The 72,089-nt window shown below is 46.8% G+C and overlaps 1 long non-coding RNA gene across 2 annotated transcripts; it reads right to left on the bottom strand.

Moving 5' to 3' along the window:
• Positions 1-30,155: 30,155 nt before the first annotated feature.
• Positions 30,156-61,242, bottom strand: LOC113627633 (uncharacterized). 2 transcript variants are annotated; one of them, XR_003435632.1, is made up of 5 exons: positions 57,362-61,242; positions 57,041-57,144; positions 54,998-55,265; positions 31,238-31,401; positions 30,156-30,996 (listed from the first exon to the last, which is right to left on the bottom strand). It is a non-coding gene; the product is annotated as an uncharacterized LOC113627633 (long non-coding RNA). The 2 variants fall into 2 exon arrangements; XR_003435633.1 differs by lacking the exon at positions 57,041-57,144.
• Between the last annotated feature and the right edge of the window lie 10,847 nt (positions 61,243-72,089).

Genomic DNA, 72,089 nt, shown 5'->3' with positions numbered 1-72,089 from the left:
AGTGGAGGCCAGCCAGTACCCTGGTTTCAGCCCGGTGAAACTGACTTCAGACCTGTGGCCTCCAGGACAGTAAGAATCAATTTGTATTGTTTCAAGCCATCAAGGTTGTGGTGATTTGATTTAATGGCCATCGTAAACTAGTATACCACCCAAGGGAACTCTTCAGCTGAATGGTTGCAACAAACAATTGGTGTTTGGGGCCACTCAGTATCCATTGCCTTCTGTTGGTACCTGCGCCCAGTTTTCGCTTAATGACCCCTTCCTCAGCACAGCCCGTGCTGCAGTGAGGCAGGCTCAGGTCCAGCCCTGGGGCCGCCCAGGGCTTAAGTCCAAACTTATTAGCATAATTCATCCCCCAGGCCATATCATTGCCTCCGGACTGAGCATAGGTGTGTTGATTCCATTAGATGTTAAAAGAGTTGCCTTCCTGCCACACTCCAGCTCTGGGTGAACAAGGAAGCATGTAGCCCCAGAAAGAGCCCCTTGGAGCCATGTAGAAAGAAGCATCCTGAGAAGGGTGCAAACTCCAAGCAAGTGGAATCTGAAGATGCTGAGAGACGTAGAGTCCTGGCTGTCTCCCCTGAGCTGCTAGACTTTTAAGATGCACAAGCCAATTACATTTCTGCAATGGTTAATTTATGTGTCAAGCTGACTGGGCATCAGGGTGCCCAGATATTTGGTTAAACGTGATTTCTGGGTATGTCTGTAAAGGTGCTTCCTGAAGAGATTAGTGTTTGAATTGGTGAACTGAGCAAAGCAGATGGCCCTCCCCTCTGTGTGTCAGCATCCTCCAATCCACTGGAGGCCTGAGTAAGGGATAATTTGGTCCCTCTGTCTTCGAGCTGGGACGTGGATATTCAAGCTGGGTCATCCGTCTCCTCCTGCCTTTGAACTTGGACTCAGACTGGAACTTACACCACTGGCTTTCCTGGGACTCCAGCTTGCCAATCGGAGATCTTAGACTTCTCAGCCTCCTAAGCATGTGAGCCTATTCCTTACAGTAAATTTCTTGATATTTATCTCCTATTGGTTCGATTTCTCTAGAGAACCCAGACTAATACAATTTTATTATTAAAAATGGTTTGCATGGGAGTTTTTGTTACCTGCCCCTGAAGTATCAGATAAAGAATGGAGAGGTTCTGCTGTGAGCAGAGAAAAGGGAGAAGACTGAACATGAAGTCAGAAACAGGTATTATGACTGCAATGTGTGTATGGTGGAGAGGAAAAAGGAGACCCAGAGACTTGAAGGCCAAGATCACGATGCCCAGTGAGAGCCAGCTAAGGATTAGATCACAGCGCTGAGTGTCAGAGCTGAAGGGAGCTTGGCCAGTGTTGATTCCAAACCCTTTGTTTTACAGATAAGAGATAAGGATACTGATACAGATAAGGATACAGATAAAAAGACTGAGGCACAAAGAGAGGAGGGGCTTGCTCCAGGTCACCTTGTAAGTTATGGCTGACACAGAACGAGAAGTCTCTTCTCTCTAGTTTCCTTGCCTGTTCCCCCAGGCTCTGCTCTGTCCCAACTCTGCTGTTGTGTGAGTGAGTGGTCAGCGTAGGGCCAGGTCAGCCACATATATACAGGTGCCCAGAACCCCCAGATGGGCAGTCTACACCCAGGGGTTCCAGGTGGTCCAGGCTCCAAGGAGAAATCCGTGTTATGCTTTCTCTCGGTATGTGGCTCAATGAGGAAACAGAGAGGGCTACCCGGGACCATACATGATTTTCTATAACTACAGGCAGAGGACAGAGCAGGAGAGTAGGAGTCCCACAGTTGGGTCCAGCCAAACTCTGCCTCTTGAAACTCTATGCCCAAAGAACGTTGTTTAACCAACGGCCCTGCTGTTATCCATGTGATCTTTCTACCTTTCAAGGGTAACAAATAAGTAGAGATATTGGAGGTAAGGTGCTTTCGGAATCGTAAAATACTGGGCATCCGCTTAGACAGTCATCACTCAGATTATTCCTTCTCTGAGGGATGCTCTGTAGAGGTTGATGGCCTTGACAACAGGTCCATGTGGCACTCCAGGAATTGGGGCTAGGTCCCAGGGCCAGGCTGTAGTTCAATGCTTTGATCTAGAAATAAGCCGTCTAGGAATCTGTCTCGACCTGAGCACGGAGTAGTGTGCCAGGGACTGTGGAAATACTCATTCGAGTCTCACTGTGCTTCTCAGTGCAAAAAGAAAGTGAGCTGGGAGGGAGAGTGGGGCAGATGTCTTTAAAAAGAAGAGAAATTTCCCTCCCAGTAGCTCAATATAAGAATGTGCATCCTGGGCTTCCCCGGTGGCGCAGTGGCTGAGAGTCCGCCTGCCGATGCGGGGGGCGCGGGTTCGTGCCCCGGTCCGGGAGGATCCCACGTGCCGCGGAGCGGCTGGGCCCGTGAGCCATGGCCGCTGAGCCTGCGCGTCCGGAGCCTGTGCTCCGCAATGGGAGGGGCCACAGCGGTGAGAGGCCCGCGTACCGCAAAAAAAAAAAAAAGAATGTGCATCTTTTATGCAACGAAAGTGGAAGGTCAGCAAGTGGCATCAAAATAGAAACCATAAAATGTAAAATGTAGCAAGGGAAGGGACTTTATAAATCACCTAACCACACTCATTTTACAAATTAAGAAACTGAGGCTCCCAAGAGGAAACCATCTTGCCCAAGACAGTGCAGCAAATTCATAGCATTGCCAGGGATGGAGCCCAGCTTCTCTGACGCCTAGGTGTGTGCTTTTCACATAGTACCACGTGGATGCCCACAATCAGGTCTTAGAGCTAGAATGTGCCCGCCTTTCTCAGTTGGGTATTTGTATTGACCAGAGAACACATGTTATTAGTGCGTTAAATAGGATGATATTTATTTATTATGCTTTGGAGACATAGGAGAATCTTTGCATGAGGTTTCAGAGCATTCAAGAGGTTTCTTTCTAGACAACGGTGTGAGTTTGTTGCTAAAGGGCGCATTTCAACAACTGCGGACTTTTAATTTTCAAGCCACCATTATTTCCAGCTTTAGGTCCACGTTTCTTCTGTAACAGCCACAACACTCTACAAGTCAACATCTAGCCCACTAAAATGCAGGCTGCGCTATCCTGGGTTCAGTCAAACATGGCTTTGGAGTCAAATCTGGATTCAAACGATAGATGTCACTTTGCAACCTTGGCCAAGGGACTTCTTCTTTTTACTCTGGGGATCAGCTTCCTCTCTAACCTTCACTGCTTCTCCAGTTTGATGGAGAATTAGATGCAAAGTGTGCAAGATACCTAGTTTATGGCTCTGTCCATGGTGATTGTTATTCTATTGGCATTGCCGTATTAGCCACCATGATGGGCAGAAATGACAGACACTGGGAGATGGAGAGAGGAGAGGCTTTTGACAGCCCTCAGCATAGATAAGGACCTACTTCACAAGAGGAGTCCATTGTATTCAACTGATATTACTGAGGAATCATGCTGTGGAAGGGATGCTGGGATGAGAGAACCAAAATCTTGGCTCTCAAGCAGCCCACAGTCCAGTGGGGATGCAGACATGTGTGAATCACCACACAGGGCAGAGACAAATCCTGACACATCGGCAAAAGAGCCCATATGAGGAAACGATGAATCCCAACAGTGGGATCGTACCAGTGTAAACCTGAAGAGAATGTTAATAATCAAATGTTACAACTTCAATTTTTGATGGAGTAGTCGATTCAATCCTAGGTGTAGCCAAATTGGGAGGGTTGCAGGATAGACTCCTCAAGTGTCACAGCCAGGAAGGATATTTGATAATGCAACCTAGGAAGGGTTTTTCAATCATTGATTTCTGTGCAATAAGGATGACTCTTTTTGTAGCTAATAAGGAGCACTTTTAACGTTGTGCTTTTCCTGCCAAACCCAGGGGTATATGAACTTTGCTTCCGTGACATCAGAGTGTACTGTGCAGAAAAGGCTCCATGTTGGGAAAACAAACTAACTTGTGCTTTTCTCATTGAATGAATTTGCTCAGTCTCAGACTAGGAACGGGGCCAGACAGAGCTGCGGACCACAAATAGGGAAGACGCTATCCTAAATTGTGACCTTCTTTGAGCAATTACAGATAAAAAGAAGAAAACATTCTCTGTTTTGTCATAGGAACGTCCTATGACACTACGGTTGCCTACTGATATCCTCTTTCTCTGACTTCTTTATTTAAAAAATCTATGATTTATGGCATATAACAAGGAACCCAGCTTTAAAATATTCCTGCAATTCCCAGCCTTTTGTACTCTTCCAGCCTATGAGAAGTAAATAAAAGTTTTGCGGTTGTGTTCCCAGGAATGCTCCTCAAAGGGAGAAAATTCTTCTCCCATATGTCTTTTTTCTTCTTCCATGCTCCTGCCTGGAGCACAGATCTGGTGGCTGGAACTGCTGCACCCACCTTGCAACCATGTAAAAAAAAGGCTAAGAATAACATAGTGTCACGGGCCCTGAACGAATACCAGCCACCCCCTACTTTTGAACGTATCTTTTTGTGAGAACAATAAACCTATATTGTTTATGTCACTGTTATTTGAGTTTTCCATGGCGTCATCCAAATGCAAATCCCTACGTGGTAAACACTGATAACAGAAAGTGGCAAGAGCTGTGTGTCAGCATGGGATTCTGATGAGGATAGATGTAAAATGAAGAACCAAAGTCATCAAGAAGAGGGTCTGGATAGGACCAGAAAGTCTCAGCTACCCTAGGGCAAGAACTGCACCAGTTCCCAACTAGGAGAGGTTGGCATTTCAAGTGTAACCAAACAGACTTGTATTCCCTTAATTTGATTTTTATTTGTTTTTTTTATCAGCTTTATTGATGTATAAATGACATTAAATTGTGTACTTTTAACATATAAAACTTGATGAGTTTGGACACATGCACACACTGATACCATCACCACAATCAAGGTAATAAACATCCCTCCTCTCCAAAAGTTCCTCATGTGCCCTTTTTAAAATTTCTTGTGGCAAGACCTTATTAGGTCTACCCTCTTAACAAATCTTTAAGTGCACAATACGTATTGTTAACTGCGGTATGATGTTGCACAGCAGATCCCTAGAACTTACTCATCCTGTATACCCATTGAACAATGTGGTTGTTTCCCCTCCTCCCATCCCCTGGCAACCACCATTCTAGTCTCTGCTTCTATGAGTTTCAAAAATTATTAACTATCCACAAATGCAGTAACAGCTTTTAGAAGAAAAAAAAAAGTAGCTTTATGTTAAATGTGAATGAAAGAAAACCTAGAAGACAATCTGCTCATTTATACCCCTTTCTTCTTCAGTTTCACAGTTTAAGTTTAAGCTGAGAGCTCTTACCATAGTCAGAGTCTGAAGTTTCACTCACCTTAGTCCATTGGCATTGATTGCAGAGAACCATGGAGGCATGCTTTTAGTGCCATAACTTCTAAAGCCATAACTTCTCTGGCTTTTTAGTGTCCTAAGAATGACAGTATAGTTCAAGGCTTATTGAAGAACACTGATGCTCTGTCTGGATTTCCTATTTGGTTTAGCTCAACATTTTGGCTTTTTTCTTTAATTGAATTCCTGTTGGTGGAAGGTAGAGAGCTTCTCGTGGAAGTCAGCTCGTGACTCCTAAGTCACCCGCCTGCATCAGGGTGGGTCAGTCACACTAATCCAGCTTTCATGTTTGCTAATCTGTTCTAAGGGATTGGTCAGTTAACACAGTTAACTCTGTGCCTGACTTGTGCCATCATTTTACGTGTCTCACAACAGGACGAAAACTTACTTATCTACAGACATTTCTGAAAAGGACACATATGAATGGCCAAAAGGTATATGAGAATCTGCTCAACGTCACTAATCATCAGGGAAATGTAAATCAAACCCACAATGAGACACTAAGTGACACCTGTTAGAATGGCCGTTATCAGAAAATACAATAAAATAAATAAAAGATAAGCACTAGTGGTGATGTGGAGAAATTGGAAGCCTTGTACACTGTTGGTAGAAATGTAAAATGGTGGGGAAGTGGTGGACAACAGTATAGAGATTCCTCAAAAAATTAAACATAGGAGCTTCCCTGGTGGCGCAGGGGTTGAGAATCTGCCTGCCAATGCGGGAGACACGGGTTCGAGCCCTGGTCTGGGAGGATCCCACATGCCGTGGAGCAACTAGGCCCGTGCGCCACAACTACTGAGCCTGCGCGTCTGAAGCCTGTGCTCCGCAACAAGAGAGGCCGCGATAGTGAGAGGCCCGCGCACCGCGATGAAAAGTGGCCCCCGCTCGCCACAACTAGAGAGAGCCCTCACACAGAAACGAAGACCCAACACAGCAAAAATAAATTAATTAATTAATTAACTCCTACCCCCAACATCTTCTTTAAAAAAAAAAAAAGTATCTATCAGGGAGCTGTATATGTATGACCATGGGCACAAATGTAGTACAGTATAAAAAGTAAGAAAAATCAGATACTAGCACCATTAAATCTTTAAAAAAATAAATTAAAAATAGAACTACCACGTGATTCAGCAATCCCACTCCTGGGTATATATCCAAAAGAATGGAAATCAGGATCTTGAAAAGCTATCTGTGCTCTCATGTTCATTTCGGAATTATTCACAATAGCCATGATATGGAAACAACCCAAATGTCCATCAACAGATAAACGGATAAAGAAAATGTGGCACGTCTGCACCATGGAGTATTATTCAGCCTTTAAGAAGAAGGAAATTCTTTTGCCGCAACATGCGTGAAATTGGAAGATGTTATGTTAAGTGAAATTAGCCAGTAACAGAAGGACAGATAGTGCGTGACTCCACTTACATGTGGTACCAAAATAGTCAGACTCCTAGGAGCAGAGACTAGAATGGTACCTGCCTGGGGATGGGAAGAGGGGAAAGTGGGGAGTTGCTCAGTGGGTATAAAGTTGCAGATATATGTAACATGAGGACCTTCTAGAGACCTGCTGTGCAACAGAGTGCCCACAGCTAACAATATGTATTGTGCACCTAAAGATGTGTTAAGAGGGTAGATCTCAGTTCACCGCACACATACAAAAGCAAAGGGACACAAAGAAACTTTTGGAGGTGATAGATATGTTTATAACCTTGACCGTGGTGATGGTATCAGGGTGTATGCATATGTCCAAACTCATCAAATTGTAGACATTAAATATGAGCTGTGGTTTTGTATATCATTTATACTTCAACAAAGCTAGAAACATATTTTTTTTTTTGGCCACACCACGCAGTTGGGATTTTAGTTTTCCCACTGGGAAAACTAACCCGATTGAACCCGAGCCCTCAGCAGTGAGAGTATGGAGTCCTAACCACCGGACCACCAGGGAATTCCCAACAAAGCTGGAAAAAGGAAAATAAATACAAAATTATGTACACACACACTGGAGCCATTTAGGTTGTAGATTTGCATTCTCCCTCCCAGATCCTGTAAACACTTGATTGTTGCTTTCAAGACAATGAGGCAGCGTGGGACCTCCAGCCATAGATATTCACTTCACTCTCAGTAAATTTACCACTTGGAGCTCTACGCTCAGGCTTTTCTGCCCATAATAACTTTTGTTTTAACATTGCACCAGAAGGTAATCTTTTTGAAGACATTGCAAGTGACAATTAGGGATTCAATTTAAGATAAAATCCAACTCTACGTGGTACTGCCAAGTCAAATAACTCACGTTAGGTAACAGCACCAGACAGGCAGAGACAACATTTTCACAAAAGGCAGGTTCTTTTCAAAGTCAGTTGTAAGCTGCAGCCTGGTTTCAGGTCCATCGACATTTGAAAAGATACGATCTTGCAGCTGAGAAAATACGATGTAATAACTGTCATATGGAATTTACTAAAGTTAATTTTTCAGTAAACACAGCGTTAAATACATTTCAAAGTACAGGTGCAGCTCAAATCAATGATTTTCTTACCGCCTCTTTCTAACACTCAGAGGTCAAAGAATGCTTTTAGGTATCATAAGAGCCCATTCAGCCTCGGGAGACTTCCTGCTCCATCAGGCAGAGATGGGGGTGGGTTCTGGGGTCACTGCATTACCAGCACTGAGGCTGCCACATAAATGGGGCTCAGTCACAGCAGATGGTTGTCAAACGACCTCCCCGGACTATCATCATCAGGATTCTCATCAGTAAGAGAACAGCTTTTGCCTAAAACAGCAGCATTTGAACGTGGCCTTCCTTGAAAGATGGGCGAGATGGTGTATTAGTCAGATGTGGCGGCTATAACAAAATTCCATAGACTGGGTGGCTTCTGAGCAACAGAAACTCATTTCTCACAGTTCTGGAGGCTGGAAGTCTAGATCGGGGTGCCAATGTGGCCAGGTTCTGGGGAGAGCCTCTTCCAGTTGTAGACTGCCCACTTTTTGTTGTACCTTCACGTGGTGGAAAGAGGGAGAGAGAGCCCTCTTCCGTCTCCTCTTATAAGGGCACTGACCCCATCATGAGGGCTCCACCCTCATGACTTAATGACCGTCCAACAGCCTCACCTCCAAAACCCATTGCATTGAGGTTAATTTCAACACGTGGATTTGGAGGGACACAAACATTCAATCCATTGCAGTCAGGGAGTGGAGGTTGATCAGTGGAGGAAGGAACATATGGGGAGAGGATAGAATTCTAGGAAAAAGAGCAAGAACAAAGCACAAAGATGGGGACGCATCTAGGAAGCCCGAACAATGAGGGCTGTCTTGCTGTGACAGAAGTGGGAGGTGAGAGGTAAGGAGCCTTGACTCAGGAGGTTGGAGGGGGCCTGGCTAGAGTATCCTGGGCCTTTGCTGCCATGCTATGAAATTACAAAATTTTCCAACTCCATTTGGCAGAAGTTAGAGAGTTATGAGGTATTTGACCTTTATCTTATGCCATTTAAAAATGCTTTTAAATAATCAGGTCAACATTAGCACTTGGGCCAAAATGATGAACCTTTTTTTAATTTCAAACTAGCCAACTAGGATATCATTTCAAACCTTATGTACAAATATGACATTTCCTGCTAAACAAACTCCAAGTCACAATGTAAGTGCTCCGCGGCTGCCCTTGCCAGCATTCACACTTCACTGTGATGTGTGCACCTAGACAGTCCCACTTCCAGATTTTCGAAAGCCTCCCATTCTCCAATTCTGACACTTCCTAAGCATGTTTTGTTATAAGAGGAGACATAATACAAGGCTAAACTGGCTGAGCTACTTGGCAGACTACAACTCTTCTGTTGCAATAAAACTTCTTCCAATCCCTTCAATTAAGAATGGTGTGGGTTGAGTTCTAGCCCCCAAAAGACACGTTCAAGTCTTAAACCTTGGTACCTGTAAATATGACCTTATTTGAGATAGGGTCTTTGTGGGTATAATCAAGTTAAGATGAGGTCAAACTGGATTAGATGAGTGTCCTCGTAAGAAGAGGGAAATTTGCACACAGAGACCCGGAAACAGGGAAGAAGGCATGTGAAGGCAGAGACTGAAGCGATGTGCCCACAAGTCCAGAAACACCCAGGACTGCAGGCAACACTAATGAAGTGAAGGAAACGGCAGAGCATAGGTTCTCCCCAGAGCCGTCAGAAGGAACCAGCCCCGTCGGCATCTTGATTTGGGGCTTCTGGTCTCCTGAACTGGGACGAAGTATACTTCTCTTGTTTGGAGTCACCCATTTGTTATGGCAGCCACAGGAAACTACTACATGGGGACACTGAGAGGAGGGGACCTGCCTCAGATCCTGGAGCTGGTTTGTCACAGTGCCCGTCTTAGATGCCTTCTCTGATGCCTGGGTCCCCAATCCAGCTTAAAGGTAAGCACGTGTTCACCTCTTAGGCTGCATTTTACTAAGCTTTGTACCAAAGCAATGAGCAGGAGAGAGTGAGTTATTGAGGTTGGTGCCCAGTTTTCTAGAAGCAAACACCATTCTTCCCTATCAAATCACTGTGCTCGTCTTATCTACCTAATGAATTTCTGTCACATACTAAAGATATTCCCCAAAATGTAAGCTCTACTATTTCTCATGAGCCCAAACACAGGCTGGTGCATTCTACTTGCCTTTATCTGCCCAGTCCCTGTTCAGCTAGAGTTACTAAAAGAATAATAAGGAGAAAATAATTGTGCACTTCTGTTCTATTTCTTAAAGAAATGAATTAATAAATATGGTGAAATCCTGTCATACATTCAACTCCCTATAGATCTGTTATCTGACGTCTTGGTCCATAATTCAAAATCTCTTTAATGAGCGAATTTTTTCAGCTACAGGATTATATTTAGTATTTCAAGGACTTCTCTGAATAGTAATATTTAGGATAAGCTCCGTTGATCGAATTTCCCTGGGATTTTTCAGAAGATTCAAAACACCTCACCCAGCTGACACCAATATAAAGAGTAAACCTCAAGCCATGTTTCTGAATTCCCAAACCCTGATCCTGGACACTTTACATCATCCTGTGGGAACATAAGTGGCGGGGGCAGCAGGAAGGAGAGGCAGAGCCCTGGAGGAGAAGAGGATGAGATTCGGAGTCAGAGATCTGTACCCTCGGATCCTGGTTTTGCTGTGTATCATGTGGGACTCTGGTAATTAAATTAAGCTCTCTCATTTTTTCCCCTTTGCACCTTGCAAAGTGAGTGGTGGTTCAATGAAACAATACACACGTCTTGGGTAGTTCTGAGCGGGAAAGAAACCTACTGAACTGGAAGAGAGAAATACATTTAGTTCGAATGGGTTCAGTTAGTCAAAAAGGTGGAAAATCATGTGATGCGTAACATGTATGTTTGGAAACACTTTGTGTGTGACGGCGGCAGGAAGATCAAGTGCTGAGTTGGGGGTGAGGTGATATCGTGGTCAGTAAGACGTAAGGGAACTTAGGCAAGAAAGGAAGACGAGGAGGCTCAAATCCCTGTGGCCTCGTGAGTGACGGGAACCAGGGACTCAGGGGATGTCAGCCAAGGTACTGAAGGGTCTGCTTAAGACCAGGTGTGTGGGTAACCACCCTGGTGTGGGGTCCATCGTCATGCGAAGAAGTAAACAGTGCCAGAGACAGAGAGGAACACATGGTCTCAGGAGATCCCCCTTGGAACGGGCATTGGAGCAGAGCTTGAGCTGCATTTGATAGAAGATGAAAAAGGACATTGTTTGGGGAAGAGAGATCATTGAGAGACAAACAGACTGGTACACGCATGCACTCAGAGTGAGAGAGAGTTGGACTGCATGTCTGAGAGCATCGTGAACTTGCCCGTTCATTCTCCTGTGGGATGGTTTCAAACTGGAAAAAAAGAAAAGAAAAGCTACATGCTCCTAAACTTGCATGGCCTCCTGTGCCTGCTTACTCTGTCCCCGCAGTGGGTCTCGGGCTGGGACAGGCAGAGTTCATGGTCTCCATGGCTTATGAGCTTGTGTGGTTGCTGTGGTTTGGGGCAGTTGCAGTGTTTCGCTGGTTCAACTACTCTCATCCCCCTTGCAGTAACCAAGAAAGGTTGAGCCCATCCAAAGGAGGCAGAAGAGGGGAAAAGGCAGTCAACACATATAAAGTGTCTTTCTTACAATAGGCACTCAATAAATGTCAACTTCATCCACTCCTAGGGTTTTATCAAGAAAAGGTAAAAATTGCTCATCATGAATACACACAGAAACTTTAGATCCTCAGCACCAAGTACGTAAAAATTAGAGCTGCATGGGTTTTGTTTTCTCAATACATCTTTATTGGAGTATAATTGCTTCACAATGCTGTGCTACTTTCTGTTGTACAACAAAGTGAATCAGCCATATGCATACATGTATCCCCATATCCCTTCCCTCTTGCGTCTCCCTCCCTCCCACCGTCCCTATCCCACCCCTCTAGGTGGTCACAAAGCACCGAGCTGATCTCCCTGTGCTATGCGGCTGCTTCCCACTAGCTACCTATTTTATGTTTGGTAGTGTATATATGTCCAGAGTTGCATGGTTTTTAAACAGTGGTTAAAACAACTCTGGGAGGTACTGCCCTGATATTTTAAATAACGTAAGATGTGGACCTAACCATTCCAGTCAGAGAGCGGAAAGGAACTTGGGCGAAGACGCAGAGGCCCAGACCCTGGATCTGACTGCAGGCACCCTGACTTGGTGTCACCAAAGGATGCCAGGTCCTCCCCCTCCTGCCTACCGATCAGCCATGAGGATGAAATCCCTGTTGGCCCATTGTCCTGAGTTTGGCAGATCATTGTACAATCTGCTCTGTCCTTTGTGGAGGGACCTGATGGACAGAAGGCAAAAGTCCCTAATAAGTAAAACAGAAACAAAAATATTATGCTTTCTTTTTGTTTTGTTTTTTTTGCGGCACACGGGCCTCTCACTGTTGCGGCCTCTCCCGTTGCGGAGCACAGGCTCCGGACGCGCAGGCTCAGCGGCCATGGCTCACGGGCCCAGCCGCTCCGCGGCACGTGGGATCCTCCCGGACCGGGGCACGAACCCGCATCCCCTGCATCGGCAGGCGGACTCTCAACCACTGCGCCACCAGGGAAGCCCAATGCTTTCTTAAATTAGAAAAAAACCCCAAACATTTAAAAAATTACTATTTTTCTTCCCTTAAACTTGCCAAGAATTAAAAACAGACTTATAAAGGCTACTAGACAAAAAAAAAAAAAAAAAAAATCATTAGAAGAGTATCAAAGGATACAGGAAGTCCAGAAATAAACATATGAATTTAGTACGAGAATGTTTCATCTCAGTGGAGGAAAAAAGGAATATTTAATGAATAAGATGGATAATTGGCAAAACATCTTTAAAAAGTTCCCAGTGTTCCTCCTTATACCAAAATAAATTCCAGATGGAAAAAGACAGACATATAAGAGATAGAATCACAAAATGACTACTGTGATAGTATCAATAAAAATAAAACAACACTAGCTCATCCCTGCATTGGGTACAGTGTCTGGTGTATTTGAGGCATCCAATGAACATTTGTAGAATCGATATGCAATGTGCCAGGTTCTCCATAAAGTGCTTCGTATGTCTTATCTCATTTAATCCTTCTGTCAGTCCTACGAGATAGGGAATAATAGTTTCCATATTTTGCTGATGAGAAACAGAGGCACAAAGAGGTTAGATAAGTCCCCAAGGGCCACCCAGCTAATAAGTGTGAAAATGATGTTTAAACACCGAAATTCTGACTCCAGAGTCCTTGCTTGCTTTTTCCCCGTGTGTGTGTGTGTGTGTGTGTGTGTGTGTGTGTATGTATGTGGTGCACATGTGTGTTTTTCTGATAGATAACATTTTTAAACTTTTTATTATGGGAAAAGCTTACATGCATACAGAAATAGAAAGAATAGTACAGTGAGTCTCCAAGGACGTACCACCCACTCGAAAGAGTCGTCATAACCAATCCCACTTCATTTGTAGCCCCAGCCATTTCTGTCCTCCTTGGGTGACTTTGAAACAGATCCCAGACTGCACATCACTTCAGGTGAAAGTATTTCTGCTTCTGGTTCTAAAAGACAGAAACATTCTTCTTCAAACATAACCACAGTTCCATTATCACTCTAAAAAATAATTTCTTAATAGCAAATATTCAATCAGTTTTCAAACTTCCCTGTTTGTCCCACTTTTAGGGAGGGGTCCGTTTATTGAGGTTGTTTGACAGTGTTCTCAAGTCTCTTCTAACCCACTAGTTCCCCACCTTCAACTCGTTTTTCTCCATCCTTGCAATTTCTCTGATGAAGAGTCAGGGTCGCTGGTCCTGCAGTTTCCCACTGGATTCCCAGTCTGGATTCTGCCAGCTACATCCCCTGGTGTCACTGAACATGTTTCTCCATGCACTGTGTTTCCTGCAAACTGGCAGTTCAGTTCAGTTGAGTCTGTATGGCTTAGTCTGTACTGATGAGTGAATATTTTTTAAACGTGTGTGGTGGAGAGAAAAGCCTTCCAAGAATGCCCCCAAAAAAGAAAGAAAAGAAAGAAAAACATAACCCAAAAGCTGTTTAGAAAATGGTTAGATTTTTCTGTCTAAATATTTAGAATTTCTTTCCTTTATGACAGTCTTCCCTTCTCTCTCCCAAGAGATCATAAGACATTCAATAAACGGAGGGAAATATCTGCAATGTTCACAATGGTTCATATACATAATCTATAGGGAAACTCCAGCAAATTATCAAGAATAAAATAAGCAGCCTGCGGCAGCCATGAAACTGTGTACTCGGCTCTCCTGCTGGTGGGAGGAGTGGTAACTGATAGACAGCTCTGGCTGTGCTCTGAATTCACCACTTCATCTGCCCCCAGGCCGCACTTCCCAGGGCTTCTTGCCTACCCATGAATGTAGCTGGCAGAGGTACTAGTGCAGCCCCTTCCAGTATGAAGGAAACTCCTCTGAGGGCGACTCTGGCTTGACGACCCCACCGGCCTGGCTGAAACTTTCTAAGAACTTTCTTGAATCTTAGACTCTGCCTCCCAGCCCTCCTTTCTTCCTCTGTCCTTCATGGAGTCAGCCCTGAGTTGGCATCTGACGGCCCCTCCCCATTCCCCCCACAATAACTCTCTTGAATGTGTAATCCCATCTTGACATCTGCTTCTTGGAGGACCCAAACTGACACACACCCCACGTTTCAACTATCAGGTAGGAACAAGAAAATAAGAGTGAATTTGTACTGAGGGTGTGTTGAAGTTGGCACGCCCATCTACTATCATGGGGGTGGAGCAGATAAACAGAACAAACTCTTACGAAGGACAATTAGCAAAATGTCTCAACACTGCAAACGTTTAACCTCTTTAACCCAATGATTCTGTGTCTAAGAATTTAGTTTAAAAAGTTAAAGGATGGTCTTCCCTGGTGGCGCAGTTGTTGAGGGTCCGCCTGCCAATGCAGGGGACACAGGTTCGTGCCCCGGTCCAGGAAGATCCCACATGCCGCCGAGCGGCTGGGCCCGTGAGCCATGGCCGCTGAGCCTGTGCTCCGCAACGGGAGAGGCCACAGCGGTGAGAGGCCCGCGTACCGAAAAAAAAAAAAAGTTAAAGGAGAAAATATATAGCCATCTCAACAAGATGAGAAAAAGCATTCCATAAAGTTCTATAGCTATTTATGACTTTTTAAAAACTCTTAGCAAAAGAGAAATAGAAAAGGATTTCCTTACAACTTCCCTGGCAGTCCTGTGGTTAAGACTCCAAGTTTCCAATGCCAGGGGCACGGGTTCAATCCCTGGCCGGGGAACTGAGATCCCACATGCCATGCAGCCAAAAATTAAAAAATATATTATTAAAAAAAAAAAAGAAAAGGATTTTCTTAGCATGAAGAAGAAGTTTCTTTTTTAAAAAGTGCCTGGGGACAAGGATTGTATCTGTCACATACATGAACCTGGCCCTAGTCCATATGCTACCTGGCACATGGTCAGTATCTGAAAAATATATATTGAATGAATGAATGAATGGATGAATGAAAGAAAGAATGAATGAATGAATAAATACTGAATGGACGAAGTACCCCCAGCTCTGTTTTCAACCACCTCTTCCTATTCTCCTTCCCACGTCACCTACTTCAGCCAAACAGAGTGACTTTTGGTCGCTGCTGCTGACATATGGTTGCACTTGATGGAACATCTGTGAGCTGAGCTGGGAGTTTGATTCACATCCTTTGTGATTATTGCCACAACCCAGAAGGGAGAAGAGAATTCCCCATTTTACAGATGAGAAAAGTGAGGCTCACAGAGGCCAATAACTTGCCCGTGGATGTGCAGTCAGTGAGAGTCAGCATTTGGATTTAAACCCACATGTCTGTCTTGAAGGTCTGTATTCCTTCCTCCTTCTCACACACAGCCTTTCTGTGGCAGCGCTAGGTTGTCTGAAGACCCTGTACTTAAACCTAAAGTCCCTGATACCTGGCCACTTGTTCTGAAAAATGACAGTGTCCAGTCCGCTTCTCCCTGGACCTAAATGTGCGTTATTCTTCCATGTGCCTAGTGTCTGCTGGGAGTTCCATTGGCCACATCACGTCTGCCCTGTGCGAGATGCTCCAGCCACCCTTGCAATTCTAACCAGTGTGAGCACCACCCATTGGAGCTGGGGAACAAGGATGCGGGGACATCATGTGACAGTGAGCATGTGTGACCCCAGCAGGCTCATCCAAGGACATGGCCTTGGGGCCTCTGTTCCCCACAGCCACCTGGAAACGCTTTAATTGGGGCCCAGCCACAGACGACATCTTCTTTACAGGCCCGCAAATAAGATGCCAGGTCCTCTGAGAACAGGCTGCCCAGAGCACGGTTTGTCCTCTGCTGATGTTGATTTCAGCCATTAAACTTCAGTCACTTTAATAGTCCTGATAGTATCTTTGGGAGGAAAAAAAATCTAATTTGCAGAATTGTAGAGGTTAGAGAGCCCTTCTGGCTTTGTTAGTCATACCCTAACCCAATTCCCTTTTTTAAATATTGATAGATTCGTTTTTTAAAAAGTTATCCAAAGGGCTAAGTGCTTTGCCCAGGTGATACACCTGGCCTGAAACACAGCTTTGAGTGGGAAGCCAGGAGTCCAGTCTCCCCATCTCATGCTCCTTCCACTCTGCCCAGATCCCTGGGGAAATGACTGCCCATTAGGGCAGCTTCCCACCGTAAGAGTCCAGGGTAGTGGTTAGGATTATGTTCTGGTCTAACCCTAGCTCTGCCACGTGCCACAGGTATGGTCTTGGGCAAGTTAAAAATCTTCCCTTGCCAGGACTTCCCTGGTGGTCCAGTGGTAAAGAATCTGCCTTCCAATGCAGAGGACATGGGTTTGATCCCTGGTCAGGGAACTAAGATCCCACATGCTGCAGGGCAACTAAGCCTGCATGCCGCAAACTACAGAGCCCATGTGCCCTGGAGCCCGTGTACCACAACTAGAGAGAGAAAATCTGCAGGCCACAACTAGAGAGAAGCCCGTGTGCCACACGAAGAGCCCGTGCCACAGTGAAAGATCCCGCATGCCACAACTAAGACTCAATACAGCCAAAAAAATAAAGAAAATAAATAGTAAAAAAAAATGTTCCCTTGCCTCAGTTTTCTCATCTGCAAAATAAAGATGATAAAACATGATACACACCTACTGGGGTTATCGTGAAGGTCAAATACATTAACATATACAAGTAAAGTTGTTAACACAGTGAGTGCTTGGTGCATAATAAGAACTATGTAAATATTTGCTATTACTATTATCATTATTATGTATTATGAGTTACTAACCCCAGGTATAGGAAATAAACAGTTGTATCTTTTCAGGGTGAAGTTAAAAGGATTTGTACCCGTTCATAGTAACTCCTCAATGAAGGAACAGATGAATAAATGAATGCACAGATGGATGATCGGATAAGTCAAAATACCTCCGAAGGATAGCTAATGGCTTTGATATTTCTCCACATGACATATCTATTTGACAGAGAATTCCTCATCTTAGGGTGTTAATGGTGTGACTTTAGACACTGTGGTTTCCCAACAGGGTGGACGTTTAGGGGAGGCGGAGTGGCTGGGCTTCCCAGGGGATGTGATCTCCATATTAAAATAATCTTCTTAGCTACAAAGGCATCAGGCCCTCCCATGTTCTAATGCAGGCTAATTGGGGCTCTGCGTTGCAGAAGGGACTCTCAGCTATGATCGATATGCATTTAAGCTCCTAAGGCAGCTTGTCAGCTGACGGAGAGGTAGAGTACAGATGTGAAAGTTAATGACACAGAAAGACAGAAATGGATGTGAAAGGTACAGTTATCTCTTGCCTTAGCATATTCTGCCCTGCCAGGAGCACAGTTAAATCCACACCATCTTAGGAGATAAGATGAGGTTTGCCTTGGAAAGGCATCCATTCTGTCACCATCCAGCAAGCACCTACTACATGCTAGGCACTGTGCCTGAGGTTGGGAATGCCAAGGTGCCCCAGACGCAGCCCCTCTTTTCCACGACCCAGCAGAGAAGTGACCCAACATTTCAGAGTGCTGAGGGAGAGAGCATGCGCTGTGAACTGGATCCTGACCAAGGCAAGAAGGTGGAGGGGGGTCTCTTAGACTTTCCTTGAGGGGGTCAGAGAAAACTGTAGGGGGAGGGGACACTTGACCTGTAGTTCCACAGATAGAGAAGAGCTTACTGTTAGAAAAGCTGGAAGGTCCCTAACAGAAGCGAAAGCATGTGCAAAGGCACGGGAACATCAAGGGAACCTGGCACTCGTGTCACAGCCATAACAGCGGTGAATGCGTGTCAGGGCGGGGTAGGAGGTGGGGAGGAGAGAGGTACGAAGGAACTTACACCCTATCCTGCCAGCTCTTGGAGGGTCATGAGCAGGGCCGGATCGTGATGCAATTAGCTCATCCTCTCATTTTTACAGAGGAAGATAAACGAGGACCTGGATGTGAAATGACCCACCCCCCCAGGGGCACGGAGCAAGTTCATGTATGTGCCAGAATCCAACTCTCCAAACTCCCCCTTCAGTTCCTTTCCATCTGTTCTATTGCTCCCTCCAAACCTAGGAAATTTAAAAAATAACATAAAACGAAGCTCCATTCGGAGAGAGGCCACACGAGGACAAGGAATTCTGTTTACGGCTATTTGGGATGGCATCTCTCTTCCACTTGACAATTCAGAGACTCAGTTTACTCATCTGTAAATTAGACAAAATTATATTTTCTACCCATGACTAAATGAGATACACGCTGTGAAAATACCCAGCATCGTGCTTGGAAAGTAGTGGGGGGATCAGCGAACATTCACCAGAACCGTTGATGGGATGAAACCTTATTGGTGCCCTTGGTGAATGGGAATCTCACATCAATTCATAAACTCAATCTGTAGACCAGGGCTATTTTCTTGGAGAATCTTTAGGAGAAATGCTTAGGTCTCCCCGCATTAGTGGTTTCCTTTAACCCACCCATCTTCTCTTGGCCAAATTAGTATGGGGCCCCCTGGGGTGACTCTGCTCACGGAAACCTCCCTGCACAGCACGGCATTGGTATGCTAAGCGGCTTTGGTTCTCTGAAATGATTGCCCACAAGTTACTTGGGCACTAATTTTCATGTCGTGTTTATTGCAGTTTGAAATGGTTCTTTTGTTTTTGGTATAGCAGAAGTACTGGAGGAGGAACTTGGGGAGGAGTGGAATCTATCTGAATTTGAGGGTAGTAAACAGTCTTAAGCCAGGCCCTGAGCTGTGTCTGAGCTGAGAACATTTGTGTGTCTTTGAAGCTGTGATTACACTGGGGTGAAGGAAGTGGGTACCGCTCTGCAGGGTGTGCACGTCCACAGCACACTGCGTTGTTTCAACCAAGCATCCCGGATGGTACCAGACTGCCAAACCAAACCAGAGAGGGAAAAAAAGGCCCTTAGTGCAACTGTATAGTTAAGGTGCAGTAGGCTATGCATCATCTTATAACGACCAAGTACTGGTGAGTCTCCCTGTTCATGGGACAGTGAAATGCAAAAGACTTTTTTTTTTTAAATAAATGTATCTATTTATTTATTTTTGGCTGTGTTGGGTCTTCGTTGCTGCATGCGGGCTTTCTCTAGTTGCAGCGAGCAGGGGCTACTCTTCGTAGCAGTGCACGGGCTTCTCATTGCGGTGGCTTCTCTTGTTGTGGAGCACGGGCTCTAGGTGCGCGGGCTTCAGTAGTTGTGGCATGCAGGCTCAGTAGTTGTGGCTCGTGGGCTCTAGAGCTCAGACTCAGTAGTTGTGGCACACAGGCTTAATTGCTCCGCGGCATGTGGGATCTTCCCGGGCCAGGGCTCGAACCTGTGTCTCCTGCATTGGCAGGCAGATTCTTAACCACTGTGCCACCAGGGAAGCCTGCAAAGGACTTTTTGATGTCTTCTTCTTCTTTGCCTCTTGGCAGTGGTGCCCTGGTTGTTCATTTTAATTCCTTAAAATTCTCTCCTTTCCTGATTTCCAAAAACTACACTCCTGTGGGTCCCTGGCTCCTCTCTGACCACTTTCTATGCCCTAAAACTCTGGATTCCCCAAAGGGGTGGACCTGCAACCCCTTCTCTTTTCTGTCTACTCTCCCCTTCTTAGGAATCTGTCACTCATGTCATGTAGTCTCCATGAGCATGAACCCGAAGCTCTGTTCAGTTTCAACCTCTCTCCCAGGATCACTATTTCTTTTTTAAACTTTCATTAGGAATTCTTTACTTTCATAGCCAGCATTTACCTGAAACGCAAACACTTTGTAACAGGACTTACTATCATTCCTCTGCAAATTGTTCTTTCTCCTCCTATGCAAAGAGCCTGAAACTTGAAACTGGAGGATCTTTACTTAATAAACCATGCGAATTTGACACACTCATGTAAATTCTCAAAACCTCAGTTTCCTAAAATGGGGCTGATAATACCTACTTCAAAATGCAATCATGAAGCTTAAATGAGAAGAGGTATGGGGAGGTGTCCTGGAAATGCCAACGTGCTGTTTACTCTTGGACCATGTTGATGACTACTCTTACCAGCCAAGGGCCTGGGCCAGGCCAGTGGCTCCCTTGCACTAGGTGCAAAATATGAAGGGGTGCTAGAAAAAAGTCTTCATCAAGATAAATACCTTTTTTTTTTTTTTTTTGCTGTACGCGGGCCTCTCTCTGTTGTGGCCTCTCCCATTGCAGAGCACAGGCTCCGGACACACAGGCTCAGCGGCCATGGCTCACAGGTCCAGCCGCTTCGCAGCATGTGGGATCCTCCCGGACCGGGGCACGAACCCGCGTCCCCTGCATCGGCAGGCGGACTCTCAACCACTGCGCCACCGGGGAAGCCCAAGATAAATACCATTTTAATACAATATTTAAAAAATCCAAAATAATGCAAAACCCCAAGATGAACAAAATAAAAACTTTAAATGAAGACAGGATCTCACCCTGACTCGCATGACCAGCCTCACTCACCTCACCCTAATTCCACTCCTGAATCGACCTCAGCGGCACCTGGGCCTCCTCCCTGCGCCCAGATGCCCCATATGCAATCAGTTACAATGCCCATCAGTTCTGCCTTTGTCATCCCTCTGACATGTGTCTTGTGTCCGTCCTGTGACCTTGGATCCCAGGAAGACTGCAGTAGGCTCCCAGCTGGCCCCTCAATTCCACTCCCGCTCCTACCTGAATTCTCTTTTAATGTCACTGCCACCCCTCACTATAAAAGCTTTCAGCAGCTACCACCATGTGCCTGGCCAGGGGTAGATTTGGTAAATCAGCACTTGATTACAATGTGACTTCCACTGGGCAGGGACTTGGCTATCTTAGTCACCATGGGTCTTTCATTTTTAGAACATCTCTGGAACAAAGCAGGTGCTCAACTGATGTCTGTAAAATGAATGAATAAACAAATAAAGTCCTTAGCACAGTGCTCTAATTGATAAAGTTGTTTCCCACGGGGTACGGCTTAGAATTTCTGCAACTCCCATGCAGGTACACTGGAATTGAACAATTAAAGAAACAAATGGCAGAGGGTAAGAGGCAGATTTCTGACTGCTGGAGACAGAAGTTAGAGGTAAACAAGGGGAGAAAGCTTAGAATGATCCATGTGGAATGGATTAGAGTTGGAGCCATCAGAATGAACTCATATTTATAGATATGTGTATATACACAGGTTAGTATACACACGTATATTTCCTTTATCTGCCAGCTAAGAGGACCTTGAGGCAGCAGATCTTCCAACAGCACACAGTAGCCAGATCGTGGTTTCTAATACCATTCTCCAGTAAAAGTAAGCAGGGCTCCTTGGAGAAATGGCTGATGCTAGGACTAGGGCTGGACATATGTAAGATGAGCCTGGAGCATCTTACAGTGACAGAAAGTAAGAACGTGCTCACAAAGCTCACGACGAGGGGGGTACACCAAAGGGACACAGGAGCCAAGCGAAAGGGGCAAAGCTGGAACAATCTGAACGACAAAATAAATACTGAGTGTTGGATTATAACCCAAAGTATAAAATCAATATCCATGGGTCCATACTGATATAAATACATGACTGAATAAATAAATGGGAGAGAAGAGTCAAGTCTTCCATGCAGAAAAATTCAAATAATTTATGTAGATCCTCTACCTCTTTTTTTTTTTTTTTTTTTTTAACATCTTTATTGGGGTATAATTGCTTTACAATGGTGTGTTAGTTTCTGCTTTATAACAAAGTGAATCAGTCATACATAAACATATGTTCCCATATGTCTTTCCTGTTGCGTCTCCCTCCCTCCCGATCCTCTACCTCTTAAAGGCGGGCTGTGCATAGTAACGTCCTTCCAAAGATGACAGTATGGAAAGTGCTGGGGGGAAGGAGAGTAACTTTACAGTGGAGAAACCTGGCAAGCATGACCTCAGCCTGGTGATCAAGGTCAACAGCAACAGTGATATCATATTGATAGCGTGAAATGCTTATAAATGTGATAAGAATGGCAGTTTAGCACTGTGGTAGTCTTCCCCCAAACTAATAATCCCAGTTAACTATGAGAAAAACATTAGAAAAACACAAAATGAGGGATATTCTATGGAATACCTAGCCAGTACTCCTCAAACGAACAAGGTCATCAAAAACAAGGGAAGTGGACTTCCCTGGAGGCGCAGTGGTTAAGAATCCACCTGTCAATGCAGGGGACGTGTGTTCAAGCCCTGGTCCGGGAAGATCCCACACACCACAGAGCAACTAAGCCCGCGCACCACAACTACTGAGCCTGAGCTCTAGAGCCCACAAGCCACAACTACTGAAGCCCATGTCCCTAGACCCCGTGCTCCACAACAAGAAAAGCCACCACAGTGAGAAGCCCGCGCACTGTAATGAAGAGTAGCTCCCACTCACCACAACAAGAGAAAGCCCGCACACGGCAAAAAACACCAAACGCAGCCAAAAATAAAAACTAATTAATTTAAAAAAAACAAGGAAAGTCTGGGGACCTGTCACAGACCAGAGAAACTTAAGGAGACATGATGACAAAATGTAATGCAGTGTCCTGGATGGGATCAGGACATTAGGTAAAAACTAAGGAGATGAAGGACAGTCAGTACCTGACTTACGATAGCGCCACCTACGATTTTTTGACTTTACACTGGTGTGAAAGCAATATGCCTTCAGTAGAAGCCATACTTCAAATTTTGAACTTTGATTTTTTTCCCAGGCTTGTGATACGCGGTACAATCCTCTCTCATGATGCTGGGTAGCGGCAGTGAACACAGCTCCCAGTCAACCACGTGATCACGAGGGTAAGCAACTGATACACTAACGACCATTCTGTACCCAAACATTCTGTTTTTCACTTCCAGTGCAGTATTCGATAAATTCCATGAGCTATTCAACACTTTATTATAAACTAGGCTTTGCGTTAGATGATTCTGCCCAACTGTAGGCTAATGTGAGTGTTCTGAGCATGTTAAGGTAGGCTGGGCTAAACTATGGTGTTCAGCAGGTTAGTGTATGAAATGCATCTTTGACCTATGATATTTCCAACTTATGATATTTTCCATTTACAATCATTTTATCAGGACTAACGCTATTGTAAGTTGAGGAAGATCTGTATAGGCTTGAGTTTATATTAAAGTATCAAGATTGGTTATTTGTGACAAACATATCACAGTTACGTAAGATGCTAATAAAAAGGGAAACTGGGCAAGGGGTATATAGAAACTCTCTGTATTATTGTAACTTTTTGGTAAGTCTAAAACTATTCTAAAATAAAAATGCTATTCTGAAAAGGTAGGAACTTATTAACAACAATAGTACAGTTTTGTACATGCTAAATTGTCAAGAAGTACATAAATCCTACAATAAGTAAGTCATTTTACTTGGAAAAAAATTTCTCTGCATTACGGTTGCTTATAGGTAATGTTGGTGACAGTTGAGACGGACACATAAACAGTTCATCTAAGACAATTTAGTGGGCTTCCCTGGTGGCGCAGTGGTTGAGAGTCCGCCTGCCGATGCAGGGGACACGGGTTCGTGCCCCAGTCTGGGAAGATCCCACGTGCCGCGGAGCGGCTGCACCCGTGAGCCATGGCCGCTGAGCCTGTGCATCCGGAGCCTGTGCTCCGCAACGGGAGAGGCCACAACAGTGAGAGGCCCACGTACCGGAAAAAAAAAAAAAAAGACAATTTAGTAATTGACTGTGAGGAGGGAAGGGCCTTCATCCCTCAACTATTGCTGTTAAAGAAAAACTTATTCTGACACTTGTTAAATGGTACGGAAGATTTTATTCACAATATTGCTATGGGGGAGAGAGATCAGGCTCAACTCCAGACACAGCAAGACAAGGGGGGATTTACAGCCAATGAGCAGAGTGAGGGGGGTCAGTGGATGGAAAAATACCAAAAGGAAACATCAAGGGTAGGGGGATTCTTACTAAACTACTAAGCCAACTTAGTGAGATTCTTGCTGAAAACAGCCCAGAGTGATTAATTATCCAGGATGGGGGATTCTCTCTAAACTGACTTAGCAGGATTCCTGTTAAAACTGGACTTGGCAAGGACAGACCCAAGAGACCTAGGTCGAGGCTATGTCAAGAAGAGGAGCCCAGCTAATGTTTGGTTAAGGAGAGGGTCTCTGCCATTGCCTGGCTTGGCCTCATGCAGGGTAGGCTGTCCCAGGTAGAGTCTGCTTGGTTACAATAAGAAGCAGTCAACCAGCCCCAATAACGGGCCACTGAATGTACTCAGCGCCTTCCGCCTTCCATGTTTATCGGACAGAGCGGCAGGAAGCACAGTGGGGCCTCTGGCTTCCTCCAGCTCCTTCTCCCTGGGGCTTCATGGTCCCCCAGCTTGGCTTCTCTCTCAGCCCGTTTCTCCTCTCCTCTCCTCTCCACAGACCACCTTCTGTCACTCATGATCTCTGCCCAGCTGGGTGAGAGGCCAACTCCAACTGGGCAAGATGTCAACACAACTAGACTCCCCCATAACTTCTTGGTGAATGGCCACCGCATCCCATCTCTGTGACATGGTTCCTCTTATGAGGGTCTAATTGGCTCAGCCCAGGCCACAAATGAGCCATCCTTTTTGGGTTTTTTTAAACTCATTTTTATTGGAGTCTAGGTGATGAGCCATCCTTGAGTCATTTCCATGATCGGTCCAATCAGCTGTTGTGGGGTCAGGGTCACGTGACTTCTTTTTGCAAACGAAATGAGCAAAGCCAGTTAGGTCAGAAGGGAAAGTTGGGAATGGGAGGTAAACTGATTGGGCTTCTGATAGACAGCCCCTTGACCTATGTTCCCTTCAGGAACATGACTGTGAATGCTGGGAAGAAAGACTGGAGTGTTCTTGGGGTTGACTGTTGCTTCTCTGAGCCAGGAGTCTATGGCTGCATTTCTTCTGTCTATTACTTTCTTGTGCTGAAATGCCAAGGTGCCAGGGTAGGAGGGAGGATTCTGATTCTGATTCTTGGGCAGCCTCTGATGTAATGCTACGTGCTAGGAGCTTGAAGACCTCCTGCTGTCCCTGCTCTGACATCCCAGCTGTGTGGACCCTGGCCCGGTCACTGACTCACCTGACTGAACTGTATTCCAACAGGCTGAATTGAGTTAGGACAGCTTTTGGAGATACCAGTTGATCCAGTCCACAGTCAATCAACAGTCAGTGAGCATTTACCCGCTGCCTGCTGTGTGATAAGGAAGGCTCTCTCCCCCCAGCGCTTGGCTATCCGGTACAGAGACTAAAAGGAGGGGCTGGCACTACCTGATTTCTTAAGCTCCTCCCATGACTCCCATTGACTGTTTTACAGTTATCAACGCCCAAGAGCTGGATTAGTGCTACTGTGAAAAAGAGAGCTAGAGAGCAAGAGCGTGTGTTCAAGAGAACGTACATGACAAGGCTGCTTTCAAGGAGGAAAATGGAAAAGCCAAGAATGTGGTTGTCACTAGAGAGAGACGGGAGCCAGTCTGTGAGGGGTGGAGGCATAAATCTCTCCCACTTAGAAGCTCCTCCCAGAGTTCTCTCTAGTGGGAAAAGGCTGAAGGGCTGGAGAGAGAGGTTTTGGGAAAAGAGTTGACAGAGCCCCATCTCCAAATGGGCCTGTGCTCTCTTGGCTGGAGCCAGACACACCAAGTTCAAGGCTGGCTGTATAACCCAAGGCAGGTTGCTTAGACTGTTCTAAGTCTTAGCTTCCTTAGCTGCAAAATGGGAGATAAAATACCTTTCTCCCAGGGCCACTGTGAAAAGCATACGATAGTAGACATAAAGGTAACACCCTCAGTCCCTGATACATAGCAGCTATTTATTAAACGTGAGCTTCCTTCCTCTCTAGCCGGGAGGCCCATTAATTCAGGGAATCTCAGAACTGATGGAACATAGTGCCCATCCATTTAATCGTTCAGGTAAAGAAACTAAGGCTCAGAAGGGGAAGGCACTTGCTTAGCGTGGGACATGGCTTTGTTGCCGGCTGCACGATTGGGTTCCCGTAATCACAAGTCCTATAGGACAGGCTCATGGGATACGTGCGCCTGCGGGTGAAAACTAGAACTTCAAAGTGGCTCAAGTCCACAGAATCAGTGACCTACTCCCTCACCGAAAGCTAGCAGACACAGCAGAAATGCCAAGCTGTAGTTTGAAGTTTGGGATTCACAGGAAAGAGCATGAACTTCCAGAAGCCCACGGTGAACACTGATGCTGGTGAGGATAAACCAGAGGCCTGAACGCGGCCCTAGAAGACCCGCCTGGGTAACGGGGGGCCGGGAGAGCACCTAGTTCTGAGGCTGCCTTCACGGGGAAAACGTTCAATCACTGAGTGGCACCCTCTTGTAGCTGCCTCCTCAGCATCCATTCCCTCCTTTCTTGGTGTCGGCCCCCCAAAATATCCTTTGGAAACCACCCCTCCTCATTTGTAATCCACGACTTACCTTTTCGGATCGGCATCCATCCACCATCCTCCACTTCAAAGGTGGACCTAGCACCATGCCTGGCCGGCCAATCAGAACAGTGCATGCTGCCCTGCCCATCGTGACTGGTTCAGGGATGAGCACGTGACCGGGGCCAGACCAATCAGAGCCAATGAAACTTAACAGGTGTGTGCGCTCCTGGGAAAAAGACCCTCTCTTGTTTCCCGAGTTAAAACATGGTGTGTGGGCTTCCCTGGTGGCGCAATGGTTGAGAGTCCGCCTGCCAATGCAGGGGACACGGGTCCGGGAAGATCCCACATGCCGCGGAGCGGCTGGGCCCGTGAGCCATGGCCGCTGAGCCTGCGTGTCCGGAGCCTGTGCTCCGCAACGGGAGAGGCCATGGCGGTGAGAGGTCCGCGTACCGCAAAAAAAAAAAAAAAAAACATGGGGTGTAAGCCTGGAGTTGCCACCACCAGGGGGAAGCCGGCCTGACAAGAGAACCCACACTGGAATGCAGTGAGAGGGTCCATGTAGATAGAGCCCTCCCCCCACTTGGCTTGGGTAACCAAAATTTCGGAGAGAAACACCCCTGATATCTCAGCTTTTGGTGGCTCTGGGCGTGGAACTGGAATCTGTCTTTGGGGAGAACTCCAGCTTTGTTGCAGAAGCTACCATACTGAACAGTGCCTTTGGCCACGCAGAGATAAGGACAGATTTTACCCGGTGTTCTTGGAGTAGCCCTGAACGAGCCGTAGCAGCCACTTCACTCTAAGATGTTATGTGTTCTGTGTACAGAAGTTGAAGACTGTTATTACTGTGCTCAGGGGGATCGTGGGCTGGGAGGTGCCATGCCCAGAACCCCATTCACGGAAGGACTTGTTGCCCAAATGCTGGGTGTGCTGCCTGCAGACAGCCTGCCCCCCCCCCCCCCCCCCCCCCCCCCCCAGTGATGTCTCAGCTGCAGCGAGCACCTAGCTCAGGGGCACAGGTGCTCAGTGGGCCTGCACCGCATCTCTCCTTCTTCCTCTGCCCACTCCTGCTTCCTTTCCCTCCCTCCCAGGGGAGTTGATCCCAGGGATGCTCTTTAATCAACACCCCGCACGCTAAACTTCTCTGAGATGGCTGCCCAAAGCCCCTGCCTGCTTTGTTCCCTCCCCAGTCTCTGATTAAGACTGTGAGCTGAGCCCAAGCCCCTTTGCGACATGCAGATGACGCCAGTGAGTGATGAGAGCGCCAGCCCAGCCTTAATACACGTTTTCTTATTTGGTGAATGTTCCCTCTCCAGGGAGCCAGCGGGACCATTAGGGCTTTCATTACAACATCTACAAGATGAAGGGCCCCTGCCAGGAGCCTGCATCTGAGTGGGAGGGAATGAGCCTGGAGCAGAGAAAGCAGGCTCAGAACTGGGGCATGGTAGGAAGAGTGGAGGGACCCAGTAGGGGAACAGAGTGTCAGGGCAGAGTCTGTGGGTCTGACTTCATGTCTGGAGAGAGAGGGAGGGAGGAATTGCTGAGCACCTGTTTGTGGGAGGCACGGGGCAAGGGCCCACCCCATATAGCATCTCTTCTATTTTTGTCTTCACAGCTGCACAGGGAGGCCCATATAGCCGTCTTCCTTTAGGTGATGAAAAGCGGAGGCTCAGAGAGGTTAAGTAACTTGTACAAGGCCACACAGTCTGCTTGGAATAAGAATATCTGCTTTCCTGCTCCAGGGGCTGAAAGCCAGGCCTCTGCCATCTTGGTCCCCAAATTTCTACCAGCCACCAGGCAGGTAAGCTAGGGAGGCCACTCTGCAGCCTCTGCTGTCTTCAATGCACAGGGAAGATTTGCACTCTGACCTGGGGACTGACCACTTTCTTTCAAAACTTGTCAAGAAGCCCTGTGCCTTATAAAGGCATCTGACTCAGTACTCTGTGTGCAAACTCCACTTCATGGAGGGGAAGGAGCTGAATGAAGGGTTCATGCAACCAACCACTACCTCTGGACCTCCAGCTGCAGGCACTGTTATTGCCTTCATTTTACCGCTGTGAGGTCGAGCACTGTGTGGCACAACTGAAACCATGACCCAGCCTGTGTGATACCAGAGTCTGCTCTAACTCCTGCCTCATGTGGCCTCAGACGGCTCAGTCCTCAGCACGGCAGAGACGGGCCAGGTGTGTTTGTTTGATGAATGACTGGATGAATGCTTGGATGACACCCTGTTGATCAAGAGCTCCTGGGACAGGGAACAGAGCCCTTTGCACACGTGTCTCTACAGCTGGCCTCACGCAGGAGGTGTTCAATAATAATAGTGGGATGACTTACAGGGCTGCATGGGTAGACGGATGACTTTTCTGGGATCTCTGCCCAAGCCCATGCTTTGGATTTCCTGTTGTTTCCCTTCACTAGCGACAAGGTGGTCTAGCCTGGCCATTTTCCTCCATGAACTTGTGAAGACCAGACTGCTGTGAGGCCCAGGTGTCCCTGATTAGAGAGCTGGTGGATCCCCAGGTCGAGTGGCTGGAACTGGGTGCAGGAGGGCTTGGCTCGCAGGGTCCCCTCCTCAAGTGGGACAGGAAGGGGTGAATAGCCACAGCTCCCCGAAGGTGGGCAGGAACCACAGAGCTGGTAAAGGAGGCAGCAGCTCTCTTGCTATTGCTTTGGAGGCATCTATCCCTGGTAACATGGGCCCATCAGATTGTCACCTGCCTGTGACTTGCTTCCTTTCACTTCTGCCATGGTGGTAAGTATATTGCCTGGGCTGGCCTGCTGGTCCCAGAAGAGGAGAGAGACATAGAACAGAGCCAAGGCCCAGCTAGCCATAGCTGGTCATAGGCACATGAATGAATGACAATGGCAGAACCACCTAGCTGAGCCCAGCTTGGTCAGAGCCAACATTCAGCCAACAACTCATGAGAAACTCGAAATTTTTAGGTTGCTTTAAGCCATTGAATTTGGGAATGGTTTATTATATGATTCAGGTGACCTTGGGCAAATTACTTAATCTACCTGTGCCTCACTTTCCCATTTGTAAAATGGGGGAATTAGTAAAACTGCTCCGTGGAATTTTTCTGAGGATCAGATGAGTTAACATCTGGAAAACACTTAGAAAGACACCTGGCTCATAGCAAAAGCTGTGTAAGTATTTGTCTAATAAAATACACATCTTGGTGTTTATTTGAATAATGCCTGTCTCCTCCATGTGACTGTAAGCTCCATGAGATTAGGGTCCACACTTGTTTGCTCATAATGTCCCAGTCACTAGTATAATGCTTGGCCCATAGGAGGCATTTAGTAAATACCTGTTGAATTGATAATAGATTTTTCCCATCCCTAACACACATAGGAATTGTGAGATTAAATACTGAACTTCCTTTTTTTAAAAAAAAAAAAATCTACCATTTAATGAGCACTTACTAAATGATAGGCACCACATGAAACAACATATACCTGTCAGTCTGCTAGGGCTGCCATAACAAAATAGCACAGACCAAGTGTTTGAACAGCTGATATTTATTTTCTCATAGTTCTGGAGGCTGGAATTCTGAGATCAGGTGGCAGCAAAATCAAGTTCTGTTACAGGCTCTTTTCTTGGCTTGCAGACAGCCTCCTTCTCACTGTGTGCTCACATGGGGTAGGGAGGGAGAGAGAGAGAGAGAGAGAGAGATAAAGAGAGAGAATAAAAGAGAGATATCTCTGGTGTTTCTTCTTATAAGGGCACGAATCCCATCACGAGGGCCCCACCCGCATGACCTCATTTAATCGTAATTACCTCCCAAAGGCCTCAACTCCAAATACCACCACATTAGAGGTTAGGGCTTCAACATATGAATTTGTGGCAGGGTACAGGGTGCAGGGTGGATGACACAATTCAATCTGTAGCAACATCTGAAATAGGCAGACATTATCTTCATGGTAGAGGTAAGGAAACTGAGGCTCAAGAAGGTTAAATAACTTGCCTGCAGTCACACAGCTAGGAAGTAGCAGATTTGATCTCAAGTCTGAGACTCGAGTTCCCATGTTCTTCTTCCACCCTGCACACCTTAGTGTTTGTACGTGGCACACCTCAGCTAGGATTATGAAGGATAATGGAAAGAGTTGCATGTATCAAGAAAGGGTCAAGTTTCTGAAATTACAGGCTTGGCCCGAAACAGGAAGCCAGGCCTCAGAAGGGAATCTTTAATTAGATGAGATCAACTTCCTCTCTCAGGAGTGTCTGGCTGGTTCTGTCACTGCCAGAGGAAGCCCAGTGTCAGCATGTCCTCCTGAGGTGTGGTGGCCTCTCTCCCAGTCACCAGCATGCACTTTCCGAAGGTAGTTTATTGGAGTTTGCTCCCTGAGGGCCACTTCCTGAGCAAAACAAGGAGGCAGCAGTGAGATGCTTATGTGGAGGTTTTCTTCCTTGGGCAGGCGTTGGAAGGGGTGGGCAGCGCTTCTGAGTAAGCAGCTCTGGGTGGCCTGGGACTTCAGGGGCAGGGATGCTCAGGGCTGCTAAGTCAGGCTGTCCCTGCCTCTGCCTTGCCCTCTGTGGGAGCAAAATAGGAAATGGCACCCTGTGTCTTCCCTGCCCTCTTCAGCAGCCCTCTCTTACCCTTTGGTGGCATCACACTCTGTCCTGGGGTCCTTGAAAGGAGAGGGAGCTGGAGGACGTGCATCATGGCACCAAGAGCCAGGGGTCTAGGAATCTGGTGTCAGCTGCAACCTACCAGCTGTGCAGCCTACGGACACTTGATCTCTGTGAGCCTTAGTTTCCCCCTGTGGAAAATTAAGAGCTGTAAGTGCTCTGGGAGTTATAATTCAGTGTCCTAAATAATAATAAAAATACCGATTTTTTTATTCAACACCTTCTACATCCTAGGTCTAGGGCAAAGTGCTTTATATATACGATCTCTTGTAGACGTTACAAAGACTCCATGAGGAATTGTAGGATTGATTCACTTTTTTTTTTTTTTTTAAAGAAACGAGGAAACAATCTCAGGGAGGTTAAAGTTGCTTTCAGTGACAATTGATTAAACTTTTGGGCATCCATTTCCACCTTCGTCCTTCCTAATAGAACCACAGTCTTACCCAAGTAACCCTCTGGCCCCACATGCTTTGGGGTAAGGTGGCCACATCCCAGGATCCAGGTCCCATTATCTCTGAGCCAAGCAGCATGTGACATTCAAGGGCAATGCCATTGGGCTTGCTGCTCGTGTGGGGTTCTCCTGAGGTGATGCCGTTGCCCAGATGTGGCCCCAATTTCTGCTGGCAACCGTCTGGCCAGCATGAGGGAGTCCCCGTTAGGGTGGAGCCAGCGCTCCTCAGAGAGATGAAAGAGGCTGGGTTTCTGATGACATTGTTGGGCTGTTAAACCAACCACTCCCAAGGCCTGCCCTCCCCCTAGACTTCCTGTTTTGTCAGATAATCGATTTCCTTTATTTTTTTTTCAGTGTAGTTGGACATCATTCAAATCATCCTGATGGATACTGTGAATAAATGGCAGATATGGTGTAAATTGGGGTCAATCCAACTCCAAACCCATGCTTTTTGTAATCAGTCCCTGAATGATAAAGATTTCTTGTCTGTTTCATTAAACTGTGGAACAAGCATTTATTGAGTGACTGCTAAGTAGGTAAACTTTTTTACAAACAGGAGATTATTTCATTCAACCATAACCTGAGAAGGCAGATTGAACTGATAAAATTTTTCCCGCAAAGGAGCAAAGATTAAGAGAGGTTAAGAGACAGAGGTCGAGGTCACGTAGCTAGTAAGTGGCCAAAAGTGACTTCAAACTCAGACACCTCTGAGTCCAGAGCCCATTTTTCCTCTCAGCATTGTGTACCACTGCCCAAAATCTTGTGACCTCCAAGCTTTACCTGTCTCAGGTGAGATCATCAGCGAGCAACATACTCAGACCAGTTCCCATCCTAGTTTTTTTTCCTATTTTTTTAAAATTGAAGTATAGCTGGTTTACAATGTTGTGTTAGTTTTAGGTGTACAGCAAAGTGATTCAGTTATACATACATATTTATCTATTCTTTTTCAGATTCTTTTCCCTTATAGAAATAGACTCATGGACAGAGAAAACAAACTTATGGTTGCCAAAGTGGAAGCGGGTGGGTAGTGATAAATTAGGAGCTTGGGATTAACAGATACACACTACTACATATAAAATAGATAACCCATCCTACTTTTAACTTTCCCCGTATACACTCTAGAAAATTGCCCATCATACACTGGGACTTATCACTAGACTCTTGTCTTTAATCCTCAGGTCAGGTGAGAAAGACCACCTGGAAGTAAGGAGAGGGGGCAGGACCACGTCTCCCATTTCCTCAGAAAAGGAGGAAGTTCTACCAGTAATTCCCTCCCTAGTGAAAGTGCTAAGGGGGTGCCCTGCCTAATCTCTCATCCTTGATTTACTTCTTCCCTGGAGGAATTATATTCAGCAACACAAATGTATTGAGCAGCTCTTATGTGCCACACCCAGTACTAAGTGCCGAGGGTAGACCAATGAAGAAGATGAAGTCCTAGCTATAGGAACCATCCCTTCTCTAGGGATGTTGGTTGGAGCCTGGCATTTGTTGGGCTACATTTTTCAGTTGCACAGGGCTTGTGTTTAGGGGCTGTTTCTCAGGTATCAGCCCCTTGTGTTCTCTCATCATGCCATCTTCCAGCAGGGCATCTCAGAGGATCATGGAGACTGAGAAACATTTATATATTTTTTGAGATACTTAAAAAAACTAACTTTTATGCCATAGTCACAAACTTATGCTGTATCTGAAATATATACATGTAGCAAACCAATGCCTTGAAAGTCAAAAATACAATGCTACCTAGTTGTCCTAGTCATCAAATAAGTACATGATTTATTAAAAATGTATTTATTCACTCTCTGTATTCATTGTGTCGGTTCAAAGTTGTATTGGTCATTAAAAGAGTGTGGTACAGGTACATGACTAGAAAAGCAGATGAATGTAAAGAAAGAGGTCAAAAGACATACAAGAATTTAGGATACGATAAAAGTTGCATTTTAAATCAACTTGCGCAAAATGAATTTTTCAATAAACAGTGTGAAGTTGCCGAAAGGTCATCTGGCGGAAAAATTACATTCCTAATGAAGTAAAATTCTCTAAGATTTACATTTAAAAAAATAATACCATAAATGTACTAGAAGAATATATTGGGATTTTTTTATAATGTCAGAGAGGAGAAAAACCCATTTAAGTATGACACAAAATGTAGAAGTTTATACAAGAAAAACTATTGCAGTCCTCTTTCTTTTGGTAGTGGCAAAACTATCCATCAATTTCTATCAGTGGAAACCTGCCTTGGAACTGAAGTTTTCACCAGATGGACCCTTAGGTTCTTCCTCCTGTGAAGGGTGGGCCCTAAGTTTACCCTGTTTGTCTCCCAGGGTTGTTGGATCTGGGGCAGGATTGTCCCAACTAAATGGTTGAGTGTGGGCTGTGTGGGGCATCAGGGAATAACTAGGGACCCCAACGTAGGTCCTCAAAGGGAAGTCTGTCCTACAAAACTCCCATTCAGAAGGGCAGAGTGACAGGAAAACGAGCAGAAATGTCAGTGTAGACCCCTGGCCATGGAAGGCGCTGGAGAGAGGTTGCTTCACATAACGGGGAGCCACTGGGGCACCAGAATATTCGTGCTCTAAACCAGCACTTCCCTCCCAAGTGAAAGGAGCTCTCAGCCTAAACCAGCACCATTGTCTCTCCAGAGGCATCTCCCGATACAGTAGCTTGCAAGCTGCAATTTCATTGCCAGAGCAACACCTGGTAATGAAAAAGGAGGTCGAAGGGAGAAGAAAAAAACTCTTAAAAGTCTGCCACTCTGAAGCCAATTTAATATTCTTTTCCAGTGCCAGGATGGCATGTGGATGCAACAAAGTGGGAAGGCTGCAGCTTCCAGCGCTTTTCACGATCACAGTGAGTGCAAACATTCTGCAGGGTGCTTTGGGGTTTACAGAACACTTTCGTGTGTCTGATGTTTCATTCACTCCCTACAAGCAGCCCTACAGAGGCGTTTGGTTGCGAGGGCCATCTGGACCTGTTGAATGCGGCTGGCGGGTGCTGTGGGAACCCCTCCAGAAGGCGCCAGGCAAGGCTGACCTTCCTAATGAGAAGGAGCTGTGACTTCCTGAGGGCGTCTGCACACCTGCTCTCCAGAGACCAACCACAGTAGCATCATCTCCTTTCAAAGAGGAAGAAGCAGGACAGGAGAGTAAGTGATGGGCTTGGGGCAGCTGAGCTGGCTGTGAACCCGGATCTCTGGGAGCCTGGGGAGGTGGGGACCCCAAGCCTCTGTGCTGCCCCACTCTGTAGTCAGCAGAGAATCTTTAAGCCGTGCACAGGGCTGCAGTTTGCTTGGGTTTTGCTGGGGCACAGCTCAGGAGGAGCAGGTGGCCCCATTATGTGTGGTCCATGCGGGTGGGTGTGGCTTTCCTCAGCGTGCATCATTGGAGTGGGCGTGCCTGTCCTGGGCCCGTATCACACATAGTTTAGAACCTAAAAGTGCAGAGATGCTCTTCAAGTTGCCCCCAGTGGCCACCTGCATTCTCAGAGGGGAGGAGCCATCCATGGGAGAGGCAGCTATGGCCCCCAGGGGTGACCAGAGGGTGGGATTTAATCTCCCATAACTCCACCCTCTATTTCCCCCATTCATTGTTATGGACCATTGATGGTTTGCTGTCCCATATAAAGTGCTATGGAAACACCTCAAACCCACATCCCTGCCCACAAGCCCCTCATCCACTCCTGCTCAGGTGCAGTTATAAGTGGGGTGTCTACCACATGTATCCCCGGCCCTCACCCCTGCAGCTTATACTCATGCTGGCTCTCAGCTCTTACGCAAGTTGCTTAACATTGTGGGTTGAATTGTGTCCCCCCTGCCCCCAAAAAAGATATGCTGAAGTCCTAACCCCCAGTACCTCAGAATGTGACCTTATTGAAATTAGTTAAGATGAGGTCATACTGGGTGAGCCCTAATCCGGTATGACTGGTGTCCTTATAAGAAAAGAAGGGTCACAGAGAGGAGAATTCCACGTGAAGACAGCGAGGCACAGGGAGAGACGTACACAGTGAAGATAGATGGAGGTGGAGATGGGAGTGATGCAGCTGCAAGCCACAACATGCTAAGGTTTGCCAGTGACCTACAAAAGCTTAGGGAGACGCATGGAACAGACTCTCCAAGCCTTCGGGAGGAGCCCACCTTGCCAACACCGTGATCTTGGGTTTCTGGCCTCCACAGCTGGGACGGAACACACTTCTGTTGTTTGCAGTTACCCAGTTGGTGGCGATGTGTTACGGCTGCCGTAGGAGATGAATACACTTGCCCACACTGCAGATGGCTAACACAGAGCTTGAATCGTGTATCTCTCTTGCTCAGAACCCTTCAGTGGTTCCCCATCACCTTCAAGGTCAATGGCAGCTACTTGGTGTGATTCACAAAGCCTTCACGATCCGGTCCTGCCTGCCTATCTCTCTGGCCTCCTCCCCAGCCCTCCCTGCCACCGGCCTTCCAGCCCAGCCACAACAATGCCCTGCCACCCCTGCCTTCCCCAGGGAACTCCTATTCATTCTTCAAAACCCAGCCGAAATGTTGTCTCCTCAGGAAAGACTTCCAAGATCTATCTGGATGGAGAGAACTAGTTGCTCACTCTTCAGTTTTGGAGAGCACCCTGAAATACCTCTGTGACAGCAAGTACCATGAGAACATAAGCTCCACGAGGGTGGGCGTTTTTGTTTCATTCACCGTTGTGTCCTCAGAGCCTAGATAACAGGCTGTCACTAAATATTTGCTGAATAAGTGTATGAATTAACACAGCAATGAATGGGTGAATGCAATGTGCTTTAATTACACTCACTAGAGAGTCTCCCTGTGGACTGAGCTTCCTGGTATGGGGAATATATCTTTTTTGTTCCATGAGTCTGTGGATAACAGGGAGAAACAGGTTTCTTTTCAGCATCTGTGACCGGAACAGATGAGGTTTGAGGGACACAGGGCTAATGGTGGTAAAGTGAAGCCAGGCATACGCACCAAAATAATAAAAAGGCATTTTCACCCCTTCATGTCAGCCAACTGCTACTGCTTTAAAGAGAGCACAGAAAACAAAGAAGCTTTGACAGAAGCAATTCTGCAGGAGCAGTGTGTCCCCGGGCACCAGAAACAATAGATATTAAATGTCATTGGGAATGTAGGACGGAGAGCAGAGGGTCACCTCGCCCTACCTCGGGTGAGGAAACAGACCCAGGAGTCTGTGATGGGAATCACGGTCAGGTGGCCACGGAACTGTCATGCTATCTGCTGTTTTTATTGGAATGTTAACTGCTTCGTATTTGATCCCAGCACATAGGAAGTGGAATGCCAGGACAAGAGGGGCCCTCAGAGACTGCTCAGCCCAAATGTGCTGTCGCAGAGATGAAAAACAAAGCTCACTTACCAGAGGAGAAGGGAGAGGAATGAGATAATAAACAAAGAGATGCACAAGAGGCAGAGTGCGCAGAGAGCAATGCGGGGAATTTAAATGGCCACTTTACATCGGTAGCTAGGGAGGCATCTCCACGCAGGTGACATTTCAGCTGAATGACAAGGAGCCTGCCAGCTGGTGAGCTGTGGGAAGAACATTCAGGGCAGAGTAGACAGTAAGTGCGAAGATCTTGGAGTCAAACCGGGGTGGTGTCATCCCTGAAAGAGAAAAGAAGGCAAGATGGAAATACCACAGAGACACTTGCACAGCACCCTGCCTTAGCTCAGCTTCCCTAGAGATGGAGCTGGAGATGCGGATCCTTGTGTGAGTAATTTAAAGAGGGAATATTCTCAGGAGAAACCTGAGAGGAGGTGAGGAGTGTGGAATGTGGAAGGAGGAGAAGTGGTTTAGGGAGAGTCTAGCCTCAGCTGGATCCCGCAGGGAACTCTGGTACTTAAGCCGCACCCCAGAGACTGTCCTGCAGGGGCAGGGGCTGGGCACTTACACCCCACATCAATCAGTCACTGGCCTTGGGTCACTCCTGCAGAATTTGGCTATAGATATTAGGCATTTCTAGGCAGAGCAGCTCTCAGCAACCAGGGCCAGACCTTGGATCCCCCAGAAAGGATCCAAGTCTGTGCCGTTAGCAGTCGACACCTACAACAGCTGGGAATGGGTGCAGCTGCCCCTCAGCGAAGTCTGGGAGAGGGGTTCACCAGCTCTACACAGTGCATGGATTTCACACCTTCAAGTGTTCAAGGTACTTGGACACCGATCGTCCCATTTGATATTTACAGTCACCTGTGTGTAAATCACCGCTGTTTTGCAGATTACAAAACTGACGCTTAGAGAAGTTAAAGCACTTGCCAAGCTCGCTCTGCTAGGAAGTCAGAAGGCTGGGCCTAGGACCTGGGTTTTCTGATTATCCAAGGGCTCTGCCCACTCCTTCAAACTGCTTCTGATCCCTAGGTAAGTGCCAAGCCAGGTGAGGCAGAAAACAGGTGCTATTTGTTTCGTGTCTTGCTGCACAGTATAAACAATTCATAACATCGATGTTAACACACTCCCTAAAGAGGAGTGATTCCTGATAGCCAGCGACCTTGTGGCAACCTCCTTCGAGCATCTGATTGGAGCCTGGCCTGCATCCCTGGTTAGTTCAGAAGACCTGTACTTACCAGAAGAGCTCACCACATTTCCTATCTGAATGGCTGCAAGTCAGCTCAGCAGAGACCTGGTGGGACTCGGGGTTTTAGGTGCACGGACTAAGTGCTCCTAAAGCTTGAGGTTAAAACCACAAGGCTGATGCTGTGCCCTTCTGGCCCCTCATCTGCTTACGCTGGGAATCTCCCTGAGATGCAGACTATAGCCCACATTTGTGCAGCCCTCACATGCCTGGTGAGCAGTGGGTCCTCAGGAGTGAGATTTGAGCCCCCAGCTTCTTTCACTTTAGACTTTTTTTTTTTTTTTTTTTTTTTTTTGCGGTACGCGGGCCTCTCACAGTTGTGGCCTCTCCCGTTGCGGAGCACAGGCTCCGGACGCGCAGGCTCAGCGGCCATGGCTCATGGACCCAGCCGCTCCGCGGCATGTGGGATCTTCCCGGACCAGGGCACAAACTCGCGTCCCCTGCATCGGCAGGCAGACTCTCAACCACTGCGCCACCAGGGAAGCCCCACATTGGATATTTTTAATAGAAATGTTCATAAAAGCTGCTGAACAAAACTATCTCTTTGTAATGATTTAGGGATTGTTATCCTGAGTGCCATTTATCGTTTGGGGGCTGAATCTAGTGTTTCTTTCAGGAATAGAGGCTGCTTGCCCTTAAACTAAATAACTCCCGTATTCTGCCTGTTATGGTTGAATATGTGCTCCCCCCCGATTCATATGTTGAAGTCCCAACCCCCCAGTACTTCAGAATGTGACCTTATTTGGAAAAGGGGTCTTTGCAGATGAAATTAGTTAAGATGAGGTCAGGCTGGAGTAGGGAGAGCCTGTAATCCAATATGACTGGTGTCCTTATAAAAAGGGGGAAATTCAGAGACAGACACATACATAGGGAGAACACCACGTGGAGATAATGTAGAGATCAGGATGGTGCTTCTGCAGCCAAAGATTGCTAATAAACCACCAGAAGCTAGACAAGAAGCATGGAACAGATCCTTCCCTCCCAGCCCTCAGAAGGAACCAACCCTGCCGACACTTTGATCTTGGACTTCCGGCCTCCAGAACTGAGACAGTACATTTCTGTTGTTTAAGATGCTCGGTTTATGGTACTTAGCTTTGACAGCCCTAGCAAACGAATACACTGCTCCTCTCTACTGTTATGTATAGATTTAGTTTTTAATCTTTGTTCTATGCCTTTTCTTAGCAATCTTACACCTGAATGTAATAGATTTTTCCTTTATTAATCCAATTGTAATTCAACTTCTAATCAAGTAACTGAAAAACTAATCAAGCTAGTTAGACATGTGGGTAAAATGGGACCCAATAAGATTCTGAGTAGGGTTTAATGCTTGAGTTTTGTAACAACTATTTTGTTTATGCCCAGACTTTTCCCTGAGGCTTTCAGATTTCTGTACCAGAAAGCCAAGGGACCCTGAAGCCTGGCCTTTAGATAAACAAGTTTTCATGGGTGAGGAAGGGAATTAACATGTCAGGGCTTAGGTTATCTCATTAAATCTCATTAAATCATTATAACCAAGGGATAAGTTAAGTTTCTCATCTCCACTTTATACTCAAGGAAGGACAATGGCATAGAGTGAAGAAACTTGCCCCAAATTGTACAACTAATAAGTAGTAGAGCCAAGATTTGAACCCAAGTCTTTATGACTTTGAATCTTGATTCAAGTCACTAGTAATTAAATCCACTGGCCTCACATGTTGGTATCTTCTAATGGTCATACTTATCATGGTTCTTTGTGTGGACAGAACTGGGATGTGACAGTGGGAAAAGGCCATCAGCCCAGAGCTTTTGCTTCTCCGTAATGGGAAAGAGGCATTCATCTTGAACAACAACAACAAAAAATCCTCTTCATTAGACGCCAGCATGGCTCTGTATGCAGTTGCCTCCTGGCTTAGTTGCTGCTATTTTGCTATGGACCAGAAAGCCCCATCAAACCACTTTGCTATCGTTGTGTGTTAAGTAAGAGTCAATAAGGCCATAATAAAGGACTTTGCCTTTCTGGGTTTATACCATTTTGAGAATTTGATGAGTGTTATGCACCCCCGTCCTCAATTCACATAAAATCATAACTACAAAAATGTTTAGTATAACTTCACGTATTCTCTGTCGCTTTTACAGCCAACCACTATGCGTGGCACCAGGTTAAAAATCCCTGACTCTAAAGGGGACCAAAAAAACCCACAAAAGTCCCTTGAATGGTTTTTAAAAATATCGGTGACCTTATCCCAAGGCCAGTCCATTAAAATATGAACTTTGTGTTGCAATCCGATCAAGAAAAGAGATTATGGAATAAGATGGAAGAAAAGGGGCAGATAATAAAGAGGAGGAAGGGGGGGAGCGGGGGGAAGGGGGGGAAGGGAGGAGACCTGGCACAGAGTGACTGACAAGTGCTGGGAAGAAATGACCTGGAGGGTGAGACATACGTCCTGACAACTTGGACTGACTTGGAGTCAGATGCCCAGCTCCTGTCACAGTGACTTAGATTCAATTTGCTGTTGAAGAAATCCTCCATCTCCAGTCACTTGGGGATGTCTGCCAGCCCAAAACACAGCTGTGAGCCTGCGCATTCTGCCTGGCCAGCCACCAGGGACACTTGGAAAGGACACTAGTTTTGTCTTCATGGAGAAAAGAACACTAACCTGACAATGAGAAGAGCTGCTGCTTGCTAGCTGTATGACCCTGGGCAAATCCCTGCACTTCTCTCAGTCTCAGTTTACTCTTCTGAAAAATGGGAGCCATTACCCCTTGTCTGGCCTGCCTCTTGGGACTGTGATGAGGTGCACGTACTTTACAGACTGAAGACGCCAGGTTGACATAAAGAAGGCCATTAGTCAGTGGGGTGATGGTTCATGGGCCTCAATAGACGTAGTGTCCGGAGTCATGGCACCAGCGCCTGGGACACCTTCTCCTCCAGGGCAGGAGGCAGCTGGGCTAGAGGACCTGGAGTAATCTTCCACTTTGTTCTGAATCATTCTCAAATACAGTTGATTCTGTCTGTCCACTTCCATCTGCCCCAGAGTTGAGAGATGGCCTCTCTCTTCTCCCACCAGCTGTCTGTCCTGCCTTCCATCAGCTCACTTCCACCTGGCACCAGCAAGAGCTTGCCAAATGCTTGTGGCACTGACTGCCCTCCCAGAGACTGTGCGGATATGATGCCACGCTTGGTGCCTGTTGTGCCCAATCTCTAGAAGGCATCTCTGGGGATGAGTGGGGTTATGCTTCTCATGTGGCAAAGCCACTGCCTTCAACCTATTTTGTGAATGTTTACTACATGGTAGGTGCTCTCTGGGGACGCTGAGGAAAGATGGGGTAGTCTCTGCCATTCGGGGTGGAGAAGGAACCAGCGACTGTTGAGTGTCTTACATGGGCTGAACACTGTATGCACACTTTTCTAATCCCTGAAACAATCTAGTGAGGTCACATAATCCCCATTTACAGACAAGGGACATGAGGCACAGAGAACATAAGTGATTTTCTTAAGATGTGCAGCTGCTAAGAAAGGGAGCCAGCTTTGGTCTCCCTGGATCCAAACCCCATGCACTTTTCTCTGGACTGAGTTAGCTCACAGTCAGGAGGGGAGGGGAGGGGAGAGAGGTTTGTAATAACATCAATAATAATAGCTCACAATTGTTGTGCATGTGTTATGCACCAGACACTGTGCTAAGTGTGCTATGCAAACTTCACATGGTCACAGCTCTTCCGATATTCACAATACCACCATGTGGTTTCTATTTATAGCTCCACTTTACTCAGGAGATAACTTAGACACAGAAGGTTAAACAAAGTTTCCCAGTTCCCACAGAGGGAAAGTGACAAATCCAGGATACAAATGCTGACAGTCCGGGGCTACGCTTTCCTCATCAAATGGCTAATCACTCTGTAAAGTGGTGAGACTCAGTACAAAGGAGTTCAGTGCAAGATTCTCCCTGTAATGCTTCATTCCGTGTGTCACCTTGACTGGGCCATAAGTGCCTGTATATTTGGTCAAACATTATGCTAGGAGTGCAGGTGAGGGTGTTTCTGGGTGAAATTAACATTTGAATCAGCTGTCTGAGCAAAGCAGATTGCCCTCCCCAGTGTGGGTGGGCCTCACCTAATCATTTGAAGGCATGAATAGAAGAAAAAGACTGAGTAAGAGGGAACTCCTCCTGCCTGACTGCCTTTGAGCTGGGACATGAGCTTTTTCCTGCTTTCGAATGGGAACTGAAACATCTGCTCTTCCTGGGTCTTCAGCCTGCTGGCCTTCAGACTGGGACTACTCCACCGGCCCTCCTGGGTCTCCAGCTGGCCACTGCCAATCCTGAGATTTGTCTGGGTCCATAATCAAATAAGCCAATTCTTATAATAAATCCACCTATCTATCTATCTCCTGTTGGCTCTGTTTCCCTGGGGAGCTCTGATTAATGCACACTTTCTCTCTGATGCCACAGGCAGCAGCCTCCAGGCCGCATTGCCTGTCCCTGACTCATCCCCAGCCACCCCCATAAGGGCAAGTTCCAGTCTTCACTGGTGGGAAAAACTGAGGACCTTTCCACAATCTCTGATTTCAGGTCTCCCAGCTCCTCTGACCTCAGCCAATCAAGTGACATTTACTGTCTTCCTTGGATGTCTGCTGTTTCTGAACTCAATTTAGCAGGAAGGCAAGAGAAGGAGAAGATGCAACTCCCTGCTCTCGAGGACTGGCTGGTGAAAAGTGGAGACAGAACACCCCAAGTGAAGGCAGGGGAGTGTTGAGTGAGGATTAGGGTGGAGTTTACCCATCTCAAAAGTCCAACTGGCGCCAGCTGGTACTAGTTATGATGGGGAAGGACCACTCTTGCATCCTTCTGATGGGGAAGGGCCAGGGGGAGGGATTTTACCTGGGTCAGAGGCAGGAGATACAGCAACCCGGAAGGACTGACTTTCCACTGCAAACGGCGGTCCCTGGTCTGAAAAGCAGATGCAGTGACAGCAAGCACGAGCTCACACAGCAAAAGGCTGGGGGGTGATAGTGTCAGAGTGAAAAATGGCCCTCGCTGCAGCTGAGCATTCAGTGCTCCCCGAAGATTAACCAGTCCTTGGCCATATTTGGAACGAGACGCAGACAAGGCCACCTTGCAAAGCCCAGATTGTAAGTATAGGGAAGGCCCCCTCCGAGGAAGGCCAGAGATCCTCTCAGCCCTGGCCCCTTCTACATCCCTCTTCTGTCGGGAAACTAGGCAGAGGCCAGCAGCTGCCTCAGCCGGCCAAGGGAGAAAGGACCGGGTTGGCTGTTGAGAAGGCCTGGCGCTCCGTGGAGGGAACATGGCCTGCCCCAGCCAGACCGGATCAAGCTCCTCTCTCTGAGTGCTGAGAAGACCTTAACTTGGGCTCTCCAGGACTATTTCAGGCCCCTGTTTTCTTTGAATTGCATAGAATACCAGAGATGTCAAGCCCCCACTGCAAGATGGAGAAACCGAGATGGATGACCCCCTGACCAAGTGAGGAGCCCTTCTCTTTATTTTAATCCACCGTGGCATTCATCATGCTGGATGGACCACCTGCTTACCACATCCTTCAGAGAGTCCACTGTCTCTGCCCATCTCTGAATTGCCAGACACTAGCAAGGAGCCTGGCACAGAGCTGGTGCTTCGTAGGTTATGTGTTGAGGGAATGAAGGAGTTGGTAAGTGAATGAATGAAAGTCTAAATGCTGGGGCGCGGGGTGCCCTGGGCTTGTACAAGCGAGGAAGGGCAAGCTAGCCGTTCTATAGCCATTAGATTATTGATGCTGGCTTGAGAGTGGCTTAGCCTGGAGTGTTCTGCTGCCTTTTGAGTTGCCTGGGCATGAATGGCTTAGAAGCCAGATCTTCCAGTGGTTTTCTTGTTTCCTCTCCTGGACTTGCTGGAAATGTGGGTCCCTCCATGCCTGTACCCATTGAAGCCCTCTGATGACCCCCTTGGTTTCAAATGGTCCAAATCACTCCAGCCACCTCCATAGGAACCAAAAAGCAACTGGTTACCAGGAGCTTTCTGACACTGTTTGCTTTTGAAAGGAATTTGGTATGCTGCCAACCTATTTGCAAATGGGCCCAGACATTCATCCACACACAGGCATTTTCAGAGGGCCAGCCACAGGCTCGGCACCATGCAGGGTTCCAGGGATCAGGGATGAAAGGCCCAGGTCCAGCCCTCAAGGAGCTCACCTCCAAGTGGAGAAGACAAATTATTATCATGTGGGGAATGTGTGTAGGATGGGGCTTGTGATGGGGCACGTGAGAATCCAAAGAGCGATTGTCCCAGCCTGGGGGAGAAGAGAGGATGCACCCACAGGAGGAGACACTTAAAGAGCACGTAGGCATTATCTGACAGATGAAGACACGGAAGGGCATCCTGGCTAAAGGGCTCCGCATCTCCTGGATGCTCAGAGCCACGAGAGGATCTCTGGGGAACTGCCGGTGTCAGTCTGCGTGTGCAATCAGGGATGACGGCATGCAGTAAGAAGGGAAGGGCGGATGGTCAAAAACTAGGCAGGGTCCAGAGCTGGGGCATCTTCAGTGGCATAAGAAACAGTTTGGACCTTTATTCTATGGGTTCCAAAGTGCCCTCGAAGAGTTTTAAGCAGAGAAGTAGTGAGGTCAGAGTTATGTTTTAGAAGGATCTCCCTGCCTGGGATGTTGAGCTTGAAAGGCTCAGGGCAGTGTCTGACTTGTAACAGGTTCTCAGAAAATTGGTTCATCTGATACCTTCCAGCCCCTCCCCTCAGCCTTCTTGGTCCTAGTTTTATCCTCCCCTTTCCCCTGGTACCCTGGGCCCCTTCACACATTTACTCCCAACTTCTGCAGTAGCCTTTCCCCTCCTTCCTGCTCCAGGCTCACTGAGCCTTTCCAGGTGAGTGACAGGGAAGGATGGAGAAGAGGAGGCTTAGATGCTGTATCTGGAAAGTTAATAGGGCTGTGATCTAGACCAGCGGGAGAGAAGCCAACTGATTTGAGAGACGGAGACTAATAGACGCGGTTCCACACTAATACATTTCCTTGAATCCACCCCCGCTGAACCACTAGCTCAGAAAATAAGGGCTGTCTCGAGAGTTGGCCCAGCGGGATCACTGTGCACACAAAATCTTTCTGGTGGAGGAGGACCAATGGCTCAAATCTGCTCTAATGAAACAGAACATTTCCTAGTAAAGAAAGGAGAAAAATCCAGAACAGCCTTTGATTTTGTGCTGAATTCACAGTCGAAATGCTCGAGCAGAGGCAGCCGCTGAGCCCTTGGGGAGAAGGCTTGAAATTGCCAGAAGAGCAGAAACCATCCAAGAGGCTTGGCAGTGGCAGTGATGACGTGGGGAACTCAGATGTTCTGTCCCTCGCCAGGCGCTCAGACTGCAAACTGTCCCAGCGATGCTCTCAGCACAGTCATGGGGGACAAGCCAGAAGGACCGCCACACGTTCTGTCCACCCAACAGGTCTCTGGGGGTGTCGCATGCTGGCCCATGTGACAAGGCTTTCGCCCTCCTGCTGAGTTGACCTTAGTGCTTCTAAGCTACAAGATGATATGTGCAGAGCACGGGGTGCCTCGTAAGCACCAATAAATGAAATTTCCCCCAGGCCTCCTGCCGCTGAAGGTTAAAGTGCGATGCGCCAGGCTGCAGGGCACGTGAAATTTGTTCTTTGTCTCTGCTTGGACGGGTCCTGGCTGAAAAGAATTATCCTCCGGTTCATCAGTCGTGCTCTGAAAGGTCAGCCTCTGCCAGTGTTCAGAGAACGTTATGAGCACGCTTGTCACATCCCCCTAACCTTAACCCTAACCCTAACCTTAACCCTAACCTTATAGGTCTCTGAGCCCTGAGGCTTTCCCTGGACCAAAATGCTTCCTTTGAATCTGTGATTGCTGGTCTTGTGGCCTTGAGAACCCAGGGAGACCTAGATGGTAGAGAAAGTCCTCTGACTGGGAGAACAATGCCTGCTCATACCACAGGGGTGGGCAGAAACTTGTCAACTCGAACTGGGCAGGCGGCTCCACTGGCCAGGCAATCTGTCCTTGCAAACATGACTGCAGAGGCAGGGTGGGGTAGGGGAGCAAAGCAGGGACATTTAGGTTGTATAGCTCAGTCTCTGACTTGGGCATGTGACTGCCCTCTCTGAGCCTGTTTCCTCATCTGCAAGGTAGGGGTAAGGGCGCTCTTCTCACTGGGTCGTTGTGAGAAGGAGCTGAGATCATGGGCATAAAGGGCCTATAGAGTATTTGGGACCCGGAATCTGCTCAGGAGATATTGGTTCCATTAGTTTATCTCCCCGACTTTGCTCCTTCCTAAGGAACCACCCCCAAGCTCAAGTCCTCTTTGCAAGGAGCCAACCTCTGCTAAGTTTCCCATGCCCTTTGGGGGTGCCGGACTCCTTCCTTGTTGATGCTCCTAACGGCCTCCAGTGACTTGTCCTGTCTGTATCTCACAGGTGGGGTCTAGACTCACTGTCACTACTAAGATGACCGCCCATCAGTGCATCCTCTCCTCCAGGTAACTTCTGGGAAAACAGTGGCTCCCACATCCCTTATCTTCATCAAGCCCTGGAGAAGTAGGGGCACACACCAGAGCAGTATCCGCAACGTGACCCCAGCCTAATCCTCTTATTCATCCCTACCAAACCCAGCCTCTCATTGCCCCCTGACCCACCCCATGCTCTCCTGTCTCCTGCCTTTGTTCTTGTAATGCACAGCCCCACAAATGCACGCGCGCACACACATGCACACACACACACCTGTGAAATTTCTCATCTCTGTCTCAAAGGCTCTTCTGCCCCGTGACCCTCAGCCAGCACCGTGGTTGCAAATCTTTCGAGCACTGAAGCCACATCTCCTTTAGTCAACTCTGTTCATAGGTTTTTGAAAGACTTCAGGAAGAATTTCTTTATTCTCCAGCCACATGAAATGTCTTTCTCCTTGTACCCTTATTAGTCTGCTAGGACTGCCAGAATAAAATACCACAGGCTGGAAGTTCTGGCTATGAAGTTTGGCTGGAAGTCCAAGATCAAGGTGTCGGCAGGGTTGGTTTCCTCTGAGGTCTCTTCCCTTGGCTTGAAGATGGCTTTCTTCTTCTTTGTCCTTACTTGGCCTTTCCTCTGTGCACACACATCCCTGGTGTCTCTCTGTGTGTCCAAATTTCCTCTTCTTATAAGGACACCAATCATATTGGAGTATGGTCCACTCTAAAGGCCTCATTTTGACTTAATCACATCTTTGAACGCCCACCTCCAAATATGATCACATTTTGAGGCCCTGGGGATTAAGGCTTCAACATATGAATTTTGGAGGGCGGATACAATTCAGTCCATAATATAACACTACGTGGATTTGTGATTCTTAGAACCCTTGGTCTTGAATTAGCATCATCTGTATGCTTATTCCATCTCCTCGACCAGACTGCACTGTCCCAGAAGACAGAACAAAAATCCAACTCATATCTTATGTCTCTGTTTTTTCAGTACCAACAAATGCTCCACTTCCCAAATCTCAATTTCAGGCATACCATGTATGATGGTTAATTTTGTGTACCAGCTTGACTGGGCCATGCGGATCCCAGACATTTGGTCAAACATGATTCTGGGTGTGTCTATGAGGGCTTTTTTAGATGAGATTAGCATTGAATGGGTAGATTGAGTAAAGCAGATTGCCCTCCCCAGTGTGGGTGGGCCTCATTCAACTCATTGAATGGCTGGTAAAGAACAAAAAAAGCTGATCCTCCTGAGAGGAAGAGGGAAGTTTGCCTGCCTGACTGCCTTCCATCTGGGCCTTCAGACTTGAACTTGGACTGGAACTACACCATCAGCAGTCCTGGGACTCTAGCTTGCTGACTGTGGATCCTGAGACTTCTCGATGAGCCAGTTCATTGTAATATGATATGTTGAGATATATATTCTATTATTATTCATAATAATATTTTATGATATATATGTGTATATCTCCTATTCATTCTGTTTCTCTGGAGAACCTACACTAACACACCAAGCTTGGACGACCCACCACCTCCCTTCTTCCCACTGACTTGTTCTGAGACCATCACTCCAGCACCTCCCTGACCCACTAGGACCCCACCCCATTGCCCCTCCCATCTTTCACCGTCCATTCCCTTCCTGTCCTCCTATTCTTACTTCCCCACCTTAGAATCCAAGGTTCCTCACTATAATGACTCCCTTGGATTCTCAGTTCCCTCTGCTCACTCTCTCCTGCTAAAACTCCAACCCTGCTTAAATTCAACTCTCTGCCTATCCCTGTACATTATTAGAAAACGTAGCTGGGGAAAAAAAAAAAACTAACAACGAAACACTAACTGTGCTGAGTCCTATCACTTTAAATTTTGATCATAAACCTCAAGGCTGCCTTTGGAACTGTCCAGCGATCCTATTATATGTCCACAGCCAACTCATGGTCCCCTTCCGAGATCCCATTCCTCGTCTTTTTCTTCGTCTCCAACACCCTACCCCATCCACAGCCATTATAGACTGAAAATATGTGTCCTCCACCAAAATCCACATATGCCCTAACCCCCAGTGTGATGGCATTTGGGATTTGGAGATGGGACCTTTGGGAGGTCATTGGGGCTTGATGAGGTGATGATGGTGGGGTCTTTATAACTGGATTAGTGCCCTTATAATAAGAGATACCAGAGCTCAATCTCTCTCTCAGCACCGAGGCAAGACCATGTGAGGACACAGCAAGAAGGTGGCTGTCTGCACACCAGGAAGTGAGTCTCACCATGAATCAAATCAGCTGACACCTTGATCATGGACTTCCCAGCCTCCAGAGCTGTGAGAACTAAATTGCTTTTGTTTAGGTCACCCAGTCTATGGTATTTTGTTATGGCAGTTGGAGCAGACTAAGACAACAGGTGCTTTCTTCTCTTATTTTGTTAACAGCTTTATTGAGATATAATTCACATACCATACAATCCAGCCATTTAAAGTCTAAAATGCAATGGTTTTTAGTATAATCACAGAGTTGTGCAACCATCACCACAGTCAATTTTAGAACATTTTCATCACCCCAAAAAGAAACTTTATACCTATTATAGTCACTTCCCCTTTCCCCTCCAACCCCCATCTCAGCCCTAGGCAACCACTAATCCACTTTCTGTCTCCATAGATTTGCTTACTCTGGACACTTCATATAAGTGAAATTATATAACTTGTGGTCTCTGGTGGTGGCTGGCTTCTTTCACTTAGCATAATATTTTCAAGGGTCGTCTATGTTGTGGCATGTATCAATACTTCATTTCTTTTTATTGTTGAAAAATTGTCCCTTATATGGGTATACCACACGATATTTTTTCATTTTGCCATTCATCAGTTAATGGACATTTGGGTTCACTTTTTGGCTCTTATAAATAATGCTTGAACATTCATGTACAAGTTTTTGAGTAGACATATGTTTTCATTTCTCTTGGGTATATATGTAGAAGTGGGTTTCACCTACTATTACCCTGAGAAACTAACATAAGAGCAATAAGAAAAAAACTACTGAATCTTCCCACCTCAAAAATCAACCAACCTGTTTGCATTCATCCTGTTATCGTGGAAGAATTGGTCCCGGACTCATCAACAGTGGTCCTTTCCAGCACACACCAGGGTTCCAAGCACTTTCCTACTCAAGGACTTTGTTTCTTCCAGCATCATTGTCTCTCCAATGTCACCACTTTTTCCTTCTCTACTGGACCGTCCCCATCAGCACACAACCATGCTGGAATGTCTCACAAATTAAGAACAGTTCTCTAGACCCCACATTCACTTCTAGACACACCCCTGCTTCTATGCTCCCGTTTATACGAAAATCACTCAGGAGTGATCTGCTACCACCTCTGCTTCCTTACCTTTTTCCCACTAACATTATTTGAGTTGAGCTATCTTGCACTAAGACTCTCATCTTATTCCTTTCACTCTAGTTACATTGATCTGTTTTCTGTTCCTTGAATGCATCAAGCTAATTCTCACCCCAAGGCCTTTGCACCTACTCTCCACTCGGCCTGGAGGGGTCTTCATATGACTTGTTTCATTACTTTGTCTCCGCTCAAAGGTCACCTCCACAGTGAGCTTTCCTGGTCAGTCTCTCCAGAATAGTCCCTAGAATCATCTCTCTCCCTCTAAGTGCTTACATGGCTTTATTGTTTTTCTTGTAGGGTTATCTAATTCCTTGACATTATCTGTTTAATTGTTTATTAGTTTATCAGCGCATCTCTTTCCCCAGAAGTTCATGAAAGCAAAGCCTTTATCTAGTTCATCACAATGTTCCCAGTGCTTAGAAGAGTACTTCACATATAATAGATACTCAGTAAAGTTATTTGTTGAAGAACGAACATGTGGCTGTGTTATTCACAGCAGAGCCTGATGCTACCCACTATAGTTTTGTTCAGCTGGGACGACTACAGGACATGGTGAAATCAGAACTCCAGGAAAACCCAACAGTTCTAGGGTCTAGAACTAGGTTCTAGCTCTGGCTCTGTCACTAGCTGTGATCACGGGTGAGACACACTCCTGGTACGAGCCTCTGTTTTTCCATTTGTCGAATGACAATGTCAATTTAGATACTCTCTGCTTCCTTCCAGCTTGGATGTCAATGAACAAAATTGAACTGAGCCACTCTAAAGGCATTTCAGAATCAGCAGGAGAGGTTCAAAGAAAGGGGTTCAGCAATGCCCTTCAAATGACCCCACATCGTCCTAGCTGTCTTGGCACCTGTGGCGGCAGCTCTCATTAATGGGAACAGCACCTTGGGTGGGCACCCTGAGTCAGGGTGGCATTGAACTCAGTGGTACCCAGGGAGAACTATAATGACTCCAGCCCTTCTAGAGGTAGAGAGTCACACACACCCAGCTTTTCTTGCTGGCTTATCCTATTAGTCTTGAAGATCACGAACGGATTCACGTCGCTGCCAAGAAAGCTTTTGCCCTATAAATATGGCTCAAGAATGCAGGTCAATCAGCTCTGTGTCACATCTTCAGAAAAAAAAAAAATACAGTGCTTGGTTAGAGTTTAAATTCTGCAATTGCACTCCACATGTCACTTAAATTTATTTGCTATGATATCACCACCAGACTGCTATTATAATGGGAAGGGATCGTCCGTCAGCGTTGTAGCGATCACCTTCAAGAAAAGCCACAGAAAAACGTCCTGATTCTCCTCATTAAAAACTGTAAGTCCTGAGCTTCTCCCTGTTCCTGCTGACTTTTCAAGTCCTTCTGCTTGTCAAGGGAGTCTTTCAAAAGGATGGACTCCAGAAGGGCCAGTGCTTACATATGTAGAGAACTCTTCTGTTTGCAATGCGCAAGTTCACTCATTATCTTCTTGGCCCTAACTTGGGTCTCTCACTGTTGTGGCCTCTCCCATTGCGGAGCACAGGCTCCGGACATGCAGGCTCAGCGGCCATGGCTCACGGGCCCAGCCGCTCCGCGGCATGTGGGATCTTCCCGGACCGGGGCACAAACCTGTGTCCCCTGCATCGGCAGGCGGACTCTCAACCGCTGCTCCACCAGGGAAGCCCCATTGGCCCTAACATTTGATGTGGGGTATCCCTGAGTCCTGAGGAAATGTCTTTGAGTTTCAGTTTTGTGTCTTCTTTACTGTGCGGCCTTGGGAAAATCACTGCCCTACCCTGGGCCTCAGTTTCCCCATCTATAATATGAAAATATTCACTGAGTTCCAATTAGGCATCCTCAGACTCCAAGAGATATTCGAAGGTTGAAATTGAGATTCAAGTGCTGTTTCCATATTTCAAGATGCCACCTACATTTGCCCATGATCAGGCCACACAAGTTAATTAAAATGTCAAGTTTCTTTGCTTTGGGATGGAACGATACCAACTCAGGTGGTAGTTTAGATTCTCACACATGGTTTAGAAGCTCTTATTGGCTGCAAGTGATATTACAGAATATCCTGGATATTATTTTATTGCCTACATGTGTCTGACTATTAGAATGGAGAGAAAGAATTAACTGCTTCTGACCTGCAGGCTTACAGTAAACACCTGCCAAAGGAAAAGGTGGGTGAAGAAAGAGTGTGGTGTTTCATTGTTGGTGCTGAAAATGAGCTCCTCCCCCATCTCCACTCCCTAAATGATCTCTGAGATTCCCTTCCTAGCTCTAAATTCTATGATTCCAACATTCGTATTCATTTGAGGATGCATTTTTATCCCTTAGGGAAACATATTGGAGAGGATATTGCTGTCTGTTTGTTTTTTAAACTAGCCCCTTTTACAAGAAAGTTACCCCTAGGCACAAGCATAAAGAGAAGACAGTTCATTACAGTCTGTACTACAGATGCAGCAATGTCGAGGCCCTGAAGTACGCCACCAGTTTAAAGAGATATGTCTCATATCATGCCCACAAGTTCAACAGTCATTGCGCTGAGCAAACACAAAAGACAGATTCTACCAGGGGCCACACTCTGTCTTCAAGGATGTATGGATGAAACTGTGAAACACGTTGACAATAGGGCCCTAACCTCAGAGACTGAGTAATGTGATCTTTGGCAAGTCATTGACGTTCCCTGGACCTCAGTTTCCCCGTCTGCAGCATGTAGGAGGTGTATTACAGTGGATGCCACTGTGTGTATCCCACCAGATCCCCTCTGCTTCTGCAGAGCCTCCGTCTCCCCCCTGAGTGCTGGCTGCTCACAGCTCATAGTTGCCCCCTCTCTGGAGAACTGCCTTCAGCTGAAAGAAGCCGCTTCTTTTGGAAGGTTGTATCACAAGCCCCTCACTCCCTGGAGTGGGGCAGCCGATAACACCCTGATACTCCGGCATAAAAGTCAGCCTTTGCTTCAAGCTGGGACCAGCTCTGTGGTGCAATTGACATCCCTGGGCTCCCCGTGGACCAGATGGGAGTTAGATGTCAGTGGAGGACACAGCCTTGCTGCCTCCCCGAGCTGTTCCTTTTCCCTCATTCCCTTTCTCCTAAGACATCTACTTCATTATACTGTGTGTCCCGGAAGCCCTGTCTCGGGCTCTGCTTCCAGGAAACCAGAAGTAAGGCACTAATGCTTAAAAAAAATCCTTACACGTGGCTGATTCTTCAAATATGCTAGAGGAGGGCTTTCTGGAGCTGGCTGGACTTCCCCAGAAGCATTTTATCACCATCCTTTCTCAACAGGAGGTTTTATTCCCTGGCCATTATTCTCTCCTCTTGAAATCCTGCAGTTCAGTCTAACCAGCCGGTGAAAATCACTATGGCCTCTACCCCCTCAGGCTCCTCTGTATTTGCTTCCTGTGTTCATCCCATTAATCTTCCCGGTCAGCACTCCAGCAGGTACAACTTGCTCCCTGACTCTCCAAAACCTGTTTCTCTAGGAATGCACTCATCCCTGGTGAAGTGGAGAGAGTGCTGCCCCTGTTAGCACACGGCCAGGCCACGTCTGTGTGTCCTGCTCCTGTTTCAACCTCGGTTTTATCCTTTTTATAAAACAAAGGGCGTGTGTCAAATCAGTATTTATGGGAGTGTGCTACCAGGATCACACGCCTGCAAATACTCTGAAAAGCTGTGATGTAAGATCACTTTTGCTTAATTTCAGTTCGTCTGTTCCCAAGGGAGGCTTTTATGGCTACAGAAAAACCCATTTTGAGACAATTCACTTGATTCTCCATGACCTTAAGGCCCAATCACAGAAGATCCTCAATGCGAGGCTGACGCATTTGGACTTCATTCTTTAGGTCACCTTTCCCCACACTGTACTCCGTGAAACACCTTTTCCACAAAAGAAAGGGGAAGAAGGTTTCCAAACAAGCTTGGAAACAGGGAGTCACTCCCGCTTTCTGGGAGTTTCACAGGAACATTTGTACTGGAAGGGCTCTGAGAGGTCCAGCTGGGTGGACACTCGCTTTGGGTTGCTCTGCCCAGAATTCCCAATATAATTTGGGCACAGAACCTTTGTTCCAAGAAACACCATTCTTGAGGAGCTATGGTGCCCTGGAACACCGCTTTGGAAACTGCTCTGGGGGGAGACACATTCGAAGGTTTTCAGCCTGGTAGGGCATATACTGAGGTGTGTGTTTTAAAATGATCCACTGAGAGCTGTTGCAAAGAAGCTGGGGAAGCTGAGGCTGCAGGCTGGGAGACCAGTGATGGAGTTGTAATGGTCCATGTGACGGACACTGGGACCTGAGCCAGGACGGGGTGGCAGAGGAAGCCAGGAGGAAGAGGCAGACGCAGAGACACAGAGAGGTAGAAGGATCACAGCCTGGGAGCCCGGTGCTTTGCCCCTCACTGCCGTGGGGTTTTCAGTTCTCCGGGAGGGGCTTGTTCCAACTGCCCTTTTGTGTCTCAGCCCTGCTTGCCCCTGCGCTGCCATGGAGGAGCATCAAGCCTGCCCTGAGGGTCTGTTCTCTGCAGGGATGATGAGAACCATGAATCCTGACCTCTGGTTCTGCCCTGACACGAGCAACCCGGGACCACTGTCCTGTGTCATTGGCCTCTGATCCCTCATCTCGTCTCCTTGCCTTAACGCTCTGTCTGCCTGCGGTCCTGACCAAGACAGTCTCTGGGCTCAGGATCCAGCCTGATGCCCTGAGTTCCCATCAGCGATGCTGACATCCACCTGCCTGCTGGACTAGCTTCTGAGTGTTCAGTTTCTAGTCTACCAAGTACCACCCTCTCTTAATGAATCCTGCCAGCAACGCTTGAAGGAGATCATCTTTTTTCCATTGTATGGATTAGAAGGGTCAGTAACATACCTCAAGGTCTCACGGCCAGTGAGTAGGGGGACCAGTACTTACACCCCACTTTAGTTCCAGGTCCTGTGCTCTCTTACAACAATTCCAAGGTGCAATTAAGTCGATCAGTCTCTCTGCCTTCCTCTGTCTCTTTGTCTGTCGGTCTCTCTCCGTTTCTCTTTTTCATCCCAAAGAGCTGCGCAATCTGCTGGGTCTCCCTTTGCATCCTGATGGAGCCGCAGGGATTCGAGGAGACCCACACTCCTCTCAGAGTCTGTCTTGGGGAGGCTTTCAGAATGCTTGACTCTCTTAAGCCAAAGTCCAGAGACTCCTGCCAAGTGAAATTAAGTAAACGCTGAGTGTTGCAAAACATTCAAAAATTGCTCCTCTTCCCAAGATTTTAATAACTCCCTGGGATGGGATGGACCTGCTGCCCCCCATGTGGCTGTATGCAGAGTGATTACTGGGCAGGCCTGGCTCTGTCCCAGGGTCTGGCCTCAGCAGGGATCGCTGCTTTTCAGCCAGGCGGCAAATCCTCCCTGGGCCTACTACAGGCTTGCACAGCACACCAGGAGAAAGGAGGGGCAGAGAACCAAACTCCCAATATAGGTGAAACTTTCCACTGCTTGAGCTGTGCACATTGGACTCCACCAAGAACGCAAGGCCATTCCCCCCAAACATTGATGGAATCTGTTTGAAGAATGCTCTGAGTTTACCAAGAACAGGACGAGGATGGAGCAGGGGAACCTTGGAGGTCACAGCAGAAGAAATGGAGAGCCAGTGTGGGAGTAGGGAAGGCTGAGGGATGCTGTGTGTCCGGTGCAGGGCGTGGGAGGTGGAGAGCCTGAAACTGCCGGAGTGGAGAGTGGACGGAATGTGCTAACCGCAGGCTGTATCACCTGCTTACCACTTTTTAAATATCAGACCCAGGCTAGCTTGACCATCACTGCTGCTCCCATCCACTGCTGCCTGAGTGTAGGAAACCACAGGAAAGCAGTTCTCCCAAGCAAATGTGAGCCATATATTTGGGGATCCCTTAGCAAGTGCAGGAGCGTGTGCTGGAGTGAGTACCTGGCTATAGATGCGACTGTGACCACATAGGCAGCTCACAGTAGAGCCAGAATCCCTGCCTGGGTCTCCTGACTCCCAATTACATGTTCTTTTCAGGGTACCATGCCATCTGCTATTCTTAGGTCTTGGAAGCTGGCTAAGTCTCCCAAGCCCCGCTAGTTCTTCTTCAGTTTTGCAAAATAGCAGAGTCTCTAGGAGGTAAATGAAATCCGCATGCTTATGGCTCATGCATTCCTACACCAGGACACTGTACCAGCCAGGCCCCTACCTATCATCATCATCACTTACTCTCTCTCACCCGCAATTGGGGTTCATGATGATGTTGCCTTCCTCTAGACCCTTTCAAAATGCTGCTGCCCCATCATTTTGGTCATGAAAATGCCTAGTTTAATGGCCAGTGGAAGCAGTAGGTCTGTACCCTTTGGGAGTCAGATGAATTGGAGAAACCCCCTGGCTAGTGGCCTTAACTTTCAGCTGGGTCACCGTATGTCCAGTATTGAAAGCCAACACCGAGTGGTTTCAACAGACACTTACGGAGCATCTATTATGTGCCAGATATTACCCTTGAGATAAAGGGACGAGGAGCTCCCAGACATGGAAAACTACTAAATGCAATGTGATAAAGTCAACAATAGACATAAGCTCCAAGCGTTAAGAGAACCCAGAGGAAAGCAAAGATGACTGCATGGGGCTGAGAGGCTGTGACAGGGGTCTGGTCGAGAAACGCTGGCGGCCTGAGCTGTCCGTGGTGCTGTAAATGGAGAGAAGCAGAAAATTTGAAAGCCATGAAAAAGGTGGACTAGATAGGCCTTGAAGATTTGCTAACTCTGGAGGTAAAAGGGTGGCTGGGCGGCGGGGGCAGGTCCATTCCCTGGGAGAGGAAACCCAGCGGGGGAAGACTGGGGGCAGCAGAGGGTTTTATGCCACTATCAGATCAATTTATTAGAATAACGTCTGCACCACTATTTGAAACGACCTACTCCCTTCTCAGTCTGTCAAACCTCCCCCCCTTTCTGAGTCCGGCTCAAATCTCACCTTCTCTGGGAAGCTTTCCTTAAGCACAGCGGGCCCGTCCTTCCTTGCTTGGGGTCCTCTCGGTGCTCTGCTTACCCATCAGTAACAGCATGTGGCCTTCCTGCCTGGGGACAGGGCAAGCCGTGTACAGGTCTGTCTTTTCCCTGGGGCCTGTTTTTCTCCCCCTCATGCTTCTCCCAGCGCCCAATGCCTCATGCAGCCCATAATAGAATGAATAAATGAGTGTTACATTAAACCAAACCGCAGGGCTTCTGCTTAGCCAGGGCAAGGAGCAGCAGCAATTTCTAGAGCCCTCAGCGGAAGCTTCTAGAAGGAACCAACATGCAAGATACAACAGCCAGGCAGTAACTCCTTTCTCTGATGCACAAACAAAACCGGGCTTGGTGAAGGGAGCCTGGTTCCATGTCCGCCTCTCCACCGTCTGCCTCCCAGGTCTTCACTCTGTGAACAGGGCTGGGCTCTAAGAGGAGGTGACAGGCGGCTGACTCGGGCCAGCCATGTGCACAGTCTCAAACCTACTTCTGTGGCAGGCGGGATTTGCAGTCTGGATTCAGGCCTCAGGGAGCCACGCTGGGCCAATCTGGAGCAGTGAGGCTCGTCTTCCTGCATCCTCACCTTGGTTTTCCCCGCCCTGTCAATGAGACCATGCCTCCCTGTCTCTGAACACCCATCTGCCCCCATCAGCTTCCTCTTTCCAGTGTCTGCAGAGCCCACAGATGGGCAGCACAGCCCTTGTGCATCACCCTCATATCTGCAGCCATCATCAGCTTTGAACTCTGCTTCTCACATAGTGTTACCAGCCATGCCATTCAGCAAGAAACCTCAGAGCATCCTTTAGGAAGCCAAGCCCGGGGCCAGGCACCCCACAGGAGCGGGAGGCCATATGGAGCCCATCAGAACTGCCGTGACCATCATGGGGTCTGGCACACAGGAGGTGCTCAGTGGATACTTGCTGAATGAATGTTGGGTGCCTGAATGACAGTGCCTGTTCTGAGGCAGCCCAGGATCCGGCAGAAGAGGTGCTAGACAAGGGGGCTAACTTGGGATCCGTGGTGAGACCACATGATCCACAGATTCTGCTACACATGAGCTGGGTGACTTTGGTTTCCCTGCGCCTCTGTTTGCTCATCTGTGAAATGCAGATATTTACGATACCAGGTTCATAGTGTTGAAAGGATTAAATGAGATGACAGAGGAAAAGTGTATAGCATAGTGGCTGGCACAGACCAAGCGCTCAGGAGACTCACTGAGAGTCAATGTATAAGTGAATGAATGAATGATGTCTAACGTGGGACAGAGTGCTACAGGAACAAGGAGGATTTGGGGAGCTCAGTGGAGGGGAGGTGTTTGACCAGCGGGCAGAGCACTCCAGGTTGAGGGCGCAGTCCAAGCAGAGGCAGTGAGATGGGAACATGCAGGACCACATGGGGAGCAGGTGGCCTGGGCTGGGCCAGGAAGGGGAACAGTGGGACATGATGCTGAAAGGAAAGTTTGGGGCCTTAACTGCCAGGCTGGGGGCCTGGCAAAGGAGAACTTAGCCGTGAGAGAAGGGAAATAATGCCCAGAGCAGGAAGCAGATGATGCCCAGAGGGCTACAGAGGGAGCCAGACACCAGCTCAACTCCTTCTGTTTTATCCAGACCTTGTGCAAGCAAAGGCACTCTGATGAAGGTGCACTAGGGCCACGGGGAGAAAGCCTTCAAGGCCGCTACCGTTTGCACATCAACAAGCATTACTAGATTTACCGGATCCTAGGATATCTGTAAAACAGAGGATTTCAATGTCCGTCTCATCCAACGCTCCTATTCTATAGATAAGGAACAGGAGGCCCAGAGAAGAGAAGAGCTCTTGGACCACTGTCCCCTGGAACCTGGATATTTCCCTTTACCCTGATCTCAGGATCAGCAATTTAAACCCATTTTATCAGCCATTCCAACACCGATGATAAAAACAGGTATTTCATCCTTGCTAGGCAAGGTAAAGTTACCTACCCAAGGTGCTATAACTAATGACTGGTAGAGGCTGTCTTCAAGGCAGCATGTCATGAGACATTCATTCACTCATTGAGTCACTCATTCACTCATTCATTCATCACGTGTTGATTATGCATCTTCTCTGTGCTGCACACTGTTCTGGGTACCAGAAACTGCAGGTTTGGCATCAGACTGCAGGCTGATTCTGGCCCTGCCTCTCCCATCTGTGTGTCCTTGGGCAAACCACATCATTGCTCTGAGCCTTCGGGTTTCTCATCTGTAAAGTGAGGACCCAGTGCAGAATTCTTGGAACTGCATTCAGTATTAAACAGATCACATGCATGGGAAGTGAGGTCCTGATGCCAGGTGCCAGCCCCGTACATGCTACAACACTCCTCACTCTTATACATTTTTTTGCTGTCCACCTGAGCTCCGAGGGAGATCCCATGCTCTGGGGACTTAATTGTTTCCATCTGATAGATACCATGGGCCATAGAAGCTGACAGTGGCAACTGGCAGTCTGACATTTTGAGATGTCGCATCACCTTTTGGAAGCATTTTTCCCCGCTCTGTGAGATGGGAAGCCCAGCCCACGCTGTGGGCAGAGGGGAGAGAGCTGTGACAGCAGAGGGAATGCAGTGACTGCTAACATGCTGTCACTTTCCATCCACTGCCGTGTTCAAGCATCAGAGCATTGGGTTGAAAATGCCAAGCAATCTCTTCCCCAATTCATCAAAGGCCACGGTGGCTTGGGGAATAATTAGAAGAGATGCTGAAAGCAATTGCAAATATATTCATGCGATGATGGAACTGGGACTCCTGCAGGTCACGCTTTCTCCTTTCCTTCCACCTCGTCATATGATGGAGCACTTAGGGCCCAACTTCAAGGCACTTAACCCACCGGGGCCACGGCTTCTTTACCTGGGAATAAGGAATCTATCTGGGCTTATTATGATGGTTAAATGATGGGGTAAGTTGTAAGTTTTTGTGTTGGAAGAATCCTTGGAGCCATGGTTAGACCCACCTGGGGAGCTATTTTAAAAATACCTTTGCCTGGTACCTCTGAATAGCTTTATTTAGTTGGTCTGTACTGGGGCCTGAGCTCTGAGCTTTTTTAAAACTTTCCAGGTGATTGAAATCCGCAGCCAGTGTTGAGAATCCTGACGTTGAATCTGCCTACTCAGACTTTTTAAGCATGGCAGTGACATAATCGTATTTATGCCTTGAAAAGATTTCTCTGGGGTCAGTGTGGAGACTGGGTGGTAGGCATGTACAAGGCTGGATTCAAGGAGACTGACTGGAGCCCTCCTTCTGTACATATGGTCCATGGACCAACAGCGCTGGCCCCTCTCGGGATATACCCTGCACTGCCGGTGAATGAGAACCTGCATTTTAACCAGACCCCAAGCGATGTCTGCACGCATTCCATCTTGGGGAGGGCTGGATCAGAAGGATATGCGCTGCGAGGGTCCAGGCTGTAGACGTTGATGATCACACCCCGGGCAGGAAAGTGGGTGTCATAATAGGAGGAACCACATAGGAGTGGAATTGAGAGGGTATGATGGTGGGGCTTCCTGTGGGGATTTAGAGAGACGAGTTGAAAACAAGCATACATTTCTTGTTTGGACCCTAGTGGAGAGGATGGGATCTCTGTCTGCAGGTCTGTGGGGAAAGGCTGATGAGTTGTGTTCTTTAATTCAACTATTTTTGCACAGCACCTTACACCGATAATTGTCTTGTATCTTTCACGCATTATGTAGTAAATAGCATCTACAAAATGTCCTCACTCTGGTATAGTCAGACAATGAGTTTTCCATTACAAGTTTTCACATTTGGAAACAGGCTTGGGGGAGTTAAGTGCTGGCCTCTGGTCACACATCTTGGAATTGGCAGAATGAAGCCTGAACATGGATCTTCTGACTTCAAATCCTGTGTTCTTTTCCAAGACTGTTCCAAGCATGTTGTTTGTTCTTTTCTGTTGTGCCCATTGGTCTTTGTTGTGATTGTTCGTATATTGCATACGTGTCCACCTACGTCAGCATAATTGGGTCTCTCATTAATCATGTGTCCTTTCAAAGACAACAAGGCATATTGACTCCTGGTGTTGAATTTCAGCTGAAAGAAACATTGCTATCCAGGAGCACTGTCATTGGTTCTGAAAAGATACATAATTTTTTTTTTTTACTTTATTTATTTACATATTTTAACATCTTTATTGGAGTATAATTGCTTTACGTTCTTGTGTTAGTTTCTGCTGTATAACAAAGTGAATAAGCTATATGTATACATATATCCCCATATCCCCTCCCTCTTGCGTCTCCCTCCCACCCTCCCTATCCCACCCCTCTAGCCGGTCACAAAGCACCGAGCTGATCTCCCTGTGCTATGCGGCTGCTTCCCACTAGCTATCTATGTTACATAATTTTTAAATGCTGTTAATAATAATAAAATTATAATTAAAATAGTACAAACAGTTAAGCGAAGGCATCAATTCTGTGTTCTGCAAGCCTGGTGAAAGTGGACAGTAAGATCCTGGAGAAAGGACACCTGGGTCCTAATCCTATCTCTGCCACCCACCACTGTGCTACTTGGGAGAACCATTTCTCTTCTGATTTCTGTTTTCTCACCTGTGAAGTGATACTACCCCAGCTCTAAATCCATGTGTGTTTCTATTAGAAGTTGATTGTAAATGACTTTCTTATTTTTTACGCACATTTATTAAACAAAACATAGTATAAAAAATCATGTATGGGCTTCCCTGGTGGCGCAGTGGTTGAGAGTCCGCCTGCCGATGCAGAGGATACAGGTTCGTGCCCCAGTCCGGGAAGATCCCACGTGCCCCGGAGCAGCTGGGCCCATGAGCCATGGCCACTGAGCCTGCGCGTCCGGAGCCTGTGCTCTGCAACAGGAGAGGCCACAACAGTGAGAGGCCCGCGTACCACCAAAAAAAAAAAAAAAAAAAAAAAAAAAAAATCATGCATTGGAGATAAAACCTGTACCTAAAGTAAGTGGGTATGCCATGAGCCGAAATACAATACTAAGTGCTCACGAAGAGGCCAATTTATTTGGAGATACTGAAGAAGCCGTGAAGAATGCATTGGGTTCCAACGGGCAAAAGTAGGGCTGGGCCAGGGTAAGAGGTAACTTCACTTATTCATTGATCAGTACTGAATACCATCCTGTGCTGGGGACACAATGGTAAATAAAACGTCAACTTTGGCCTTCAAAGAGTTCCTATTCTGATGCAAGAGACAGAACTGTTAGAAGACAAGTGCTATCACGGAAATATGATCAAGTCTGATGAAGGTGGCAGATGAAAGAAGAGCCACATCTCTTTGAGGCGTGGAGAAAATGAACACAGAAAAGGTCAAATTAGAAGTGACATTTGAGAATTAGCTGGAGATTGCCAGATGAAGAAGGAGGGAAAGTATTATAAGGAGAGGGAACAACATGAACAAAGGCATAGAGGTATTGAAGGGCCAGATCTGGGAAACAAATGATGAGAGGCTCAATGAGATTAGGACACAGAGGACAGGATGGGAATTAAGGAAAGAGGCTGCTAGACAGGAAAGAAGCTACTCTATTTTTTTGGGGGGGAGGTTACGTGGACCTCTCACTATTGTGGCCTCTCCCGTTGTGGAGCACAGGCTCCGGACGCGCAGGCTCAGCGGCCATGGCTCACGGGCCCAGCCGCTCCGCGGCATGTGGGATCTTCCCGGACCGGGGCACGAACTCGCGTCCCCTGCATCGGCAGGCGGACTCTCAACCACTGCGCCACCAGGGAAGTCCGAAGCTACTCTATTTTGAAGAGTCTTGTATGCTCTGGAAGGGGTTTGCCAAGGGCATGAGATGACTAGATCCATGACCTTAAGAGGTCACTCCAGCAAAAAAATAGAGAGAGAATTATACCAAGGTGAGAAAACTTATTATAAGAAAACCTGGCTGAGAGGCTGAAGAAAGAGTCCGTGAGAGAAATTAAGACAGCTGAACCAGTGCCCCTGGCATGAAGAGGCAAAAATGGGGTGATTGACCTTTCAGAACCATAGACAGTTTCTTTTATTCCAATCTCCTTTTGCCAGAATATTTTATATTTTAGTCAATTGTTTTAAAAATAGCTACCATTTATGGAGTGCCAGGAAACTTGCATATATTATTCCTTTTCATCGCAAATAACAATTCTAAGAGGCACAGCAGTTATTGGCCCTAGCTTGCTGGTGAAAAAAAAAGAGCATCTCACTGAGGAATCACGCAGTATCACACGACTGACAAGCAACACAGCCAGAATTTTATCGTGCTATTGACCATCACATTAGGCTACTACCACCAAACATCCTCCAATTCTGATGTGTTCATTAGTTTCGTTAATTAAAAGTATATAGGAAGGTAGAGTGTTGCTTCCCACGGGCTGGGGGTGGGGTAAATGGGGAGATTTTGTTCAAGGATATAAACTTCCAGTTACAAGGTGAATAAGTTCTGGGGATCTAATATACAGCATGGTGATTATAGTTAAGAGTACTGTATTATATACGTGAAAGTTGCTAAGAGAGTAGATTTTAAATGTTATCACCACAAAAAGAAATGATAGTTATGTGACATGATGGTAATTATATGATGTTAACTGATGATACATTGGTAATCATATAAATGTATCAAACCAACATGTTTTCTACAATGTTATATGCCAATTCTATCTCAATAAAGCTGGACAAAGAATATGGCATATTATATCTACAATGGAATTTAAGATTGTTTGTTAATAAATGGATTATTTCTGAGGGAAAAAATTAAGTTATTACCAAAAAAAAGTATATAGGAATTCTAATTGGCCACCCAGAACTGCCACACTGCACTGTTTACATTTATAGCCCCAACCAAAGTGAGTTGGCCTTCCTTCTGAGCTGGGTTGCTTTATTGTGAGTAACTACCGGCATATCTATGTGTTTTTTGAAATATTGGGATAGATTTGAACACCATTAAATCCTCCTTCAAGGGCCCCTAGCCATCTGGGGTCCTTAGATTGAGAACCAGGACATTGGAAGGCAAAGAAGACATAGCATGGAACTCTGGCGCTCTTATAAAGGTTTATAAATTGGTCTTCTCTGGAAAGCTGAAAAATGGCCCTGTCACCCCCTTTTCCCTTCTTGGGTACATTTCCTTCCATGTCCCCAAAGTCAAGCCTGTGATTGTTTTCAATTCCAATATGAGCTTGCCCCTGCGTGTGGAATGAAAATGGGTTGGATGTCAGATAAATGCCTGATAAAGTTCCTGCCTCATAAACCAGGGGAATGCTCAGAGAACTTCCAACACAAATGAGAATTCTATGATGGTATGTTTTGGGGGCATCATCTGTTTCTTCGGTCAGAGTTCAGGCCTTTACCGCTTCTCCCTGGGATTTTGCAGCCATTTCCAAGTTGTCTCCCTTCATTCTGTCCTGCACACAGCATCAGATTAATATTCAGTAGAGAAACTCTATTAGAGTCACTTCCCTGCTTCAAGACCCTCAAAGGCTCCCCATAGAGTCTACAGTCCTTTGCTGAGTATTGAGGGCCCTTCACAATTTAGCTATAGCCTGTCATTCTAACCTCATGTGCTGCTGTGTCTCTCCACAAGCATTATGGTCCAGCCACATGAGTCTGATTGCTATTCCACAAATCTATGGCCCAGGAAGTACAAACTGCCTTAGCCTCACCTTCTCATCAAGACAATCCCATAAGGCAAGTGATGGACAAGGCAATAGCTTCCTGGACCACGGCTCAGGGTATTTCATTGCTGTAATGTCCTTTGCCCATATAGGCACTTGTAATAGGTATCTATTGCGTAACAAATTAACATGAAGTCAGCAGCTTAATACATCACACATTTACTATCTCAGTGTCTGTGGATCAGGAATCAGCACAGCCTAGCTGGGACCTTTGTTCAGGATCTCTCACAAGACTATAATTGAGACCTGACTGGGGTCTAATCTGAAGGCTCAACTGAGGAAGGGTCCACTTCTAAGCTCATCTGTATGCTTACTGACATGATTCAGTTCCTTTAGGGCTGTTGGGCTCAGGGCCTCAGTTACTAGGTGCCTATTGGCCAGAGGGTGCCTCCAGTTCTTTGCCACATGGGTCTCCCCCAAATGGCAACATGTTTCATCAAAATCATCAGTAAAGGGAGTCAGCAAAACAGAAGTCAGAATCTTTTGTAATCTGATCGTGGAAGTGACTTCCCCTCCACACTGTGGTTTTCTATTCATTAGAAGCAAATCACTTAAAGGAAGGGGATTACACAAGCCTGTGGTTGCCGGAAGGTGGGGTCATTGGGAGTTATCTTAAGACGCTGCCTACCTGTTGAAGTTCTACCAACTCTTTAAAACTCGAGCCAAATCCTACCTCTCAGAGATCTTTCCATATGTCTTATTAGAATAATTCTCTCTCAGTCTGTAAGATCAACTCCCACTTTGCTTTATTTTTCCTGCTAGAGGAACACTTGCCTTAACACGTGCATCAGAGACACTTAGAGATGTCTGTCTTTTCCACAATCTTAGGGCCCCTGGAGCCCAGGAACCGTGTCTTTTCTCTGTCTTTGCATTTTACAGCTTAACAGGAGAGAGGGGATGCTCAGGAAATGTTTGTTGAAGGTAATTGGCCAGCTCTTCTGCTCCTTTAGAATTAGCTTTTAGCCTCCTATAGCAAACATAGGAAGTAATCCACCAAGAGGACGTTGATCTTGGGTGGCAAGGGAATATATGCTTTTCTCAGATTTTACAAAATCCAGCATTTGACAGGCTAAGAAATAGGAATTTATCATGAACTGGAGCAGAGAGAAGCAAGTTTCTCTGCAAACATTCATGTTGAAAACACATAAAACTCAACAAGTTAATAATAATAACAGTCATAAATAACATTTACCATGCCAAGAATCCTATGTTTACCTGCCTTGTACTACTTAAACACCACAATAGTCCTACCTTGTTGGTGCATTTATCATCCTCATTCTATAGGTGATAAAGGTGAGAATTAAAGAGGTAAGTAACCTGCCCAAGATTACAGAGTCTGATCACAAAGGCTATGCTCTTAACCACTCTCCTACGTGCCTCCTATAAATAAAGAATTTCTTTTTTCCGATACCGCTTGAGAGTTGCCTTGGGTGTGTTCTAAAGCACAGCTTCAGCGACAGCTCATTGGTCCACACGCCAAGAGAGCTGGACTTGTGTTTCAGTTATGCCCCAAACTTGCAGCAAAATCTTGGAAAAGCCACTTACCTTCTCAGGGTCCCAATTTTCTCTTCTGAAAACAGAGGCAACCTAGGTAATACCTAAGGTACAATACAACTCTAAAGTGTATAAGATTTCACATAAACCATCATTGATATTTTAAATTGTATTGCTAAAATAGGTATTAAAATTAGACCATCGCTACTTTGTCAACAATCCTCTTTTTAAGAAATTTTTTACAAAGGGAGAACCATTTAAAGTTACATTTCAAAACGTCACCATGGAATAGAGAATAAGCTTCAGTTGTGTCATTTGGGACACTTTTTAATGAAACCTGTTCTAAAAAATGTTATCAATAAGTTATAATAGACTGTGTTCCCCATGCCAGACCCAGAGCTTCCATTACAGACCATTTAGAAAGATGAAAGAACATTCTGTCCAGGGGGACTTGGTTCTCAGAGCATCTAGGATATCACATTAAGCATCTGAAATACTCATTTTAAGTTCCTAACAGTGGATTAATGAATCTACAAAGAACACACTTATTAACAATGACATATGCTGAGGGATAATGACCCCAATCCCTATTCTCATCTGTCTCTTTCTGCCTGTAAATAAAGAGAAAAGGAAGGTGAGAGTGAAGTAACTTCCTACCCCAGCAGTCTTATCTTCTTAGTTGTGGTGGTGGGGTGGGCGTGGGGGGGAGTGTAATGGATTGAACACTGTCTTGGGGTCAAGTACATGGATCTAAGTCCTGACTGCCACTCACCTCGTACAAATCACCCAACCCCTCTAGCACTCCATTTCTTTGTTTTCAAAATAGGCCAGAGCAGCGATTTTCAAAATATTTCACAGAGCTCTAGGCATTTCTTACTCAGTGCCTGTGGGAATGCTCTTGGGTGATAACTTGATGAAAGCATTTCTCAGCTTTAAATATTTTTGTTAAAAAACCACTGGGCTGGTTGATCTCTAGAGTCTTTTCCAGTTACTTAGGTCTTGGAGGTGTTAGAAAAAATATCTATCAATTTTTTAAAATCCTTAAATTTAAAACTTTTCAAAATTCTGAAATATGTATATTCTTTTCTAGCTGAAATAATGTATGAATTGGTACCATCTTGTCAGATTGAGCCTCACTGGGGCCTCCTAAGAGTCAATGTCAGAATTTTCTGGTATAAATATCATCAGATTCCTAGAGCCGGAAGAAATCAGGAGAGATTCATTTAAAAAGGAAACTGAGGCTCAGAGGTCATGCAACCAGGAGTGAGTGGGACAGGCGTCAAGTTTTCAGGCTCCCAGTCCACGATGCTTTCTGCTACGCCAGGCTTCTTGCCCTGCCCTTCATCCTATGACATCTCTGCTTTGTAGTATAATTACTTGTGGGCATCATAACATTCTTCCTAAACTGTTAGATCCTGAAGGGTCAGGACTCTTCTGCCACCACAACCCACAGTTTATGTTTCATCTGTCATCTTCTGATGGAGCTGCAGACATTCGTCATCATCAGGAAAAGAAAAAGAAGACCTTGTGAAGATAAATCAATTTTCTTTCCTCTCGTGAGAAATGCAATAAGCTGGAACCCATCTCCACAAATTATGGAACACATGCACCGAGGTGTCGTCTTCTGCAGAAAACAATGATTCGCCCAAGTTTTCCTGACTAGAGATTTAAATTGGGCTGTCCATCAACTTGATGTCAACCAGCTTCTCCTATTCTGAGCCCCACATGCAGAAATAGAATCAAAACGTCTTCCCTCCAAGGGTGAGCAGGGCTAGGTTTTGTCACTTGGGCATTGCCTTGTAATCCAGCCCGTTGACAAACATGTAGCAAGTACCTACTGTGTGTCAGGCACCATGTTAAGGTGCAGGGTGTATGGCAATGAGGAAGGCGTGGACCTCCCCTGCATTCATTATCCGTTGTTCTCATAACAAATTACCACAAACGTAGCAGCTTAAAACAGCATACATTTATTATCTCACGATTTCTTTAGGTCAGAAATCCAGCGCTGGGCTACAATCAAATGTCAGCAGGACCACATTCTTATGGAGGCTCTGGGGAAGAATTCGCTTTTGCATTTATTCAGGTCATTGGCAAAATTTCATTCCTTGTGTTTGTAGGACTGAGGTCCCCATTTCCTTGTTGACCATAAACAGGGGGCCTTCTTTGCTCCTAGAGGCTTCCCTGGGCTTTGCATGTGGCCTCCTATATCTCAGAATCAGCAACAGCCTATCAAATCCTTCTCATCCTTGGACTCTCTCTGACTTCCCCTTCTGCTGCATCTCTCTGACTCCAGCCAAAGAAAATTCTCTGCTTTTAAGGGTTCATATGAATAGATTGAGACCACACAGACAATTCAGGATAGTCTATTTTAAAATCCCCAACCTCAATTATATCTGCAGAATCCCTTCACAACAATACCTAGATGTGTGTTTGATTAAACAATCAGGAGAAGGGGATCTTGGAGAATGTGATGGTTAATTTTATGTGTTAATTTGGGCCACAGGGTGTCCAGATATTTGGTCACACATGATTCTGGGTATGTGTGTGAGAGTGTTTCTGGATGAGATTATCATTTGAATTAGTAGACTGAGTCAAGCACGTTGCTCTCCCCAACGTGGGTGGGCCTCGTCTAATCAGTTGAAGGCCTGAGTAGAAGAAAATGGCTGTCCCTGCCATGAATAAGGGGAGTCCTCCTGCCTGACTGCCTTTGAGATGGGACTTTTTTTTTTTCCTGCTTTCAGATTTGAATTGAAATATTGGCTCTTCCTGGATCTCAAGCCTGTTGACATTCTGACCAGAATACACCATTGGTTCTCCTGGATTTCTGGTTTGCAGACTGTTGGTCTTGGGACTTGTCATTTCCCATAATCATGTGAGCCAATTCCTTATAATAAATCTCTTTCTCTATGTATACATTGTGCTGATTCTGTTTCTCTGGAGAACCCCGACTAATACAGGGAAACATCTCTGAACACACCCCTTCAAAGAGCTCACTGTGGCAGAACTCCAGCAGGGGTTGCAACTCAAATGCCTTCAGGGTCAGGGCAAGGATTTATGGGACAGGAAGTAACGCAATAGGGCAGTGGTGGGGTCTGTGGCAAAAGAACCTCAGAGAGGGGCTTCCCTGGTGGCGCAGTGGTTGAGAGTCCGCCTGCCGATACAGGGGATGCGGGTTCGTGCCCCGGCCCGGGAAGATCCCACATGCCGCGGAGCAGCTGAGCCCGTGAGCCATGGCCACTGAGCCTGCGCGTCCCGAGCCTGTGCTCCGCAACGGGAGAGGCCACAACAGTGAGAGGCCCGCGTACCGCAAAAAAAAAAAAAAGAACCTCAGAGAAAGGAAGGTTGGAGAACGCTCTCACCTTTCACCAGAAAGAGACTTGCATTGAGCCTTGATGGTTAAGTATAAGTTGTCCAGGCCAAGCAGGAGGAAAGGCACTATGGAGAGAGAGGACAGCATAAGCAAAGGCACAGCGTCCTGATAGTGCCCACGACTGCTGTGCAGTGGACGGGAGCCTAGGGGGCCAGGCGTGTAGCTCGAGGGGTAGGTGGGAGTCAGCCTCGGAGGACTGCTGTCAGGACAATAGCCGTGCGGCCCTCATACTCCCTGAGGCACAAGGCAGGCCTGGGCTGAGAGCTTCAAATCGGTCAGAGATTCATTTCACTTTCTATAAAGGGGTTTCACTGTGAGAGATTGGAGGAATGCGGCCAGTATAGCCATGAAGACCTTGCTTCCTCTTGTTCCCAGCAGGCAGGGCTGACCTGCACACCGGGGCCTGGGCTGGAGGGGCTGGCCCCCTGGGGGCCTCGGCACTTCCTTCTCCCACCTTATTCATTCTCGCCGCCAGCACCCCTCATCCCTAATGATTTAATTCTCTTGATTGAATACCTGACACCTAGGCAGGTCATTCCCCAGCTTAAGCCTAGGAGAGCCTGCCACCCACCCAGGTGCTCGGAGGCAGCTCCTATCGGGGAAAGGACCCAGGCAGGGTCTGTGAGTTGGGTCCATCTCCATCCTTGACCAGCTATCTTCCTGGGATCCCAGCCCCACCCTAGTCCCAATTCCCATCTCCTGAGGAGTCATGGCCTTGGGCTGATTACCTCCCAGGACCTGTCCAGGCTCCTGAGTTCTGGGGTGACTCTAAGTGCAAGTCCAGGCTTCCGTAGATCTTTAGGCAGAAAGAGAAGAAATCCTATAGAGGCAGCAAAAGCAGAGTGAGAAATTGCAGGACAAGGACTGGATTTCACTTTTGCCTAAGGTTGAGGTTTGGAGACGTTGGTAATAAGACTCTTTTTGGTTTTCCACACCAAGTTCAGAACACATCACAGAGAAAAGACACAGGAGCCAGACAGGGGAGCCTCAAACCTCAGCTAAGAAAAGTCAGGCTGAGGCAAGGGGCTCAGTGGTGAGACGTCCGGATAATTGTACCTCTGAGTTAGACTACTGTGCCGTCCCAGCAACTAGCTCTCAAAGAGGACCCGGAAAGAGCTGGGCCCAGCACGCGCGGTTCCCTCTCCCAGGCGCCCTGTCGGGCAAAGGTTGCCCCCCTTCCCTGAGGAGGTATGAATGAGTGAAGGGGAGAGACCAAGAGTCTCACCTTAGTGGGAAACACAAGGAGTGGGGAAAAAATGTTCCCCCCAGGAGTTGGTGAGAATAATGATGATAACAATTAATAACATACGTTGACTGCTTAATGTACAGGACTCTGAACGCGTTACTACCTTAACTTCTCAAGACAATCTCATGAGATAGACGATGGAGAAATTGAGAAAATGGTATGGGGCCAAAGGTCACATGCCTGGTCACCCAGGCATGGGTCTGACTGCCAAGTTCTCCTTCCAAACCACCTTGCTCTAGGGCAGCTCCCTCTTTACAGCTGTGGGACCCGAGACAAAGCTCAGGACCATTCGGGTCTTGGGTCCCTTATCTGTAGAAAGAGAGTCACAGGAATACTGGTCACACCGGGTTGTGGTGAAGAGTGTGCACCAGGAACTCCTGTATTTTATAGTTAATCAGGTTGGAGAGACGAACGATGCAGTGGAAACAGCAGGGCTGCAGGGTCAACCAAGAGGCTCCCGACTCCTCACGCTTCAAAAGAAATAATGATATCGACATCACGTAGCTCCGCATCTGAGAACAGGACTGTTGTGATTGTAATCTTAGAATATTATAATGATTACAGCTATCATGCAAAATGTCTAACAGCCGTTATTTTGTTGTCATTGCTGTTATCAGAGCTTTGAAGTCTCCTGCCCTCCTTCCCCTTTTAGGCTCTGAACTGCTTGAGAGAAGATGCTCTGTCTCTTCCCTCTGTATCCCCAGAACTATGATAATGCCTGGCATATAACAGTCAATTGGTGAATATTAGGTGAACTGAATCGGCTTCATTTCCCTCCTCCCCAAGCCCACCTGACCACGCAGCTCGGGTGAGGTCTTTGCACTCTTGTTCTCTTAGCATCCTGAGTTTCCACTTAGAAGAACATCCACCACCCTTGTAATAGATTGTTGAAGTGCTTTCCCTATCACACTGGCGGAGGTCTACGTCTTTCTTATTCACCATTTACCTCCACTCTTGGCGGAGTGGGGGGAATCAGAAAATGAATGTGACCCTATGCAATTCCAGAAATGACCGACAGAGGGAGCTCTGCTCTATAGCTCTTAAAGATAATGAGATTTCTGTCTTGTAAAGATTTACCCGTACTGAGTGGCTTATGTTATCAGGCATGTGGCTTTAAGTAATGCCCTATTTAACTGTCTCATTTGATGCTGCCGAAGCCCCACCTCTGAGCTCCCGGCATGGCTGGGGCAGTAAGACAGCCTTGTTAGGACTAAAAAGCCATTCATGCATTTTGAAGATATTGGAGCAAACCCAGTCTGGCGTATG

Source organism: Aethalodelphis obliquidens, unplaced genomic scaffold (assembly GCF_003676395.1).
Source record: "Aethalodelphis obliquidens isolate GAN/ISIS:26980383/991018 unplaced genomic scaffold, ASM367639v1 scaffold21, whole genome shotgun sequence".
Taxonomy (NCBI): Eukaryota; Metazoa; Chordata; class Mammalia; order Artiodactyla; family Delphinidae; genus Aethalodelphis; species Aethalodelphis obliquidens.
This window is presented reverse-complemented; position numbering and strand designations above follow the sequence as displayed.